Source organism: Engystomops pustulosus, chromosome 3, assembly GCF_040894005.1.
Source record: "Engystomops pustulosus chromosome 3, aEngPut4.maternal, whole genome shotgun sequence".
Taxonomy (NCBI): Eukaryota; Metazoa; Chordata; class Amphibia; order Anura; family Leptodactylidae; genus Engystomops; species Engystomops pustulosus.
Genome location: NC_092413.1, coordinates 188,623,901 through 188,695,989, shown reverse-complemented (window position 1 = coordinate 188,695,989; position 72,089 = coordinate 188,623,901). Strand labels below are relative to the sequence as shown.

The 72,089-nt window shown below is 43.2% G+C and overlaps 1 protein-coding gene across 2 annotated transcripts; it reads right to left on the bottom strand.

Moving 5' to 3' along the window:
- Nucleotides 1-15,141: 15,141 nt before the first annotated feature.
- LOC140120664 (galactose-3-O-sulfotransferase 2-like) lies at nt 15,142-57,966 on the bottom strand. 2 transcript variants are annotated; one of them, XM_072139625.1, is made up of 4 exons: nt 57,755-57,965; nt 31,977-32,069; nt 21,104-21,473; nt 15,142-16,625 (listed from the first exon to the last, which is right to left on the bottom strand). In XM_072139625.1, exons 1-4 carry the CDS (start codon nt 57,775-57,777, stop codon nt 15,846-15,848), a joined length of 1,266 nt encoding a protein of 421 aa, XP_071995726.1. In that variant the 5' UTR covers nt 57,778-57,965; the 3' UTR covers nt 15,142-15,845. The 2 variants fall into 2 exon arrangements, with proteins under 2 accessions (XP_071995726.1, XP_071995727.1); XM_072139626.1 differs by lacking the exon at nt 31,977-32,069 and having other exon boundaries at nt 57,755-57,966.
- Between the last annotated feature and the right edge of the window lie 14,123 nt (nt 57,967-72,089).

Genomic DNA, 72,089 nt, shown 5'->3' with positions numbered 1-72,089 from the left:
TGCTGGAATAAATTCTTTGAACGCGAGGGTCACGGGATAGGCAGCCTAGCATGAAATCTGCCATATGCGCCAGAGTACCAACGCGTAAGAATTCACTCCCCTCACTGGCCTGACTGTCCATTTCCTCCTCCTCCAACTCCTCCAACTCCTCTTCTTCTGCCCATACACGCTGAACAGTGAAGGACTCAACAATGGTCCCCTCTTGTGTCTCGCCAACATTCTCCTCCTCATCCTCCTCCACCTCCACCTCCTCCGATATGCGCTGAGAAACAGACCTCAGGGTGCTTTGGCTATCAACAAGGGAATATTCTTCCCCCGTCTCTTGTGACGAGCGCAAAGCTTCCGACTTCATGCTGACCAGAGAGTTTTTCAACAGGCCAAGCAGCGGGATGGTGAGGCTGATGATGGCGGCATCGCCACTGACCATCTGTGTTGACTCCTCAAAGTTACTCAGCACCTGACAGATATCAGACATCCACGTCCACTCCTCATTGTAGACTTGAGGAAGCTGACTGACCTGACTACCAGTTCTGGTGGAAGTTGACATCTGGCAGTCTACAATCGCTCTGCGCTGCTGGTAAACTCTGGATAACATGGTCAGTGTTGAATTCCACCTCGTGGGCACGTCGCACAACAGTCGGTGAGCGGGCAGTTGGAGGCGGCGCTGCGCTGCCCTGAGAGTGGCAGCATCTGGGCTGGACTTCCTGAAATGCGCACAGATGCGGCGCACCTTCGTGAGCAAATCAGACAGATTGGGGTATGTCTTGAGGAAACGCTGCACTATCAGATTTAACACATGGGCCAGGCATGGCACATGTGTCAGTCTGCCGAGTTGCAGAGCCGCCACCAGGTTACGGCCGTTGTCACACACAACCATTCCCGGCTTGAGGTTCAGCGGTGCCAGCCACAGATCAGTCTGCGCCGTGATGCCCTGTAATAGCTCTTGGGCGGTGTGCCTTTTGTCGCCTAGGCTCAGCAGTTTGAGCACCGCCTGCTGTCGCTTAGCGACGGCACTGCTGCTGTGCCTAGAGCTACCGACTGATGGCGCCGTGCCCACGGATGGTAGTTCGGAGGAGGAGGTGGAGGAGGGGTGGGAGGAGGAGGAGGCATAGTAGGCCTGAAACACCTGGACCGAGGTAGGCCCCGCAATCCTCGGCGTCGGCAGTATATGAGCAGCCCCAGGGTCAGACTCGGTCCCAGCCTCCACCAAGTTAACCCAATGTGCCGTCAGCGATATATAGTGGCCCTGCCCGGCAGCACTCGTCCACGTGTCCGTGGTCAGGTGGACCTTGTCAGAAACGGCGTTGGTCAGGGCACGGATGATGTTGTCTGACACGTGCTGGTGCAGGGCTGGGACGGCACATCGGGAAAAGTAGTGGCGGCTGGGGACCGAATACCGAGGGGCGGCCGCCGCCATGAGGTTGCGAAAGGCCTCGGTCTCTACTAGCCTATAGGGCAGCATCTCCAGGCTAAGCAATCTGGAGATGTGCACATTAAGGGCTTGGGCGTGCGGGTGGGTTGCACTATATTTGCGTTTCCGCTCCAGCGTCTGGGGTATGGAGAGCTGAACGCTGGTGGATGCTGTGGAGGATCGTGGAGGCGACGATGGGGTTTTTGTGGCAGGGTCCTGGGCAGGGGGCTGACTAGCAGCTGACACAGGGGAAGGAGCAGTGGTGTGCACGGCCGGAGGTGAACGGGCTTGTTGCCACTGAGTGGTGTGCTTAGCATTCATATGCCTGCGCATACTGGTGGTAGTTAAGCTAGTAGTGGTGGAACCCCTGCTGAGCCTGGTTTGGCAAATGTTGCACACCACAGTCCGTCGGTCATCCGGTGTTTCCTTAAAGAACCTCCACACTTCTGAAGATCTAGCCCTCGCCGCAAGAGCCCTCACCACGGGAGCTTCACTAGTTGACAGTGGCGCTGATGCACCAGCTCTGGCCCTGCCTCTCCGTCTGGCCCCACCACTGCCTCTTCCAACCTGTTCAGGTCGAGGACTCTCCTCCGTCTCAGAAGCACTGTGTTCACCCGGCCTCTCAACCCAGCTTGGGTCTGTCACCTCATCATCCTCCGATCCCTCAGTCTGCTCCCCCCTCGGACTTCCTGCCCTGACAACAACTTCCCCACTGTCTGACAACCGTGTCTCCTCATCGTCGGACACCTCTTTACACACTTCCACTACGTCAAGAAGGTCATCATCACCCACAGACTGTGACTGGTGGAAAACCTGGGCATCGGAAAATTGCTCAGCAGCAACCGGACAAGTGGTTTGTGACTGTGGGAAGGGTCCAGAAAACAGTTCCTCAGAGTATGCCGGTTCAAATGCCAAATTTTCCTGGGAGGGGGCAGACTGGGGGGGAGGAGGCTGAGGTGCAGGAGCTGGAGGAGTGGCGATTTCGGTGACATGGGTGGACTGCGTGGAAGACTGACTGGTGGTGGACAAATTGCTCGAAGCATTGTCAGCAATCCACGACATCACCTGTTCGCACTGTTCTGGCCTCAACAGTGCTCTACCACGAGTCCCAGTAACTTCAGACATGAACCTAGGGAGTGTAGCTCTGCGGCGTTCCCCTGCTCCCTCATCAGCAGGTGGTGTCTCACCCCGCCCAGGACCACGGCCTCTGACCCCTGCAGTAGTTGGACGCCCACGTCCCCGCCCTCGTCCTCTACCCCTAGCCCTCGGGTTAAACATTTTTAAAATGAGAGTTATAACTTTATTTTTTTTTTTACTTTTTTTTGTTTTTTTTTGTGTTTTTTGTTTTTTTTTGAGTTTTTAAAACCAAACAATGCTATCCTATTGCTATGGCTATTTTCTAGCCAAGTATCAAAGGAAGCACAGTACTATGCCAGATGAGATGACACTGAGTTATTGCCTAATAGAAATCCAACCCCTACTGAATTTTGCCACTTCGGCCTTTGCTATGGATATGTGCGCCACTAAGCGCAGAACACAGCGGTCGCAAGTCCCACTACAAATTGCTCAGAATTGGCAAGTACATGCACTGCAGAAACTACAGTCACCAGCAGATCAACCAGAAATCAAATATATAGAACGCTACTGTAGGCTTCAAGAAGCTGTTTGTATTCTCCTATGGCTATTTTCTAGCCAAGTATCAAAGGAAGCACAGTACTATGCCAGATGAGATGACACTGAGTTATTGCCTAATAGAAATCCAACCCCTACTGAATTTTGCCACTTCAGCCTTTGCTATGGATATGTGCGCCACTAAGCGCAGAACACAGCGGTCGCAAGTCCCACTACAAATTGCTCAGAATTGGCAAGTACATGCACTGCAGAAACTACAGTCACCAGCAGATCAACCAGAAATCAAATATATAGAACGCTACTGTAGGCTTCAAGAAGCTGTTTGTATTCTCCTATGGCTATTTTCTAGCCAAGTATCAAAGGAAGCACAGTACTATGCCAGATGAGATGACACTGAGTTATTGCCTAATAGAAATCCAACCCCTACTGAATTTTGCCACTTCAGCCTTTGCTATGGATATGTGCGCCACTAAGCGCAGAACACAGCGGTCGCAAGTCCCACTACAAATTGCTCAGAATTGGCAAGTACATGCACTGCAGAAACTACAGTCACCAGCAGATCAACCAGAAATCAAATATATAGAACGCTACTGTAGGCTTCAAGAAGCTGTTTGTATTCTCCTATGGCTATTTTCTAGCCAAGTATCAAAGGAAGCACAGTACTATGCCAGATGAGATGACACTGAGTTATTGCCTAATAGAAATCCAACCCCTACTGAATTTTGCCACTTCAGCCTTTGCTATGGATATGTGCGCCACTAAGCGCAGAACACAGCGGTCGCAAGTCTCACTACAAATTGCTCAGAATTGGCAAGTACATGCACTGCAGAAACTACAGTCACCAGCAGATCAACCAGAAATCAAATATATAGAACGCTACTGTAGGCTTCAAGAAGCTGTTTGTATTCTCCTATGGCTATTTTCTAGCCAAGTATCAAAGGAAGCACAGTACTATGCCAGATGAGATGACACTGAGTTATTGCCTAATAGAAATCCAACCCCTACTGAATTTTGCCACTTCAGCCTTTGCTATGGATATGTGCGCCACTAAGCGCAGAACACAGCGGTCGCAAGTCCCACTACAAATTGCTCAGAATTGGCAAGTACATGCACTGCAGAAACTACAGTCACCAGCAGATCAACCAGAAATCAAATATATAGAACGCTACTGTAGGCTTCAAGAAGCTGTTTGTATTCTCCTATGGCTATTTTCTAGCCAAGTATCAAAGGAAGCACAGTACTATGCCAGATGAGATGACACTGAGTTATTGCCTAATAGAAATCCAACCCCTACTGAATTTTGCCACTTCAGCCTTTGCTATGGATATGTGCGCCACTAAGCGCAGAACACAGCGGTCGCAAGTCTCACTACAAATTGCTCAGAATTGGCAAGTACATGCACTGCAGAAACTACAGTCACCAGCAGATCAACCAGAAATCAAATATATAGAACGCTACTGTAGGCTTCAAGAAGCTGTTTGTATTCTCCTATGGCTATTTTCTAGCCAAGTATCAAAGGAAGCACAGTACTATGCCAGATGAGATGACACTGAGTTATTGCCTAATAGAAATCCAACCCCTACTGAATTTTGCCACTTCAGCCTTTGCTATGGATATGTGCGCCACTAAGCGCAGAACACAGCGGTCGCAAGTCCCACTACAAATTGCTCAGAATTGGCAAGTACATGCACTGCAGAAACTACAGTCACCAGCAGATCAACCAGAAATCAAATATATAGAACGCTACTGTAGGCTTCAAGAAGCTGTTTGTATTCTCCTATGGCTATTTTCTAGCCAAGTATCAAAGGAAGCACAGTACTATGCCAGATGAGATGACACTGAGTTATTGCCTAATAGAAATCCAACCCCTACTGAATTTTCCCACTTCGGTCTTTGCTATGGATATGTGTGCCACTAAGAGCTAAACACAACGGTAGCAAGTCCCCCTGCTAATTCCTCACAAAATGGTAAAAGATGCAAATTAAAATAAAAAAAGTAGAACGTTATTGTAGCCCTAAGAAGGGCTGTTGGGTTCTTTGAGAATCACTCCTGCCTAACAGTAAGCTAATAGAACACCCTAACGCTTTCCCTGAGCAGCAGCAGCTCTCTCCCTAGCGGCATCCAGAGACAGAATGATCCGAGCAGCGCGGCCAGCGGCTAGTCTATCCCAGGGTCACCTGATCTGGCCAGCCAACCACTGCTATCGACGTGTAAGGGTACCACGTCATGCTGGGTGGAGTGCAGAGTCTCCTGGCTTGTGATTGGCTCTGTTTCTGGCCGCCAAAAAGCAAAACGGCGGGAGCTGCCATTTTCTCGAGCGGGCGAAGTATTCGTCCGAGTAACGAGCAGTTTCGAGTACCCTAATGCTCGACCGAGCATCAAGCTCGGACGAGCATGTTCGCTCATCTCTAATAGTGACCCTTAAAGGGGTATTCCCATCTGGGCATTTACATTTTATTTAATTTATTTGCCATATGTAAAAAAATAATTTCTCATAAATGTAGCCATGTTGTCCCTTAGAAACAATATAGCTTCCTCTGATACGACCACCTCACATTTTAGCAGCAGTGGCCAGACATGCACTATTGAGTCCTGCCTGACCACCAGGATTCAGCAATCATTACCACAGGCAGGCTGTGGGACATGTAGTAACTACCGGACATTTCATATACAAAAACCTTTTGTTTCTTTGTGCAATCACCCCAGCAGAGGTGGCCGTATACAAGGACATAGTCTTGTTTCTAAGGAATCGTATGACTACATTTATGAGAAATTAACTTCACACAGGTAAATTTTTTTTAATAACATCTAATTGAAGAAATGTTTACATATGGCAGATTAATGTATCTGCCATATATATATATATATATATATATATGGATGATATAAGGATCTCTCCATTTTGGATCATACATATGTATTGGAAAATATCCACATTACATCTTGCTAAATTCTCCAAGGGGTGTACATTACAAAATGGTGTGACTTGTTGGGGTCCCCCTCTCTTTAGATACCACAAAGGTTCTCCAAATACATCCTGACACATGAAAAGTATTTCTGTCTTATTTGTCCTCCAAAATCTGAACAGCGCTGTTGCCCCCCCAAGAGCATTATCCAGTGACAAAAAGTGTATTGGCATACTTAGAAGGAACTGCACCAAAAGTGTAAAATGCATTTTCCTTTTCAACACATTGGGGCACATTTACTAAGGGTCCGAATCACGTTTTTTCGCCGGGTTTTCCGAATTTTACTGTTTTTGGCGCACACGATCGGATTGTGTTGCATTGGGGCCGGCTTGCATGCAACAAAAAAATTAGGGGCGTGGTCATTGGAAAACTCGAGGGATTCTGAAAAATTGCGGTATTTTGACCCACACTTACATGCACCAGGAAGAGGATGGTGAACTCCAGCGGAACTCGGCGGACCTGGGCGCAGCAGCAACACCTGGTGGACATCGGGCGCACAACCTTAGTGAATCGCCGGAAGACCCGAATCCTCGTCGGAGTACGCGCCGCTGGATCGCGGCAGGATAGGGTAAGTAAATGTGCCCCATTGGGGCAGATTTACTTACCCGGTCCTGTTGCGATTCCACGGTGCATTGTCCGACGAGGATTCGGGTACGGCGCAATTCACTAACCTTGTGCGCCCAAGTTCCTGAATCCGTTGTTTCTGCGCCGAGGTCCGCCGGAGTTCACCTGCTTCTTCCTGGTGCATGTGAGTGCTTGATCTTGTGACACAAATACTTTTTTAAATTCCTGGGTTTGTCCGAATCCATCGGGTTGTCCGACAGTCGGTGCCGGTGTGCAACAATCCAATTGCGTGCACCAAAAAACCCTGGGCATCTCGGCGCAAAACGGTAATATTCGGGAAACCCGTTGAAAGTGCAGCGTTCAGACCCTTAGTAAATGTGCCCCATTGTGAAGGTGAAAATCTTAGTGCTCACTGAATACCGTTGTATATTGTATATAAAAAAAAAAATTCCCTAATTTCACTTCCATTTATTTTTCACCCTCATGAAGCGCTCAAAGGGTTAGCAAGCTTTCCAAAGGTTTTAATATTTTGAGGGGCACAGTTTCTAAAATGGTGTCATTTGGGGGTTTGGGGGGGTTTTTATAAAGTCACTACTAAATAAATTAGCCCTACAAAAATTTTGATGATTTTTGTGAAAATCAAAAAAATTTGCTCCTAAGGTGATTAGCCTCCTAACATCCTAAAAAAAGGAAAGGACATTTAAAATATGATGCCATGAAGACATATGGTAAATGTTATTTGGTGATATGACAGACTTTCCCAAAAATATTTTTTTTTCATAAATAAATAATAAACATATTGCCTAAATTTCACAGCTAACATGAAGCCCCGACATTTCTAAAACTAGCTGCACCAGTTTTCAGGTGCAGTTTACACATAAATACATGTGCAAACTGCTTTCACGCAAACTTTTTTGTGTTACCGGCTGTACTTTGTCATATAGGTCCCAAATTGATATAAAATAAAATGTCAGCATGTACCTCAAAAAATAACACCTTTCATAGGTCTGCACACAAAAGTGTGAAAAAGTTATTGGAATCAGAATTTGGCAAAATGGCAAATTTTTTTTTTGGACATTTGGGCGCCATTTCCGGTTTTGGGGGTCACCGCCGGTATTAACCGTTTTTATATTTTGATAGATCGGGCATTTTGGGACACGGCGATACCTAATGTGTTTGTGATTTATTATGTTTTATATCAGTTCTAGGGAAGGGGGAGTGATTAGAATTTTTAATATTTTATAAATTTTTTACAGTTTTGAAACTTTTTTTTTTCACTATTTCTTAGACCCGCTAGGGTACATTAACCTATTATCCTACTGTATTGCAGTACATGGCGTTTTTGCGTAGGATACATTATAATGTGCCACTGGCTCATTGTAAAGAATTTTCAGAAACCATTCAGCCTCGGGTCTGATGAAGACCTGAACTTGTCATGGCAACCGATCGACACCCCCCCCCCCCCACCTATGACGTTCGGGGGAGTGACGATCTCAAGAAAGATGGCAGCGCCCATGCACCGCTGTCCATTTTAATGCCGCTGCCAGCCGGCGACATTGAAAGGGTTAATAACCGCGGTCGGTGCTTGGTTATTAGCTGTGGGGGTTTGCTGCAATATGCAACAACCACCACCTGTGTATGAAGAGGGCTCAGCCCGTGAGCCCTCTTCATACATTCCCCGCACCTCTGCGCCGTAGAGCAACGGCTCAGAGCGTTAAGGGGTTAACATTAGATTCAGATTCAGCTATTCCCGATATGGGTGGGAACTTCCAGGTTGTGACATCAGCTCAGGGCAATGAGGCCAGAACAGGACAGCAAGTTTGTAATTGGCCGATCAGAAGCAGTGCAGAATTAGGCAAAATTATTTATACTTTACAGTTGTACAGTTAAAGCAGTCCTCCCCAACCTTTTTGTATTCGGGGAACTGGCTGCACCCAAATGTTTTTTCAGGGACCAAAACCATGGTGCCTGGAAAAAAATTGTGTGTGCAGCAAATAGCCCAAATCTAACCCCAACCCATATAATTTGTCATTTCCTGAAGCCCTGATCTAAAATTTACCCCTTTTCTGAAGCCCACCTTTCTAGAGATCTTTTTTATATAACCGCCTCCCGTTACTGTAGCCCCCTTTATAGTGCCCCCTTTGTAGCCCCCTACCTCCCTTTTCTGTAGCCTTCTCTTGATAGTGCTCCTTTTCCTGTAGCCCCCTCTTTATACCACATATACTCAAGAATATGTCGACATGAGTATGGCCGTAGTACCTTATTTTACCACAAATAACTGGGATAATTATTGACTTGAGTATAAGCCTAGTATGAGAAATGGAGCCACTTCTCATTAATGAAATGTCCAAAGCAGTGCCCCCTCAAAAAAGCAATTGCCCCATTGTAATGCCCCCTGAAAAATAAAAAAACTCTACACTCACCTCTGACGCTCCTTTTCTCCCCATGCCTCCAGGTTCTTCTTTCCCCACGGCTCCTGGCAGATGGCAAGAGGCACGTCTATGTGTGCTGCCAATGCCTCTTGCCGTCTGCCAGGAAGCTGTGGGGGAAAAAGAACATGGAACCGCTGCAGAAAAGGAGCAGTGGAGGTAAGTATAGAGTTTTTTATTTAACCCCTTAACGACTTGGCCTTTTTTAGTTTTTTCACTTCCATTTTTCACACCCCACCTTCAAAAATCTATAACTTTTTTATTTTTCCACATAAAGAGCTGTGTTATGGCTTATTTTCTGCGTAACAAATTGCACTTCGTAGTGACGGTATTTAATATTCCATGGTGCGTACTGGGAAGCGGGAAAAAAATTCCAAATGCAGTGAAAATGGTGAAAAAACACATTTGCGACGTTTTCTTGTGGGCTTGGATTTCACAGCTTTCACTCTGCGTCCCAAATGACATGTCTACTTTATTCTTTGGGTTGCTACGATCACAGGGATACCACATTTGTATAGGTTTTATAATGTTTTCATACATTTAAAAAAATTAAAACCTCCTGTACAAAAATTTTTTTTTTGATTTTGCCATCTTCTGGCGCTAATAACTTTTTCATACTTTGGTGTACGAAGCTGTGGGTGGTGTCATTTTTTGCGACTTTTGATGGCGTTTTCATTGCTATCATTGTTAGGACTGTGCTACCTTTTGATCACTTTTTATTAATTTTTTTATATTTTCCAAAATGGCAAAAAAATGTCATTTTTGACTTTGGACGCTATTTTCCGTTACGGGGTTAAACGCAGTGAAAAACCGTTATTATATTTTGATAGATCGGACATTTTCGGACGCGGTGATACCTAATGTGTTTATGATTTTTACTGTTTATTAATATTAATATCAGTTCTAGGGAAAGGGGGGTGATTTGAATTTTTAGGTTTTTTTAATATAATTTTTTTTTTTTAAACTTTTTTTTACTTTCACTTTAACTATTTTTCAGACTCCCTAGGGTACTTTAACCCTAGGTTGTCTGATCGATCCTACCATATACTGCCATACTGCAATATGGCAGTATATGGGGATTTTACTCCTCATTCATTACAATGTGCTGATAGCACATTGTAATGAATAGGTTAAAACGAGACAGCTTCGGGCCTTCGTGAGGCCCGATGCTGTCATGGCAACGGATCACCGCTCCCCGTGACGTCATCGGGGAGCGGAGATCCGCGCCATCTTTTTGAAGCCTCCGGCAGCATTGCCGGAGGCGATCGCGGTGAAAGCACCTGCGATCGGTGCTAGCACCGATCGCGGGTGTTACCGGTAAGCCTTTGCTGCAATATGCAGCAAAGACTTACCGGCTATGGAGAGGGCTCGGCCCGCGAGCCCTCTCCATGCACCGGGACCCGGCGCGCGCCGTACTAGTACGGCGCGCGTCGGGAAGGGGTTAATGGTCTTTTGGCAGCGACCCAGGATCGAGTGTTCCATGGTCGTTCTGCTTTAAAGGGTAACCTTCATTCTGAGCAAAAAAAAAACCCCATAATTCTGCTCCAGGAAATCATTCCTCAAAGTATTTTGCCTCTCGGTCCCCATTTAGGCTGCATGCACACTGCCGTGAGCCCACCGCACCGTAGCACGGCGGGCACACGGCAGCACGGGGAGAGGAGGAGGAGGTGAGCGCCGCACACCCCCGCCCCTCTCCACAGCGATATATGGCCGCGGCGCCATAATACGGGAAAAGATAGGACATGTCCTATCTTTTCCCGGGCTACGGAGCGGTACGGTGCCGCACGTGTGCTGCAACGTACCGCTCCCGTAGGGCGCCGCAAGCCCATAGAAGTGTATATACGTCCCCCATACTGTAGTGTGAGTGCAGCCTTAGTACCTTTTTTGGCCCATAGAAACCATGTCTTATATTGGCTTTTATTGGAAGAAGTAATAGTTATGTTTTGGCTATACAGTGCTTATACTTGAGATCAAAATGAATACTAATGCTAGGGACGTTGTACAGTATGTCTTTACATAAGAAGGATATAAGATCTTGTGCTCCTTATTTTGATATCCCCCTGTCTTAACATTAGAAATTAAAGGTTGAGCTTTTAAGCTAATTTTTCAGCAGTCTATAAGAGAGTTTAATAATGGATTATGGTGTCACAAATACAGTGCAGCGATACAAAATTTTGGGGGAATTTGGGAATTTTTTTATTATGATGGTTTGAATAAACTAAAGGAGGGTTTTTCTATTTATTTTATATATATTAACTTTTGTGTCCCAGGAGGGGGCTAAAAGGTGTGATACCTTCAATGCACAAATTTGTCATCGAGTGCAGGCATTTTTTTCTATGAGATATATTTTTATGGTACTTCAACACTAGAGGGCGCATTCATCTAATACGCTGACGTAGTTCTGTATCACTCTCTTTAAAGTCGCTGTTTAAAGGAAACCTATCATTTGATTTCATGCATTATGAACCAAACATATCTTGAGAATGCTGTAGCTACATTGATGCAGGAAAATATCTTGTTTAATCCCTAAGTTGAGTGGTTTTGCTGAAACAATTATACAATTATGATATTGAAGCTCTGTTGCACTGTGTTGTGCCTGACAGGCATAAGTAATCAGTCGCTGCACACGCCCCCAGCTGCTGTGTATGAGTGATCTAGCTCAGCTTGATTAGTCCTGTCTTGACATTTCAGGAAGCTCCACATGTAATGTGTTGTTGTATGGCAGCCAGCAGCATCCAGCTTTCCCAAGGTTCTCAATCTTAAAATAGTTTTTCAGAAAAACCACTCAGTTCAGCGATTAAACAAGATATGTTTCTGCATCCGCGTTGCTACAGCATTCTCATTGGTAGATTGCTTTAAAGAGAAGCCGGGTAATATTAAATCCCCAAGAAAGATTTTATTTCTTAAACATTAATATTATAATTATTAAAGAAAAACCTCTAAAAAAGATGTATACAACCTGCCCCTAGGAGCATACAATCTAATAAACAATACATTCCCTATTTCTAATAATTTATAATTATTATAAATTATTATTATTATAACATATGCTGATAATAGAGAACTACATTTACATTTATGTTCCATGGAAGAATAACTAGGGCAATGCCATAACAAGGGGCTTCTAAGAAGTCACCGGCGACAATTCTGCTACACCGGGTACAGAACTTCACAACAACTTCTCCTGTTCTCGCCATATGTGCGTGTGCTACAGATCTTCGCACAGCGTCTGTCTTTACTTTGCGCAAAAAAAGTTGCAAAAAACGAACCTGCTTGGAGCAGCTGCACTTGGAAAAAACTCCCACCCTTTTCATTACTGTAAAAAAAAAAAAGTCTATGGCCTCAAGTAGAAGACGTCATCATTTTCTACAGGATCATCTTTTTAAGTGCAAATATTGTCAATCTTAATGTGCAGATCTCAAAATAGTATCAGACTCCATATCCTAAACATTATAATAAAAAAGGCAGAGACCAATTTGAGCAAGAAAATAATTTATTTTACATCAAAAATATCTTTAACTTTTAGTCTCTGCACTTACAACTAAATGTAGTCTGGACATTGTACATGCATTTACTTTTTTGTGCAAAAAATACAAATAAGATCTATGTTGTAGGGAAAAAATTTGTGACAAATTGTGACAAGATAAATTATAAGACAGGAAAAGCCACAAAACATGTGCAAAAGATTGAGGTTATGCCGTGTTATGCTGTGGCCTTTTGTAAGGCAGTATTTCGTTTTTATTCAATAAAACTTTGTTGAAACTAAAACAAGCGCAAAAGAGGCAAAGCTGAGACGCAGTAAGCTGGCTCTGTTTGTGTTATAGGTGAGTTAGTAGAGCTGAGAGTGTTTTATATCCATCTCATGACTACGATCTGTCCCATCTCTCTTTTTCTATGCGTCAGATACTAGTAGAATGTTCAGAAGCTAAAACAAAGTGTAGGTTAACCTGTACCCTGATAATCTAAGCACATTGTCAGCACACAGTATCTCACAGCACTAGAGGGATCATAATGGGGCACAGTTACTTACCCGGTTGGAGGAGTTCACCAAAAGTGCATTTGCAACACCCCTGCCAACGTAAAGGCAAGGGAGTAGTTGCGAATATGGCCCTCAACCTGTTAGGATCCATCTAGTGAGTCTGATCAACTCATTAAGGGCTAATGCAGGGAAATCTAAGGTAATTAGCAGCTGTAGATTCTGCCTGGACAGGCAATAGTTAAGTGGATGTAAGTGATTTGGACTGAGCGCGGAATTTAAGATTAAAATTGTGTTGCAAGACAATGCATTTGCATACATCGGGAAGAAGGTGAACTCCGGGGGACCTGAGCGGAGAAAGCGACACATGCAGGATATCGGGCGCACGATCTTAGTGAATTGTGGCAAAGTGCATTGTTGTCGGACAATGCACTTTCAGAAACTCCTCCGGACGGGTAAGTAAATGTGGCCCAATATGTCTGCTTAGGGAGTGCCCCCTCACACTCTGGAGTCTTACACTGATCATCACTGAGTGATAGTAGCTAAAACTGCAATAAGTAAAATTGTAAATTAAGGGGTTAAAAATTATCTTTATTGTGTAAACATCACTAGGGGGTTAAAATGTGAGAACTTTCTTGAATGGGCATATCTCTTTAACAAGATATAGGTGAAATTGGACTGGAAATTTTTGTTTCTGGCCAATTATTATAGATAGTTTTTAGGAATTTGGAGAAACATAGATGTATTTGTATAGGTCTGCATATAGTCAGCGACTAGAGCTGTGAAGAAAACATGACGCAGGAAATATGAAAGTCTTTCAATGACCTCATCCTGCTCCATCCTTTTGCCTTTAGGCCAGAAGCTCTACGTAACCTTTTGTCTCTGGGAAAGTACATGCTCCTCCCGCATTGCACTGAAGTGTTAAAGGTGAACATGTCTCATGACGCAGCATAACAATGAATACTCACCCCATGTTAAAATATACTAACATTTACTAGAGGCAGAATTTACTAGTTCCAGTATCTCATTTACAGCCAATAATTACCAATACTTTATGTGACTGAACAATCAATATTCAATCATGACTGAATGCAGCACATAATTATACACCGGAGGAATGTGCTGCTTACCACTAGATTTTATTCCTACATATACAATACAAAAAACTGACGACAAAAAGCTATATTCTATCTTTTCCTAAGGGTCAGTGGAACGCATTTCGGTCGGGTTTCCAGAATTTTTCTGTTTTGCGCCGCATTTATCTGGGTTTTTTGACGCACACGAGACCATGGATAACTAATGTAAAAAGATTACCACAGTCTCAGTGTCTACATGGCGCACATGGTGCACTCTTAAGCGAAATATGTCTCTGGGAACGATTCCCACTCGCTGAATATATTTTGTAGAATATTCTCCTCTTATTGCATTACTTGAAGTAAGCAGTTACTTTCTGTTCATGGTGGATATGTGTACAGGGCTTAGTAGCTTTGCCTAAATATTTCTAATCATGCTATTGTCTGTTCAGTGATCTTAGGGTGAGCCATTTCCTTAATTGTTATTTTGTGACTTAAATGTTGTATTGTGGTCAAAAATTTGGCCTTCTCTGTATCCCTATTTCCAGGATATGTGAGAAGTGTTCAGATGATCCAGACACACACAAACTTAAAGGGAACCTGTCATCAGGACTTCACATTTTCACCTAATTACAGGTACTTGTAGCTTTTTTCATACAAAATCCCAATCTGTACCAGTACTGATTCAACTCACTTTTAAAAGTTGATAAAATTATACCTGACTCTCTGCCAGTGAACTGCATTGAGTCACGGAGTCATCGTCATCATCATTATCTGCTTACTGCTCTAACAACTCTACTTCCTCCTCCCCATCCTCTCATGCAGATGTGAGCTGTCAGAGATTTGTTCTCTCGTGTCTCTCATGTATGTGGGAGGGGGAAGGAGGAAGCAGAGTTGTTAGAATTGTGAGCAGATAATAATGATGACTCTGGAACGCAATGCTGTTTGTGGGAAGGGAGATAGGAATACTTTTATCTACTTTTAAAAATAAATTCAGAATTAATATTAAAAAGGCCCTTTAATACAAAAAATGGATTAATTTTTACTTTTTCAATCAAATATTACATTGGTTTATTATAATTATTATAACAATGAATAAATAATTGTAGTAGAGTAGAGGCACAAGAAATCTGTAGAGAAAAGGTAGAAGGACCAAGTCAGTAGGGCTCTTTTATTCAACAACATGATCTACCTCTACAATACGGACACTCTTGCCTAGAAAATCTCAAAACTGCTCATTTTGTTATATTTTCATCTCTACACAAACGCTGTTTCTGTAATCCATAATACTTGTATTTTTGCTTAAGGGCAGACACGTAGATTGCAAATGGACCTCATTCCAGGTAAGACCCTTCAACCACCACCATCACCCATCCAGTCAGATAATCCACCACTGGTTGTGTGGTATAATATGTTTTAGCTCAGTGCCTTATATGCAATCTAATACCCTCTATGAAGCTTATTTTAAAGGAAATCTACCATCAACATGATAAACCAGGGACACTTACTCATAGATCCAGGCACCGTGACTGTGGGAATCTTTGACTGTGCAGGACGGAACAGGGGGGAGTTGAGGTGTGCTCCTTTACAGTGTAACAGCCTGTGAACAAAGAGCAGGGAGGTGCTCAGGTAACTTGTTCCAAAGCTCTTATGGCTGATTAGCATAATAATAAAATTTGATTTTAGAAGGAAGGAGGCCATGGATTACAAATATACAAACATTACAGCTGTCAGGGGGGCTGGATTTGGGAGTGTCCCTGGTTTATCATGCTTGATATTGAAGGTAGATTTCCTTTAAGGTGTTGCTCTTTTCAATTGTTTGGTGAACAGGTACTCACTATACTGGAGTTCAGGAACCACAAGTCTGTCACAAAGTTCTTGTTCATGTTTTTTTAGTGCTGGCTTCAGGTTGTATCCAAGAACTCTAGCTGACCCAGACTGATATGGTATCAATGATTCATCATTTAGTTGATTCGGATCTGCTTGATTATAAAGACATTTCTCAGAAATCTGTGCTCTCCTCTTTCTAAGTTCCTCCACTTCTTTCTTCATTCGTTCCCTCCCAAATTTCTCCACTCGATTCCAAAATGAGTTGTTAAAGTAAACATACAATTTCCAGTCCAGCTGGTTCCAACGTTTTATGCTCTCTTGGGTCTCTCGTGAGAGAATACGTCTGCTCCTGTCACTTCTAGCGTTGAGTGGAAATGATAAGACGTCATTTAAAGTCCAACACAGCGCGTCTTTGAGGAGCACCAAAGACTCATCAAAGTATTCTGTAATCAAGACCAGATCAAATATTATATCTACAGTTTGTGTGAGGAGTTTAATATTTTTGGGAAAATCAGGTCCAAAATGGTTAAAACCTAGGTCAAAGGTCATGACATTCTTAGCATAACCACTATTGGATAAGTCCTTCTGACAAAATCTGCTGGGGTTGGATAAAAAGGTTTCAAGATTTTTAGCTCTGGTAAAACAAGGTGATTCCTTGAAGTAGGCAAAGGATGACTCCATTAGGGTTACTGGGTTTCGCAGGATTGTGAAGTAAAATGTATTGTTGGGCATCACCTCTTCCACCTGTAAAGAAAAATATATTACTATCTGCAGTTCCATTAATGGAAAGTGAATAATGAAAACTGATTTGACGCATATTTGAGTTATTACTTTTGAAGATTACAATCTATTGTTCTCTATAAACAAGGGAGGACTGGAAAATAAAGAATATTCCTCTGTGCTGCCCCAGTAAATCGACTGAGTTCGCAATCCTTTAGGCCCGTTCCACACTTGCGATTGTGATGCGATGAACTCGCATCACACTCGCAACGCAAGCTGCCGGGAACGCACGGCCCGAACGCTGCACCGCGGGAGTGAACTCAGCATGTCAGTTCACTCCCGGTGTGCAGCGTTTGGGCCGTGCGTTCCCAGCAGCTTGCATTGCGAGTGTGATGCGAGTTCATCGCATCACAATCGCAAGTGTGGAACGGGCCTTAGGTGATTTTATTGGCAGAGTAGAAATGGAACTGTGCATTTCAAGAACGTATCGCTCTCATCATCAGGATCAGTGAAATAGATATTATAGAACATATACACAGAATAATATAGAAAAAGTAAAAGTAAGACAAATAAATAATGGTACGTGTAATCAGTACTGGAGGACAGGTGATGGATAATAGAAATAACAATAATTAAAGGGGGTGTCCACTTTCAGTAAACAATAGATATTTTTGTGTAGTGAAAAGTTCTACAATTTCCAAATGTACTGTTGGTATCAATTCCTCAGAGTCCTAAATCTCTGCTTCCTGCCCTTCCATAAGAAGCTTCTATGTCTGTGCATGGTCTTGTGATGTCACACAGGTGCCCGGCTCATTATATCACACGGCTCTGATTACTCTCAGTGATAAAACTGACTCTGAAGTCACTGAAGCCAAACGTTCCCTGCCCAAGAACATCCTCTTCACTGTAATTATGGTCCTACATTCAAGGACATCATTGATCAGATCTTCTACAGTCTTGCACAGGATGTCAGTCACAAGGGAGGAGGTGTTAAGAAGCAGGGAGAGCTTGACTTCAGTGTTAGACTCTCCGCCTCTCTGACTTTATACAACCATTTAAGATCTCACTTTCGTGGGGGTTACCGAGGATTTCCAATTTGCGCCGAATTGCCGCAGGATTTTGGCGCACGTGATCGGACTTTGGCGCATCGGCGCCGGCTTTCACGCAACAGAAATCAGAAATCGGACAACCCGATGGATTCGGAAAAACCGTGGAATTTAAAAAAGAATTTGTGTCGCAAGATCAGCACTCACATACACCAGGAAGAAGAAGGTGAACTCCGGTGGATCTCGGCACAGCAGCGACACCTGCTGGATATCAGGCGCATGGACCTTAGTGAATCCCGGCAGACCCGAATCCTCGTCGGAGAATGCGCCGCTGGATCGCGACTGGACTGGGTAAGTAAATGTTATTTATCATGGGGGCTCTATAATAAGTCATTCCGGGTTACCTGGCTAATATTTCTTCTAGGATGGGGTCACTTAACAAAAGGTTTCAGATCTTTTCCAGGATTCGTCTGAAGTCCTTTTGCTGTGCTTTGTAGGTGGTAATGAAGTTCTCAGAGACCACTTCAACCTTTCTTTATAAACACAAATATTGAGGTATTTCAGTGGCCATTTGGCATGTTTGATCAGGAAATTGGGATAATCCTTCTCCTTACACCGTGTGGTCAGAATCTTGGCCCTTTTCTGTGGAGCAGCTTTTCGTTACTCTCTTATATTAGCTGAAGGGAATATTTGGTAACCATTTCTGATGACAGATGGAATAGCTTTTTTATTTATTTAAATTATATATTGTTTCATATGTGTTGGGGGCTTTTGGGACATTTTGATGAATTTTATTTATTTTTCTAAAACTTTTTTTATTTCTACTGTAATGTACATGAACAAGTAATCATCTGATCACGTGCATGTGTTCAGTGCATTAGTAATATCAGCCTATGCAGTAAGTCATAGGGTGCCATACAGACTGCCTGGTCCTGCCAGGGGCTGGACCGACCAGGAAATACCAAGGACAGACCCGGGGACCTTCAGTAGGTCCCCATCTGTCCAGCAGAGGAGACAACACTGTGGGGTGTCGGTAGGAGGAAGGAGGGAGAATTGACTGTGGGAACTAAGGGGTTAAACATTCCGGACTGTAACCAATCAGGACTGTAAGAGCAGGGGCCGAACTGCCATAAGACAGCTGAGTTACTTTTCTTCTCTGCAAAGCGGACCCATGCAGAACTTACACTAGGCCGATGGAGAAACCCCTCAGCCTAACTTAAGGCCCTGTGGTGACCGACATAAAAACTGTGGTTGAATTCCTGTCTCCCTTCCAGAGGTAGAAGAGGTCATCAAATTATCGTCTATAATGGATGGTATGTTCTTGCCATATGTAGTGCCTTTGTAGTGCTCCTCAAAGGCCCCTGTGAAGAGATTGGTAAAATTTCGTACTACCTTAATCCCTGTTCATTGAATAATTTTTGTTAACCCCTTAACGATGTGTGATACAGTAGTATGTCACATGACGTCCGGTAATGTTTGGAGAGGGCTCATGAGCTAAATCCATGCCGACGGCTTAAAAAAAATGACAAAAATTGTCGTTCCCCATGACGTCATTAGGGGGGGCTGGCAATCAGTCGCCATGACAGCCTCGGGTCTTCTGAAGACCCGAAGCTGTCTCGTTTTAACCAATTGATTACAATGTACATGGTAATGAATGAGGAGGAAAATCCCCATATACTGCCATACTAGAGTACGGCAATATATGGTAGGACAACCTAGGGTTAAAGTACCCAAGGGGGTCTGAAATATAGTAAAATAAAATAAACATAAAAAAAGTTATATTATATTATATTATTATAGTAAAAAATTCAAACCCTTTCCCCAGAACTGTATAAATATAAATAAACAGTAAAAATCATAAACACATTAGGTATCACCGCATCCGAAAATGCCCGATCTATCAAAATATAATAATGGTTTTTCACTGCATTTAACCCCGTAACGGAAAATAGCACCCAAAGTGGAAAATGGCATTTTTTTGCCATTTTGAAAAATATAAAAAATTCTATAAAATGTGATCAAAAGGTTATACAGTCTTAAAAATGGTAGCATTGAAAAGATCATCAAGAGTCTCAAAAACTGACACTACCCACAGCTCTGTACGCCGAAGTATGAAAAGCTTATTAGCGGCAGAAGATGGCAAAATATTTTTTTTTTTGTGCAGGAGGTTTTAATTCTTGTAAATGTATAAAAAAATTGTAAAACCTATACAAATTTGGTATCCCTGTGATTGCACTGACCAAAAAAATAAAGTACATCATTTGAGGCACACAGTGAAATCCTTCAAATCCAACCCCACAAGAAAATGCGTTTTTTCACCAATTTCACTCCATTTGGAATTTTTTCTGGCTTTCCAGTACACGGCATGGAATATTAAATATCATTACCATGAAGTGTAATTTGTTATGCATACTACAAGCTATCACACAGCTCTGTACAAGGGAAAATAAAAAAGTTATAGATTTTTGAAGGTGGGGAGTGAAAAATGAAAAAGCAAAAAACGAAAAAAAAAAAAAGAAAAAAGGGCCTCGACAGGACGGGGTTAAACATTCCAAACATGGAAGTGTAGAATGATAGGGGGGATTACTTGACAGAGAGTTGAAAAGTATTCAGAGTATTAAATTGAAACTGGTTCTCCATGCTCAGTAGCCCTGGCTGTGGGCCAGATGCATGTTTGGTCTCTCGCTTCCTATCGCTTAATACCATAGCCAAGATTTTAACTGCCCTAAAACTGTAATGCGCCTGCGCCCAATCCACTCGGGGGTTCGATTAAATCCCTGGTTTGACACCTGTCCAATACACATGTCATGCGCCGCTCCAGTTATATCATAGCTGTAAGTATTCTCTAGTAGTACATTTTAGCCCTTGTTCTATGATGCAACTCTAACTAGTATATTATATTGTATATAACTTTAGCCGTGAACCAGTGGTCACATGGTCAATATTAACTATTGTTATTTGTATTATCCATCACCTATCATCCAGGACAGCCAATCCGACAATGGGGCACATTTACTTACCTGTCCCGTCACGATCCCCGAGGTGTGTTGTCCAACCAGGATTCGGAGCTGCCGCGATTCACCAAGATCGTGCGCCCGAAATCCTGCATGTGTCACTTCCCTGCTGAGGTCCGCCGGAGTTCACCTTCTTCTTCCCGGTGTATGTGAGTGCATGTCTTGCGACACAATTTGAAATGTTAAATCCCATCGGATCGTCCGACGACCCGCCCCCGATTTGTGTCGCGTGAAAGCCGGCACGATTGTGCCAAAATTCAATCTCGTGTGCAAAAAACCTCAGTTAAATGTGGCGTAAAAAGGAAAATGTCGGGAAAACCAACGAAAATGCAGTCCGCGGACCCTTAGTAAATGTGCCCCATAGTTTCACGCAAGGCACACCCAAACCTGAATTGAGAGTTCAGATCTGCTCATCTCAACCCATTATCCAAAGGCTAAATACCTGGGCTAGAGAGAAGCGCATGTGGTGGCACATGATATTGTAATGCTGTCTTTTTCTTGCAGGAAAGCCAAAAACACTGAGAGCTGAGAAAAAACTTGAGTAGTTAAAATGGTGTATTTTGATGGGAAAAGCAAATTCCAGGTTGCGAGATTCTCCATAGCGGAACAGAATATTCATGATGCTACTGCTGGCTGTTTTGTGTGTTTTTAGGAAAAAGATATTCTTGATCGGTTGACAAGAACGTGAACCGTGGTTTTCTCCCTGGCTGACATTTTTTGCGCTGACATTCACATTGTGCACCATTTGCAGCAGCTCCCTCCATTCTTTTTCTGAGGGCTGCAGTGTCCAGGATAAAGTAGGAATTTTATAACTGTAGGGAGAAGAAAGAGAATTATTAAAATGAATTAGGATTCTAACATCTTGGTTAGAACAGTTTGCTTCTTCCAACCAACAATGAAAACTGGTTATACAGGACTGCCATTGCTTTACGTAAGCCTTTTCATTTAGTAATAGAGTACATAAAACCTGTAATGTCTGTGAACCCTGGGGATGATTACATGAGTACCATGTATTTTCAATGTGTTTTAATGTTTTTAGAAGGTTTTATGTTTTTAGGAGGAATTAATAAGGTTTTATATCACAATATTGTTATGCCCTTTTGCCAGATTTTTTTGATACTGTGAGGACTGTACTACAGTACAGACGGTCCCCTACTTAAGGACCCGAGACTTGCAGACAACCCATAGTTAAAGACGGACCCCTCTGCCCACTGTGACCTCTGGTGAAGCTCTCTGGATGCTTTACTATAGTCCCAGACTGTAATAATCAGCTGTAAAGTCTCTGAAATTAATCTTTATTGACAATCCTTGGTCCCATTACAGCAAAACATTTTTAAACTTTGCTGGGGCAAAAAAAAAAAAAATTGGTCTGGATCTTCAAATATAAAATATACAGTTTCGACTTACGTACAAATTCACCTTAAGAACAAACCTATGGACCCTATCTTGTATGTAACCCGGGGCCTGCCTGTATATTATCCTGACATGTCTAGTTTGTCAGGCAACCTCATATTATTGGTTACCAACCTTTCAAATTTCACAAACACACAGAGACTTTGGGGCTACATCAAGGTGAGGGACCTTGCTAGTACGTTTTACTTCCCTATCCTCATAGTGCAGTGAGGCTGAAGAAGGGTCAAACAAGATAAACTTAAAGGGGTATTCCCATTTCAGTAAATTAGTATTATTGTTTGTATGTTGAAAATATTGTTGTTTGTCTGTTCTTTCTTTTATAATACATTTTTTATAACAATTACTTATAGTATAGAGAACAAAATAGTATCGGTAAACTACTGGAGTTCACCAACACTTAGGCCGCATTCAAATGACTGTAGCCTTACTTGTCCGGGCACACGTCAGCGTGGAAGAGGAGGAGGGGTGACTACTCCCTTCTCCATAGGAGATAGCACTACATGGCCGTGCAGATGGAAAAAGATAGAACATGTTCTATCTTTTTCTTGTGTATGGTGCAGTACTGCCGTTATGTGCCTATTGCCGACTATGGAGACGTGGATACGACCACAAGCCTGCGCCTGTATAAATGGTGACGGGTGAGTGTGTGCACGATGTTCTTTGTATGATTGTGTAATATATTATAAAGTATATAATATACAGTAATTCAGGTCTCATGACTCAATCCACCACCAAGATGAGAACATCTTAACCTCAATGAGGGCGGTAATATAAATAGGCATCATTATGTAGCAAGAATACACAAGCCCAGTTTCACCAGCCCACACAGCACAGTGTCCCAGTATAGTAACTGGCATAACTGGTGTTTCCACTGCAATCTTTAATACCATTGAATTGAGGTTACATTCATTACAAGACATGATGGGGAACATGTATCTTTACTTCTGCTAGTAAAATTGTCTCCTCTTTTGTCGTTATTGCGACTTTTCACTGCAACTTTGTTTGCACCTTGTGCAGGGCCTTATGTATCTTTATTTTCCAGAAGTTCCGTCAAACTTCACTTATGTATCACTTTTTTTGCAAATTTTTATGCCCAAATCTGCACCTAGTCCAGGACAGGTGCCAAGAAAAGTTTATTTTTATGGACCCTGTTTTAACATGTACATTGGAATTATTTCACATGCTTTAAATGTTTAAAATTTTGCACATTAACCTGTATTTTTTTTTTAAATTCATAAATCTTTGCATTCACATTTTTTTTTAAATGTATTGGTTACTTTTAGGGGTGAGGTCACATGTGGCATTTTGGTCGCATCACAACAGCTGAGGAGAGGTGATTTGCCTAATTACATTACTGTTAACATTTCCCTTTAAAAAACGCAATGTAAACAAGATGTTAACATTGCATTAACAATACGTTAACATGTGCGTTTTGTGCATGCAAATGTTATTAGGCAAGTCACCTCTTCTTAGCTGTTGTAATATCTTTCAAAATGAAATGAAAATGCAACCAAAATGCAACGTGTGACCTCATCCTTAACACCACGTGTGGCTTGTGTCCCCTCCTGTATATAACCCCCTCACATGGCTTGTATCCTCTCCTGTATATAACCCCCTCACATGGCTTGTGTCCTCTCCTGTATATAACCCCCTCACGTGGCTTGTGTCCTCTCCTGTATATAACCCCCTCACATGACTTGTGTCCTCTCCTGTATATAACCCCCTGACATGGCTTGTATCCTCTCCTGTATATAACCCCCTGATATGGCTTGTATCCTCTCCTGTATATAACCCCTCACATGGCTTGTGTCCTCTCCTCTATATAACCCCCTCACGTAGCTTGTGTCCCCTCCTGTATATAACCCCCTCACATGGCTTGTTTCCTCTCCTGTATATAACCTCCTCACATGGCTTGTGTCCTCTCCTGTATATAACCTCTCACACGGCTTGTATCCTCTCCTGTATATAACCCCTCACATGTCTTGTGTCCTCTCCTGTATATAACCTCTCACATGGCTTGTGTCCTCTCCTGTATATAACCCCCTCAAGTGCCTTGGGTCCTCTCCTGTATATAACCCCTCACATGGCTTGTATCCTCTCCTGTATATAACCCCCTCACATGGCTTGTATCCTCTCCTGCATATAACCTCTCACATGGCTTGTGTCCTCTCCTGTATATAACCCCCTCAAGTGCCTTGGGTCCTCTCCTGTATATAACCCCTCACATGGCTTGTATCCTCTCCTGTATATAACCCCCTCACATGGCTTGTATCCTCTCCTGTATATAATCCGTCACATTGCTTGTATCCTCTCCTGTATATAACCCCCTCACATGGCTTGCGTCCTCTCCTATATAAAACCCCCTCTCATGGCTTGTATCCTCTCCTGTATATAACCACCTCACATGGCTTGTGTCCTCTCCTGTATATAACCCCTCACATGGCTTGTGTCCTCTCCTGTATATAACCCCCTCACATGGATTTTATCCTCTCCTGTATATAACCCCCTCACATGGATTTTATCCTCTCCTGTATATAACCCCCTCACATGGCTTGTGTCCTCTCCTTTATATAACCCCTTACATTGGTTTGTATCCACTTCTGTATATAATCCCTCACATGGCTTGTATCCTCTCCTGTATATAACCCCCTCACATGGCTTGTGTCCTCTCCTGTATATAACCCCCTCACGTGGCTTGTGTCCTCTCCTGTATATAACCCCCTCACATGACTTGTGTCCTCTCCTGTATATAACCCCCTGACATGGCTTGTATCCTCTAATGTATATAACCCCCTGATATGGCTTGTATCCTCTCCTGTATATAACCCCTCACATGGCTTGTGTCCTCTCCTCTATATAACCCCCTCACGTAGCTTGTGTCCCCTCCTGTATATAACCCCCTCACATGGCTTGTTTCCTCTCCTGTATATAACCCCCTCACATGGCTTGTGTCCTCTCCTGTATATAACCTCTCACATGGCTTGTATCCTCTCCTGCATATAACCTCTCACATGGCTTGTGTCCTCTCCTGTATATAACCCCCTCAAGTGCCTTGGGTCCTCTCCTGTATATAACCCCTCACATGGCTTGTATCCTCTCCTGTATATAACCCCCTCACATGGCTTGTATCCTCTCCTGTATATAATCCGTCACATTGCTTGTATCCTCTCCTGTATATAACCCCCTCACATGGATTTTATCCTCTCCTGTATATAACCCCCTCACATGGATTTTATCCTCTCCTGTATATAACCCCCTCACATGGCTTGTGTCCTCTCCTGTATATAACCCCTTACATTGGTTTGTATCCACTTCTGTATATAATCCCTCACATGGCTTGTATCCTCTCCTGTATATAACCCCCTCACATGGCTTGTGTCCTCTCCTGTATATAACCCCCTCACGTGGCTTGTGTCCTCTCCTGTATATAACCCCCTCACATGACTTGTGTCCTCTCCTGTATATAACCCCCTGACATGGCTTGTATCCTCTAATGTATATAACCCCCTGATATGGCTTGTATCCTCTCCTGTATATAACCCCTCACATGGCTTGTGTCCTCTCCTCTATATAACCCCCTCACTTAGCTTGTGTCCCCTCCTGTATATAACCCCCTCACATGGCTTGTTTCCTCTCCTGTATATAACCCCCTCACATGGCTTGTGTCCTCTCCTGTATATAACCTCTCACATGGCTTGTATCCTCTCCTGCATATAACCTCTCACATGGCTTGTGTCCTCTCCTGTATATAACCCCCTCAAGTGCCTTGGGTCCTCTCCTGTATATAACCCCTCACATGGCTTGTATCCTCTCCTGTATATAACCCCCTCACATGGCTTGTATCCTCTCCTGTATATAATCCGTCACATTGCTTGTATCCTCTCCTGTATATAACCCCCTCACATGGCTTGCGTCCTCTCCTATATAAAACCCCCTCTCATGGCTTGTATCCTCTCCTGTATATAACCACCTCACATGGCTTGTGTCCTCTCCTGTATATAACCCCTCACATGGCTTGTGTCCTCTCCTGTATATAACCCCCTCACATGGATTTTATCCTCTCCTGTATATAACCCCCTCACATGGATTTTATCCTCTCCTGTATATAACCCCCTCACATGGCTTGTGTCCTCTCCTGTATATAACCCCTTACATTGGTTTGTATCCACTTCTGTATACAACCCCCTCACATGGCTTGTATCCTCTCCTGTATATAACCCCCTCACATGGCTTGTGTCCACTCCTGTACATAACCCCCTCACATGGCTTGTATCCTCTCCTGTATATAACCCCCTAACATGGCTTTTGTCCTCTCCTGTATATAACCCCCTCACATGGCTTGTATCCTCTCCTGTATATAACCCCCTCACATGGCTTGTGTCCTCTCCTGTATATAACCCCTTACATTGGTTTGTATCCACTTCTGTATATAACCCCCTCACATGGCTTGTATCCTCTCCTGTATGTAACCCCCTCACATAGCTTGTGTCCACTCCTGTACATAACCCCCTCACATGGCTTGTATCCTCTCCTGTATATAACCCCCTAACATGGCCTTTGTCCTCTCCTGTATATAACCCCCTCACATGGCTTGTATCCTCTCCTGTATATAACCCCCTCACATGGCTTGTGTCCTCTCCTGTATATAACCCCTTACATTGGTTTGTATCCACTTCTGTATATAACCCCCTCACATGGCTTGTATCCTCTCCTGTATATAACCCCCTCACATGGCTTGTGTCCTCTCCTGTATATAACCCCCTCACATGGCTTGTATCCTCTCCTGTATATAACCCCCTTACATGGCTTGTATCCACTCCTGTATATAACCCCCTCACATGGCTTATATCCTCTCCTGTATATAACCCCCTCACATGGCTTGTGTCCTCTCCTGTATATAACCCCCTCACATGGCTTGTGTCCTCTCCTGTATATAACCCCCTCACATGGCTTGTATCCTCTCCTGTATATAACCCCCTCTCATGGCTTGTATCCTCTCCTGTATATAACCCCCTCACATGGCTTGTGTCCCCTCCTGTATATAACCCCCTAACATGGCTTGTGTCCTCTCCTGTATATAACCCCCTCACATGGCTTGTATCCTCTCCTGTATATAACCCCCTCACATGGCTTGTGTCCTCTCCTGTATATAACCCCTTACATTGGTTTGTATCCACTTCTGTATATAACCCCCTCACATGGCTTATATCCTCTCCTGTATATAACCCCCTTACATGGCTTGTGTCCACTCCTGTATATAACCCCCTCACATGGCTTGTATCCTCTCCTGTATATAACCCCCTCACATGGCTTGTGCCCTCTCCTGTATGTAACCCCCTCACATGGCTTGTATCCTCTCCTGTATATAACCCCCTCACATGGCTTGTGTCCACTCCTGTACATAACCCCCTCACATGGCTTGTATCCTCTCCTGTATATAACCCCCTAACATGGCTTTTGTCCTCTCCTGTATATAACCCCCTCACATGGCTTATATCCTCTCCTGTATATAACCCCCTTACATGGCTTGTGTCCACTCCTGTATATAACCCCCTCACATGGCTTGTATCCTCTCCTGTATATAACCCCCTCACATGGCTTGTGCCCTCTCCTGTATATAACCCCCTCACATGGCTTGTATCCTCTCCTGTATATAACCCCCTCACATGGCTTGTGTCCACTCCTGTACATAACCCCCTCACATGGCTTGTATCCTCTCCTGTATATAACCCCCTAACATGGCTTTTGTCCTCTCCTGTATATAACCCCCTCACATGGCTTGTATCCTCTCCTGTATATAACCCCCTCACATGGCTTGTGTCCTCTCCTGTATATAACCCCTTACATTGGTTTGTATCCACTTCTGTATATAACCCCCTCACATGGCTTATATCCTCTCCTGTATATAACCCCCTCACATGGCTTGTGTCCACTTCTGTATATAACCCCCTCACATGGCTTGTCTTCTCCCCTGTATATAACCCCCTCACATGGCTTGTGTCCTCTCCTGTATATAACCCCTCACATGGCTTATATCCTCTCCTGTATATAACCCCCTCACATGGCTTGTGTCCTCTCCTGTATATGCCACCTCACATGGCTTGTATCTTCTCCTGTATATAACCCCTCACATGGCTTGTGTCCTCTCCAAGTCATGGCACCATAGGATTTGCAGATCTGCCATCAGTTTGTAATCCAAGGACAGGAAAAGCAGCATATTTCCAATGTGAGCAAATCATATTATGAAGTGATATATACAGGCACAGATTTCGATCTAAAAATAGTTTGAGGCCAGGAAACAGATAAATAAAAACACTGGCAGACTTTTTCTCAGCAGCTTCTTGTGAGGTAAGCTGCTTGTATGGTTGCCTACAGGGTATGGAAGATGACCGATTGTCATGTGATGCCCCTATTCAAAAACAAACAGAACAATGCCCGGATTGTGTTGCTCATCTGTTTTCTTTCCAGAGTTATGCCATTTTCTATTCTAAGCTACTTGTTAGAAATCTTCCTGGGCAGCAAGGTTGGCAGTGTGCAACCTCTGTATTAGCCCTCTCCTCCCATGTTGTCTTGTATTCTCTTATTAAGTAATTTAGCAGTAAATCCAGTGATATTACTACAAGTAAATCCACTGAACTCTGCATAGTTTGTACATACATGATCTACAACTTGATACATGATCTACAAATTCTGTGCCAAAAAATTCTGCTACAGAAACTGTTCATGTGCATATGCCTTTATTTCACTTAACACACACCCAGTAAAGATGCAGTGGTACATAGAATATTTCTATTAATAATTTCATATCATGTGGGTATGGATGGGGTTCAGGGGCGTAACTAGGTAAGGCAGGGCCCCATAGCAGACTTTTGAATAGGGCCCCATTCCTGCTTAAAAGTATACATATTACACTCAAATATACACACACATTTATATACATTATACATATACACTCACCGGCCACTTTATTAAGTACACCATGCTAGTAACGGGTTAGACCCCCTTTTGCCTTCAGAACTGCCTCAATTGTTAGTGGCATAGATTCAACAAGGTGCTGGAAGCATTCCTCAGAGATTTTGGTCCATATGACATGATGGCATCACACAGTTGCCGCAGATTTGTCGGCTGCACATCCATGATGCGAATCTCCCGTTCCACCACATCCCAAAGATGCTCTATTGGATTGAGATCTGGTGACTGTGGAGGCCATTTGAGTACAGTGACCTCATTGTCATGTTCAAGAAACCAGTCTGAGATGATTCCAGCTTTATGAAATGGCGCATTATCCTGATGAAAGTAGCCATCAGATGTTACAGGGTACATTGTGGTCATAAAGGGATGGACATGGTCAGCAACAATACTCAGGTAGGCTGTGGCGTTGCAACGATGCTCAATTGGTACCAAGGGGCCCAAAGAGTGCCAAGAAAATATTCCCCACACCATGACACCACCACCACCAGCCTGAACCGTTGATACAAGGCAGGATGGATCCATGCTTTCATGTTGTTGACGCCAAATTCTGACCCTACCATCCGAATGTCGCAGCAGAAATCAAGACTCATCAGACCAGGCAACGTTTTTCCAATCTTCTACTGTCCAATTTCGATGAGCTTGTGCAAATTGTAACCTCATTTTCCTGTTCTTAGCTGAAAGGAGTGGCACCCGGTGTGGTCTTCTGCTGCTGTAGCCCATCTGCCTCAAAGTTCGACGTACTGTGCGTTCAGAGATGCTCTTCTGCCTACCTTGGTTGTAACGGGTGACGATTTGAGTCACTGTTGCCTTTCTATCAGCTCGAACCAGTCTGCCCATTCTCCTCTGACCTCTGGCATCAACAAGGCATTTCCGCCCACAGAACTGCCGCTCACTGGATGTTTTTTCTTTTTTGGACCATTCTCTGTAAACCCTAGAGATGGTTGTGTGTGAAAATCCCAGTAGATCAGCAGTTTCTGAAATACTCAGACCAGCCCTTCTGGTACCAACAACCATGCCACGTTCAAAGGCACTCAAATCACCTTTCTTCCCCATACTGATGCTCGGTTTGAACTGCAGGAGATTGTCTTGACCATGTCTACATGGCTAAATGCACTGAGTTGCCGCCATGTGATTGGCTGATTAGAAATTAAGTGTTAACGAGCAGTTGGACAGGTGTACCTAATAAAGTGGCCGGTGAGTGTATATATATATAGACATTTATAAACTCATACATACACACACACATATAAACCATATACCCATCACATATACACATACATACAGTGCCATATACAGACATATAGCATATAAACACAAAAAGAGTATATACACACACCATATACATATACAGCATATAAACATCACAGATACACATACACACACATATAGTATATACACACCATACACCACATGCACATTCAGAATATACACATCACAGATACACACACATACAAGGTTTGTATATAATGTATATAATATAATGGTGCTCATTCCACATTATTTCATGTGTCAGATCAGATGACGGAGCCCCCTGACACTGTGGGCCCCATAGCGACTGCTATGGCTGCTACCACTGTAGTTACGCCGTGATGAGGTTTGGAAATAAGATTAAAACTCTGAAAGCATACCACACCAAGCTGTTGCTGGAGATGTGGAGGAGAGGAGAGTACAATGTTACTTTTCTGGTGGCGTTGTGCGCTAATATACCTGTTATGGCAGGAGATCACGCAACTATATAATTCCCTCTTCCGCTCATTGATCACATTGTCACCAGGACAAGCTTTGCTTTCAGTTCTTCCCGGGCCGATTTCCAAAATCAAAATGAGCCTTTGGCTACATTTCACCCAATATGAGTTTCATTGTATTTTGCTTATATTCTTTGCATTTTCTGTAAAAAATCTTTATACAACAGTCTGTTCAATAAAGATATTGACCCATAAAAATCATAAAGCAACTGCGGTAAAGGTGATCATTTAGGATTACAGGCAGTCACCGAGTTACATACAAGATAGGTTCCACAGGTTTGTTCTTAAAGGGAACCTGTCACTAGGGACCTCATTTTTCACTAAACACAGATTCTAAAAGCCCATGATACCTGCAGTGCAAATATGCCTCTCTGCCTTTTCTAAGCATTTGCCTCCATGTTTGTGCTCCTGTACAGCTTGTAGCCCCCCACTGATGTCAGACTGACCTCTGAGAAGGAGCAGGAGAAGGAGCTGTACAGGAGCACAAAGGTGGAGTCTAAGCTCTGAGGAGTAACACAGACAAGGCACATGTTGTTTTTTGAAATGCATCCAAACCAAAGTCCAACCCCTGTGACTACCCCAGGATTTTGTCAGGATGCAAGAGTAAGTTATAACACACAATTACAGTATATTGTAATGCAAATGCATAGAGAAGGCAGAAAGGCAGATTTGCACTGCAGCTGTGATGAGCTTCTGCAACCTGTCTTTAGTGAAAAATGAGGTCCCTGGTGACAGGTTCCCTTTAAGTTGAATTTGTAAGTCAAAACTGTATATATTATAATTGTAGATCCAGACAAAAACATTTTTTTTTTGCCCCACTGACAATTGAAGTTACAACATTTTTTGCTGTAATGGGACCAAGAATTATCAATAAAGCTTCATTACAGACACCTTACAGCTGATCATTGCAGTCTGGGACTATAGTAACATCCAGAGAGCTTCACCAGAGGTTACAGTGGGCAGAGCGGTCCGTCTTTAACTAGGGATCATCTGTAAGTCGGGTTTCCTTAAGTAGGGGACTGCCTGTATAAAGAAGGATGAAAACCATTTCTATCCATACAAAAGTATCTAGTAGCAGATGCACAAATAAGGCTGAGAAGCCATAAGACAATATTAAACTCGGAGCATTATGAGTTTTCTTCTAGTTAATGACCTTTTATCATATTTTTATTTACGTTCACTGACCTTTGTCTTCTAGCGTTATAACAGTGAAAGATGATCATGGATATCCCAAAGATGATGACAAATCCATATCCAACTTTTACATTTTTGAAATTTCTGTTAGGAAAAAGCAAAATGATGGTTTAAGCGTGTACTTTATGAGGAAATATAATACACAAGGGAAAAAGTAGAGAAGAAGTAATATTATGGCAACATGTGGCAATTGGAAATGATTCAGTATGTGGCCAAAACCTTGTGTAAGGCAGATAGGGTCCAGAAGGACCAGAGCAGCACCACATACCAAGTGGCGTAACTTGAAGCTGTCGGGACCCTGTGCTAAATCTGTTCCAGGCTCCCAATTATAATGATTTCTTTATAGTACTAGTCATCTCATATGGGAACGGAACACCATGTGGGCCCACTAGACAACATGGGCACGGTTGTGAAGACAACATCTGTCCCCCATCAAGTTTCCCCCTGATTCTGGACAGAGTTTAGCTTCAGTATTTGTAAGCCAAAACCAGGAGTGGATCCCACTAAGAGTAGCTATAATAGTTATCTATGATTCCAAATACTCATGAAAATTCTGACCAAACTCTGACTATGGAAAAATGGTCAATGAATGTGTGTAGCATAGGCACCAATGGGGTATTAGGGTTATTGAGGTGACCGAGCAGAAAATCACCATCAACCTCTACAATGTGATTTTAGGGCTCCTACGGTATTGCAGTTAATTTTGTAAGCTTTCAAAGGAACATATGACTCCAATAATGAACAGGATGTAACAGTATATAAACGAATCACACTGTCTAACAAAATTGGGACTTAACATATTTTTTGGACTATAAGACGCAGAGGATTATAAGGCGCACCATCAATAAATGCCTGCTAAAACAACAAGGTTCATATATAAGTGTACCGGATTATAAGGCGCACCTCATTATAAGGATGAATGACCAGCAGGTGGCAGACCTGTGCACAGTTCAAGGCAGTTCAACACAACAGGTTTTCATCAGAACTGGGGCAATCTGGTTTCTGCAGTTTCGTTACAATGAGCCGGTGGCTCCAGTTTGGTATAGAGACGATTGGCCCTTAGGCGCCTAAGACCTTGATGGACCTGATGAGACTCCGGATCAGCAGAGAACACCAAGATGTCATCTAAGTAGACTACGACACTGGTGTATAGCAAGTCTCTGAAGATATCATTAATAAATTCCTGAAATACTACAGGAGCATTGCACAGTCCAAAGGGAATGACCAGGTATTCAAAGAGCCCATCTCGTGTGTTAAAGGCGGTCTTCCACTTATCGCCCTCTCGGATAAGATTATATGCCCCTTGAAGGTCCAATTTAGAGAAAACCTTTGCACCACTGAGGCGGTCAAAGAGTTCCGTGATCAAGGGCAGAGGATACCAGTTCTTTACCGTCTTTCTTGGCAACAAAGATTAAACTGGCACCAACAGGAGAAGAGGATTTGTGGATGAATCAACAGAAGAGTCCCCTTGGCATAAGTTCAGCAGGGGAGTCTCAGTAAATGATTCCCCTGCTGGTTCCTTGAAGACGAATCGGAATTCTGTGAGGAATGTGGTGAAGTCAGCCGTGACCGAGTCTCTTCTGTCCCAGAGAGGTGTAGCCCATGCCAGAGCTTCCCCAGATAGGAGGCTGATTATGAAGGCCACCTTCGACCTCTCCATGATGAATTGCTTGGGCATAAGCTTGATGTGCAGAGAGCACTGCATGATGAACCCCCTGCACAACTTGGGATCACCATCGTATTGGTGGGACTTTGTCTGCGGTGGCAGCAAAGGCATAGTACAGATTCGTCAGGCAAACTCGTGGTCGGGAACAGGCAGGAGGTCGAGACAGGCAGCACGGAATCAGAGTCGGGGAAGTAGCAGAAGGTCAGGACTGGCAGCACAAGAGCGAGGTCAGGAACAGAATCGAGATCACAACAGGAAATCAGGATAATTGCACAGGGCATAGCCTTTCTCTAAGGCTATGAGGCACAAAGATCCGCATGGGAACCCAGGAAGGGGCAGAAATTTATCTATTTATCTTGGCAGCCAGCCAGCGCCAATTATCTTGTGCCCTAAAAGACGGGAACGCGCGGACAAGACCATGGAGAGCAAGGAGGCCTCCAGAGCCGAGAGAGGTAAGTTAGCAGGCAGGCTCCAGGGTGCGCCTGCGATCGTGGATATGGTTTGCAGGGGCACCCGTGGCCATGACACCATGTTTGGAGTGAGCTATGTTGGCAAGCCCTCTATGTACATTCATAACCCTTAGCTCTGCTTGAGAAATCCTTGACTTTTCATGTTTCTATGGCTAATCCTAAATACCGTATTTAATAATCTAGCACCTATTTATCTCTATCTATACAATGTACATTTTGCAAGGAAATTAGTTTGTAGGAAGCTGACTTCAGGCTTAAACAGACTTGGTTGCTTAAATGGCATCAAGTTTGTTTAGACTAGCCACAACCAACTTTATTAGCTTCCTATGCAAACAAAGCAATGTCACATGAACATGACATTACTACACTAACAATACATCATAGTTCCCAAGCTTACAAGGTGACAGGTCTTCATTATATCCCCTCATAACAAACACACCTTTGTCCTAAAAGGACATCTACCAGCAGGATGAAGGTTTGTAAACCAAGCACACTGGCATACTGGTGTGTGCCCCCTCTGGAAAGATCTGCTCTTCTTTAAGCTTCTAATGTCCTGGTTATTACAAAAAAAAGGCTTAAAAATGTGACACCTATAGAACCTGGAGCCCCTCAGGCTCATTTGCATCATTTTAAAAGCCTTGTTGTCTGTGGATCTAAGGATTGGCTCTTCTTAGATCCACATTATATCAATGAATTGGATTATGAGCTATTCTCTAATTAAGCAGCCCAGTAATATATGTGCTGACAATAACGGTACCAGGCTGATCATTGGGAATGGGTACGGTCACCTGTTGCATTCTTGGTGCTTTTTTAAACGCTTTCTAAAAAGCAAGTATTTTAAATTCATGACTTTTTGTATGTTTATTATAAATTTGGCTGGTTTGATCAGTTTTTCTAGAAGCGTAAACCCGATCACTTTTCAATATTAACATGCTTCGATTTTAAAAAAGGAGGAATTGACACTTAAGTCCTTACTCATAAACAGTAGAGGTAAAAAATGTACCATGGAATGTGATGACTTCAAAAACACAGAAAATGCCTAGTCAAGGTGAGCTAAATATAGCACATCCATGTGATTCTACGGCTCCGCGGGAATGTGGAAAGAACAAATGTATTTTTGTGTTTATTATTATTTTCACACAATGAGCAAGTTTTATGGAAACTAATATTTTATAAAGTTGCCACATTCTGAGACTTAATGCTAAGCTGATTTGACTACTAGGACCACTGTGGATTCTAAGAAGAGAGGTGATTGGACTATTATTTTAGGAACAGATGTGGAATACAGGGGTCATTATAATGAGGGTTCTCATTGCAGACCTCTTTGGCTATAGAAAATTGAATGGATTTGCCAGATATGATTCACTTTAAGGTTGATATAGTATAATTCATTACTGCATAAACATCCAACTTTGTCCTAATCTGATATTTACTTATCCGTCAATACTTCAAACAAAAAGGGGACAATTTTTCATGTTTTCTAGCATACAAGGCAATAAAAGGCATGATTCGTGACGCACTCCATGGAATTTACCACTTTTTGCTGCCATATGTGCCACTTTCCCTTTTGGGTACGCCCTGGTCAGCCAAATTTACAAAAACCTCTGGCAAAAAACTGTTGCGGGTTATATTTTTAATTCCTGTGCAAGAGTGCTCTAACACAATTACTTAGAAGTCGGAACCTCTTGGTAATTTAAGTATTTCGCGCGGGCATGCACCACCAGTCTTAAAAAACTACATTTTTAGTGTTGTAACAGTTGAAAAGTTTTGAAAAACAGTATCAAATTACACCAAAGTAATAAAAGTTCAAGACTAATTTAATAATAATAATTCTTTATTCATATAGCGCCTACAGATTACGCAGCGCTGCACATAAGCTGAGTTAGTCCCTGTCCCCATGGGGCTCACAATCTAAACAACCTAACAGTATATTTTGGAGTGTGGGAGGAAACCAGAGGACACGGAGGAAACCCACGCAAACATGGAGAGAACATACAAACTCTTTGCAGATGTTGACCTGGGTGGGATGTGAACCCAGGACCCCAGTTGTGCAAGGCAGAAGTGCTACCCACTCAGCCACCACGCCACCTATAACTTTACAACAAAAAAAAAGCCAAAATTTTGGCCTGATGGCATAACTTTGGTTGCAAAACTAAATCACTTCACTTGCATCCCTTTTGTCGTTTAAGTTATAGAAGTGTCTAAAACTATCCAAAACACTTGATAAATGAGGCACAATGACATATAACACGACTTTAATTAACATGATTTGAATTTTTGTTGCAAACTGACAAATATTTCCCAGTATTACCTTACAGCCCCAGCACTGCTATTACAATTTGCTTAAAGGGCACCTACCACCACAAATCTACCTATAAAGGTAGATTGGGTGGTAGGTGGATCAATGGGACGTGAGGAGAGCCCTTTTAAGGGCTAATCCTCACGTCCCTGCACTTTTTTAATAACTTTAATTTGGTATTTATTCAAATTTACTTATGCGGCTACCGGGGCGTGGAGTAGCCGCATATGAGATTACATGAGGCGGCTACTCCACGCCCCGGTAGCCATTTTACCCCTCCTACTCACCCATCTTCGGCGCGCAGCTCCGCGTAGCTGCGCGCCCTCGTCCGGCGATCCTGCCGTCTGCGCATGCGCAGAAGAGCAGGCCCGCGCCTGCGCGGTCACAACTCCGAAACCGGAGCGGGTCTGCTCTTCTGCGCATGCGCAGACGGCAGGATCGCCGGACGAGGGCGCGCAGCTACACGGAGCTGCGCGCCGAAGATGGGTGAGTAGGAGTGGTAAAATGGCTACCGGGGCGTGGAGTAGCCGCCTCGTGTAATCTCATATGCGGCTACTCCACGCCCCGGTAGCCGCATAAGTAAATTTGAATAAATACCAAATTAAAGTTATTAAAAAAGTGCAGGGACGTGAGGATTAGCCCTTAAAAGGGCTCTCCTCACGTCCCATTGATCCACCTACCACCCAATCTACCTTTATAGGTAGATTTGTGGTGGTAGGTTCCCTTTAAATAGAAAAATTGTTGACATGTGACAAATATGCCATAGCAGGTGACAGCAGAAGCTTTTGTTTTCTCACTGCAATGCATCATTACTAGAGATGAGCGAGCACTAAAAAGCTTGCGTGCTCGTTACTCGGGTCAGACTTTTCCCGATGCTCGAGTGCTCGTGTCGAATAACGAACCCCATTGAAGCCAATGGGAGACTCAAGCATTTTTCACTGAAAGAACACATTGAAAGAACACTAAAGAAGAACACATTCCAGATATTCCGTACATCTGCTAACTTATCGGAAGACACAAGCGCCAAACGGTGTTCTTCACACATATTGTTCTTCACATACTATTGTGAAGAACACCGTTCGGCACGCGTGTCTTCGGATAAGTTAGCAGATGTACAGAACATCTGCAATGTGTTCTTCACTGTGTTCTTCACTTAAATGATCCTGTGTTCACTGTGTTCAACGTATTCATTGTATTCTTCACTGTTCTTCACTGTGTTTTCTTAAGTAAATGCTCGATCTTGAGCAGGCGAGATACTCGTCCGAGCAACGAGCCGTTTCCTGTACGCTAATACTCGAACAAGCATCAAGCTCGGACGAGTATACTTGCTCATCTCTAATCATTACACATTTCAGTGCTTATGCATAACAGGGCTGCGAAAGGAATTGGAGGGATTTTCCCAGCCGGAGGTGGTATGTAAAAATGTTGTATATAATGTAAATACACTATGAAGATTGAATATGTAAAAGTCCAAAAGACATGTAAAATGCTCATTAATAACATCTGTATGTGAAACATTTTGAAAAAATGAATAAAAAAAAAGCTAAATCAATGTTATAAATTTACTGTTTTACATTTTATCTTCTACTTCTATACTTAATGTGGCATATTTCTTATGCTGTTTTTGCCTGTTTTCAGCGTGGGCTGCCATTTTTTCCTGGTGCGCCTCCTGTAACCTATTGATTATGTGCCAGTGCCAGAAATTTCCTCTTATTCGATGGTCTCGACTTAGGATTAGGATTCGTCTCAATATGGGCAAAGCTTTCTCTCCCGACACTTTTTTTTTAACTTCTAAATCACCAGAACCATTCTCTGGAGCAATTTGTGTCGCACGTGTAGACCCACAAAAAACAAGTCTACCAAATTCTATAACACCTTTAGGAATTTGGAGTCTTTTCAGACACTTTCTGTCGTGTGCCAAATTATTAAACCCTTGCAACAAAACCTGCATCATTTGTTAGTCAAAATTTGCGACACAAATAGTAAATCTGCCCCAATGGGGCACATTTAATAAGGGTCCAAACACCGCATTTTCGTCGGGGTCCCGACTTTTTACCGTTTTGCCCTGAATTGCCCCAGGTTATTGGCGCTCGCGATCGGTCTGCATGCGACACAAATCGGGGGGCGTGGAGTCGGACAAACCACGGAATTTAAAAACCAAATTGTGTCACAAGATCAGCACTCACTTGCACCGGGAGAAGATGGTGAACTCTGGTGGACCTCAGCAAGGGAAGCGACACATGCAGGAAATTGGACACACAATCCTAGTGACTTGCGGCAGCTCCGAATCCTCCTTGGATATTCCGGATCGGCGGCGTCAACGAGACAGGTAAGTAAATGTGCTCCAATATGTCTGTATACATATGCTGCTGTGTGTGTTTAATTAGTCCTTTTTAGTGTTACTTGGTAATTTTTAGTATTCAAACATGAATCAACGCACTGGGGGGAGATTTATTTATTCTGTCGCAACCTCGACAGTCTTCATCTGAGATCAGACTTCGAAGCATAGAGTGAACGCCTGTAATTAATAATGTGCAGATTGACCTAATCAGTCGGGCAACATAAAAATACTGACACAAATGAGATGTGCGACAAAATCTTACATGGATTGCGCCTGTTTTTATTATTATTTCAGACCATTTTTTCCTGGTCTGTTTTGCGCCAAAAGATGCCGACAAATTCCACATAAATGTGGCCGGTGATGTGGAAAAGATAGGCCATACCTACTTGCCCCCAAAAAAGACGGTTGAGTCGGAATTGTCGGAAGAAACCATTCTTTCTGGTGCAAAACCCATTGTAAATGATCCGCATACATTATGTGCCACAAAAACAGACATTACCCATCACTTTTATGGCGCAGATACGATAATACATCTTCCCCACTGTGTTTACTTCTATTACTACTACATTTAGAAAAAAAGGGGGCATTTATTATTTTTTGGGCTAGTTGTTCTTTTTAGGCGCCTGATTTTAGTGGTGATTTGCCCTGTGATGTCATATTGTGAAACAAAGGGAACCTAAAGGGAACCTGTCATCAGGAGCTCTTTTTCTGACTCCCCATGTCCCAATAGAGAATAGTGTGCGCATTGCCAAAGAGTTATTATAGTAAAACTTTTTTTTTTACCTTTATGTAAGTAGAGCTGTGGCCGTAGGGGCCAGTGAGGATTGGGGCAGACATGTATGACGTCCTGCGGAGGGAAGCAGTGTGGGAGCTGGGGAGCGGGGGGGGGGGGCAATGTGAGGTACATAGGAGGTTTTTGAAATTTGAAATCTATGCATGACGGAGCGCCTTCCCTAGGAGCACATTCCGCACTGGCCACTCCCATGTCATTAGGGACACAGCTATGCATACGAAAAGGGGATCAAACTTATCTTTTTTTCAGAAAAAGCCAATATTACTATAAAAACTATTTGGCAATGCGCACAATATTCTCTATGGGGACATGCGGGAGCCAGAAAAAGGGCTCCTGATGACAGGTCGCCTTTAATGTATTTGGCGCACCACAAAAAGAACAAATGAGCGTCAGACATGTCTGGAAATTACAAGAGCAGAATAACTGTTGGGACTGAATTTTCATGAATATGGTGCACATGTGGCAAACCACAATAATAAATGCCCCTCGAAGTCTAGCCTAAATTCAAGAAAGCTAGTAAAAAAAAATTCTCTATGAATCTAAGTTTCATCAGGCTAGTTTCACATCTGCATTATACTCTTAGTTTCTCCGTTTCTCATCACTTATGTTACTTCGATTTAAAAAAATCGATTGATTGCAATGGAACTTTTATTGCATTTTGTTGACATTCATTTGGCTCCATTCTATGGTTGTATTCTCTCCATTCCATTCTATGGTTCTATGATGGAAGCAATAATCTAGGCAGCTTTGCTACTATTTTCCTAAAAAATAATGAAAAGGATGGCAGAATTTTAACATTAAAAATCAATGGATGTATAAAAGTAAATTCTACAAAATAATGGGGGACGTTTATTATCGTATCTGCGCCTAAAAAATGCCGGGATCTTTGGGGTTTTTTGGGCGCAGAATTGTTGCAGATCATTTATAATGATTTTGCGCCAGAAAGAAAAGATGTTTCCGACTATCCAGGCTCCTTCTTCTTTTTTTGGAGCAAGTGGGCGTGGCCTAACTTTTCCACATTATCGTCACATTTATGTGTATTTTGTCTGCATTTTTAGGCACAATTTTTGATGCACAATAGATCAGGAAATAAATGGTCAGAGAGCAAAATTAAGGCAGTCGATGTAAGATTTTGGCGCACATCTTATTGATGTCGGCATTTTTATGGCGCACGACTGATTATTACCGTCTACCCATTATTTACTTACAGCCGTGCACCACTTTAAAACATCGGGCTGTGCTTTCTGGAGACTGATCTCCGATGCCGACAGTCGTGCTTGCGCCAGAATTAGTAAATCCTGCCCAATGTATTCTTTAAAAAAAGCTTGTTTGGTGAAGCCGAGGAACTTTTCCCAGTTTTTCCATTTCTGTGACTAAACTGAAAACCAGAGATTACAAAGAAAATGTTAATCCCTCTTCTGAAGTACAAGTCATGAAAAAATGAATAAGACATATAACTGAAAAAGTCCGGAAATAAAATCTACAAAAAAAACTACGGAAGAAATGCAGCATGAAAATGTATGAAACAAAAAGTTCCATATATGAATGTTTTTCTAAGTATGTTTTTATGCTGATCACCTTACCTAAATCTATTCCTGTTCTGATTCAGGCTTAATATTAGAATTCTATTCTAATTTTGTTTTCCCTAAGGAATTCAAGGTATTTTTTGCATTATTTCTACATCTAGTCTAAGTAAAAAAAAATACACATCTCCATTGAAAAAAATATTACAATGAGTTTTCACATCATACTGTTCAACAGGTTAAAGATAAACTAGAATCCGGTTTACAACACCGTTTTGTTCTCCAATGTACACTACATCCGTTAAAAGTCAATGTTATTCATTATACTTTTGCAATAACTGTGGGTTCTGCATTATATTTTCAAATGTACAAGGTTACAAAGTTACAAATATAAGAAGGATTATGGAAGGTTGTTTTTTTTTACATCAAATTACATTAAGGCTACATTTACACGAACGTATGCCCGCCGGGTAAGCATATGTCCAGCGCCATGGAGAGGAGGAGGGGTGACCCCTCTCCATAGTAAAGCACTTCATACAGGCCGTAACATGGGGAAATATATGACATGTCCTACTTTTTCCCGTGTACGGAGCGGTACGATGCCGCTCCATGCGGCCATTGCCGTCTATGGGGGACGTACATATGCAAGCTTGCGGCCGTACATATGCCCCCCATACGCCTCCCATATGTTTGTGTGAAGGTAGCCTAAAATGTCTGAACTATGGAGGGATACAGATGGACATGTATCTCATCCATAATCCTTTCCATCTCTCGAAGTGCCTAAATAAATTTAAAAAATCTAAGCCTAAAAAAATACATGAATAACAAATAATAATTCTATAATATATAAGAAAGAGCAGATGTGAACAGGAAAAAATAATAACAAATAATAATTAAAATAAGGCTACATTCACACACATGTATGGGGGAAGAATATACGGCCGATATACATCCCCCATACACTCCTATGGGCTCACGGCCCTGAGCGGGAGCGGTACAGTGCAGCACACGTGCGGTACCGTACCGCTCCGTAGCACGGGAAAAGATAGGACATGTCCTATCTTTTCCCGTATTACGGCGCCGTGCACTGTATCTCCCTATGGAGAGGGGCGGGGGTGAGCAGCGCTCATCCCCTGCTCCTCTCCGCAGCGCCGATGTATGCCCGCCGTACTACGGTACGGCAGGCATACATCGTGTGAATGTAGCCTAAGAGGACATTAAACTGGCAGCTATTTTAAGGGATCTATACAAATTTAATTGATATAATCCTTCTGTTTAAGAAATAAATAGAGATGAGCGAGCACTAAAATGCTCAGGTACTCGTTATTCGAGACGAACTTTTCCCGATGCTCGAGTGCTCGTCTCGAATAACGAGCCCCATTGAAGTCAATGGGAGACTCGAGCATTTTTCAAGGGGACCAAGGCTCTGTACAGGGAAGCTTGGCCAAACACCTGGGAACCTCAGAAAAGGATGGAAACACCACGGAAATGGACAGGAAACAGCAGGGGCAGCATGCATGGATGCCTCTGAGGCTGCTTAATCGCACCATTATGCCAAAATTATGGGAAACAGCATGGCCATGACAGAGTGACCGAGTGAGGCTAGATAACATCTAAAACATGCAATAATTGTCCTGACACTATAGGAGATGGCATGCAGAGTCAGCGGCAGGCTAGAGAGTGTCATGGCGACATACCCTAAATGGACTCAGGCTTCACTAAAGGAGGTGAGCAAGAAGCGCTGAAATGATTTCCTATGTGAACAAAAGGTTGGCGGTATATTTAGTCGATAACACAGCATGGTGGCGACATAGTGACCAAGTTCCATAACGTATCTGGTGAAACACCCGAAAAATGAGCCTGACACAGCTCTTTTGATAAGGGGACGACATGTGGAGGCAGCCATGGAGACGACTTCCATGATTAAAAGCGACAGTATGGGGCATTCATATTGCGCTGCTATGATTGCAACTTCAGGTCTCCAGCATGGCGGCGACAGTTGGGCCGAGTTCCACTATGTATCTGGTGAAACACCTGAAAATTCTGCCTGACACAGCTCGTTTGATAAGGGGATGATGTGCTGCATATCCTCTAGTGCTCCAGCGTCTGGGGTATAGAGAGTTGAAATGAGACATTGGTGGACGCTGTGGAGGATCGTGGAGGCAAAATGGACAGGAAACAGCAGGGGCAGCATGCATGGATGCCTCTGAGGCTGCCTAATCTAGGGATGGAGCTGGCGGTCCACTGCCAGGCGAGCTTTCGCCTGTCCAAGCCCCTGTCTCTCGGCTCCTCCCCATTTGATAAGGAGACCATGTATGGAGGCAGCTATATGGACGACTTTTGGAGGCAGCTATGGCGATAACGTGTGGAGCCAGCTAAAAAGACGACATGTGGAGGCTGCTATGGAGACAATTTAATTTGGATAGTGCCTGTATGTGGCAGTCCAAAAAAGTTTTCAGTAGTTGTAGGGAGCTGTGTGATCATTTAGGACGATGGTATGGTCAGCTACGTACTCCCTCACCATCTTTCTGTAAAGATCAGCCCTACTCTGCCGAGACTGGGAACAGGTGACAGTGTCTTGCTGGGGTGACATAAAACTGGCAAAGGCCTTGTAAAGCGTACCCCTGCCAGTGCTGGAAAAGCTACCTGCTCGCCTACTCTCCCTCGCTACTTGTCCCGCAGAAGTACGCCCTCTTCCGCTAGCGCTGTCAGAAGGGAAATACTGTTTCAGCTTGTGCACCAGGGCCTGCTGGTATTCATGCATTCTCACACTCCTTTCCTCTCCAGGGATGAGAGTGGAAAGATTTTGCTTGTACCGTGGGTCCAGGAGAGTGAATACCCAGTAATCGGTGCTTGAATAAATTCTTTGAACGCGAGGGTCACGGGATAGGCAGCCTAGCATGAAATCTGCCATATGCGCCAGAGTACCAACGCGTAAGAATTCACTCCCCTCACTGGCCTGACTGCCCATTTCCTCCTCCTCCAACTCCTCCAACTCCTCTTCTTCTGCCCATACACGCTGAACAGTGAAGGACTGAACAATGGTCCCCTCTTCTGTCTCGCCAACATTCTCCTCCTCTTCCTCCTCATCCTCCTCCACCTCCTCCGATATGCGCTGAGAAACAGACCTAAGGGTGCTTTGGCTATCAACAAGGGAATCTTCTTCCCCCGTCTCTTGTGACGAGCGCAAAGCTTCCGACTTCATGCTGACCAGAGAGTTTTTCAACAGCGTCTGGGGTATGGAGAGCTGAACGCTGGTGGATGCTGTGGAGGGTCGTGGAGGCGAAGATGGGGTTTTCGCACGGGAGGTGTTTGGGCCGGGGTCCTGGGCAGGGGGCTGACTAGCAGATGACACAGGGGAAGGAGCAGTGGTGTGCCCGGCCGGAGGTGAACGGGCTTGGTGCCATTGAGTGGGGTGTTTAGCATTCATATGCCTGCACATACTTGTGGTAGTTAAGCTAGTAGTTGTGGAACCCCTGCTGATCCTGGTTTGGCACAGGTTGCACACCACAGTCCGTTGGTCATCTGGTGTTTCTTTAAAGAACCTCCAGACTTCTGAAAATATAGCCCTCGCCACGGGAGCTTGATAACGGGCAACATTTGGCGCTGATGCACCAGCTCTGGCCCTGCCTCTCTGTCTGGCCCCACCACTGCCTCTTCCAACCTCTTCTGCTATGGGACTCGCCTCCGTCTCAGAAGCACTGTGTTCACCCGGCCTATCAACCCAGCTTGGGTCTGTCACCTCATCATCCTCCAATCCCTCAGTCTGCTCCCCCCTCGGACTTCCTGCCCTGACAACAACTTCACCACTGTCTGACAACCGTGTCTCCTCATCGTCCGACACCTCTTTACACACTTCTTCCACTACGTCAATAATGTCATCATCACCCACAGACTGCGACCAGTGGAAAACCTGGGCATCGGAAAATTGCTCAGCAGCAACCGGACAAGTGGTTTGTGGCTGTGGGAAGGGCCCAGAAAACAGTTCTTCAGTGTATGCCGGTTCAAATGCCAAATTTTGCTGGGAGGGGGCAGACTGGGGGGAAGGAGGCTGAGGTGGAGGAACTGGAGGAGTGCTGATTTCGGTGACATGGGTGGACTGCGTGGAAGACTGACTGGTGAACAAATGGCTAGAAGCATTGTCCGCAATCCACGACATCACCTCTTCACACTGTTCTGGCCTCAACAGTGCTCTACCACGAGTCCCAGTAACTTGAGACATGATGAACCTAGGGAGTGTAGCTCTGCGGCGTTCCCCTGCTCCCTCATCAGCAGGTGGTGTCTCACCCCGCCCAGGACCACGGCCTCTGACCCCTGCAGTAGTTGGAAGCCCACGTCCACGCCCTCGTCCTCTACCCCTAGCCCTCGGGTTAAACATTTTCAAAATTAAAGTGTAAACTTCAAATTTTTTTTTTTGTGTTTTTTGTGTTTTTTTTTTAAACAAAACGATGCTATCCTATTGCTATGGCTAGTTTCTAACCTACACTGACAGCACACAACTGGATTTTGTGCTGTGCCAGATGACTTTGAGTTATAAGAGAAATAAACGTAAAAAATAAATCAATCAGCAGACTCTGCCTAATTCAAATCAAACCCCTAATAAATTGTCCCACTTCGGTGTTTGAGGTGGATATGTGTGTCACTAAGAGCTAAACACAACGGTCGCAAGTCTCCCAGCAAATTCCTCACAATATGGTACAAGCTGCACTAGTAATGCCAGCAAGCCCAGCCACAAGCAAACCAAAAAAAAAAAGGAAAATATAACGCTATTGTAGGCCTAAATAAGCTGTTGGGGTTCTCCTATGGCTATTTTCTATTTTCTACACTGAAAGCACACTGCTTTGGCAGATTACTGTGAGTTCTAAAAAGAAATAAACGTAAAAAAAAATAAATCAGCAGACTCTGCCTAATTCAAATCAAACCCCTAATAGATTGTCCCACTTCAGTGTTTGAGGTGGATATGTGTGTCACTAAGAGCTAAACACAAGTCTCCCTGCAAATTCCTCACAATATGGTACTAGCTGCACTACTAATAGCAGCAAGCCCAGCCACAAGCAAACCAAAAAAAAGGAAAATAAAACGTTATTGTAGCCCTAAGAAGGGCTGTTGGGTTCTTTTAGAATCACTCCTGCCTAACAGTAAGCTAATAGAACACCCTAACGCTTTCCCTGACCAGCAGCAGCTCTCTCCCTAGCGGCATCCAGACACAGAATGATCCGAGCAGCGCAGGCAGGGGCTAGTCTATCCCAGGGTCACCTGATCTGGCCAGCCAACCACTGCTATCGACGTGTAAGGGTACCACGTCATGCTGGGTGGAGTGCAGAGTCTCCTGGCTTGTGATTGGCTCTGTTTCTGGCTGCCAAAAAGCAAAACGGCGGGAGATGCCATTTTCTCGAGCGGGCGAAGTATTCGTCCGAGCAAAGAGCAGTTTCGAGTACGCTAATGCTCGAACAAGCATCAAGCTCGGACGAGTATGTTCGCTCATCTCTAGAAATAAAACCCTAATGCAGATGTGAACTTAGTCTAATTGTCTAACTGAAATGATGTAAAGTAATACGCAGACTGCGATGTCAGAATGTTTCCACTCTTCACCCATGTAGTAAGGTATAGTGACTCTATCCAGCCGTTATTATTTGCGGACACAGCCCTGGCATAATCCAACTTGCAGTCACATAAAGTAAAATTAATGTGCAGTGCTCACCATTTAAAAGCAAACATATTTTATTGCATTTCTTTAAAACCCACCATAACTACAGATTTGCACTGCAGTTGTGCTCCCTCTGGACCTCTGGTGATGGTCATTTTGTATGACAGCTTTGCTTTTTCTGCGCCTTAGAGGAAGCTCAGCTGCTGCACCACAGTGTATGTATTAATGTTATCATAAAAAATAATAGCAGAAATTATACAAAGGAAACAGTGACAGAAGGAAAGTGTGAGTGTAATTAATACATTACTTTTATTAAATGCTCATTAAAAATGGGGAATAGAACTCCTGGACCTTTGAGGTACTACTAAGCAGTATAAATGATGCTAAAATCAGGTCACCATTGTACACACATATGTATTTTTGTGTCAGGACAAGGGTCTAAGCTTATGTGTCCTTAAAAAAATATAAGAAATTATAAGCTTATAAACTTGCCAGGAAAAATAAAGATTCTCCCCTATATCTTGTCAAGGGGGAGGAATCTAGAGGTGGGATAGAAAAGGCTATGTGTGGTGGCTTTATTTGTAAAGCAGCCGGCTTATCCTTGTGTTTGTGTTGACACTTAAAGGGGTTTTCCCAGGGGGTTTCCACGGGATAGGGCTTAACTTGCTGATCAGTGGGGGTCTCAGTGATAAGACCCCCACAGATCAAGAAAGCGAGGGGGTCCGATGAGGTCCCACGTACCTTTGTCAGACCCCTTCGTCAGCCACGAATGACCGTTCTGCTGCATTAATCTCTATGTAGCTGACGGAAATGGCGATCTCCGTGGATGGATGATTCTGTCCAATTCTTATTCATTAGTTAGGGTGATTGACAGGTCAACCTGCCAATGACTGACTAATGTGCAATATTTACAGAAAACACTTTCTTGCCACTTCTGTAACGAAACTCTTTAAGACATTATGTAGACCTAAAGTAATCATGTTTATAATGGGGTGAGATTAACTCCTTAAGGACGCAGCCAGTTTACACATTAAGGCTCAGCCCGTTTTCTTTAAATCTGACCAGTGTCTCTTTGTGTCGTAATAACTTTTTAACACTTTAACGTATCAAACTGATTTTGAGATTGTTTTCTCGTGACACATTGTAGTTAATAATAATAATAATAATACTTTATTATCAGCGTAACGGCATGACGTAGTACGCACGCGTCACGCCGCACGGCCGTCCTCCTCACCTTCCACTCCCCCCGCTGTTCTGACATGGCTCTCAGTGGCCGGCGATTCTGAGCTCCTGGCCCGGGTGGAGAAGTGGAAGCCCGGTCCTTGTTGTCCCGCGGCGGGGGTGGTCCCGCCGGGCGCGCTGCTCCTTCGTGCCCGGCGCTCATCTCCGTGCGGGGTCCTCGCTGCCGGGTGTCACTGGCGCTTCGGCGTGGACGCAGCTGGGCACCCCATGGTTTGTGAGCGGTGCTGGGCTGTTGGAAGGGATGATTAGACAAGTGGGACACTGAGGATTTCTGCTTCTGGATGCGCGCTGACCCGGGGGAAGACGTCTGGGATCGCTGCCGAGGCGGTGTGGCTGGAGCGTTTTTCCTGGAGTCGGTGTGGCCGGAGGCAAAGATTAAAGATGGCGGGTTTGGTCCCGGTTCTTCAACCCTGAGATGATTGCATTTTCAAGCCGTTCGTGTGGATGGGTGAGATGTACCTGGCCCTAACCTTCCTCTCCCATGTTCTAACCTGGCTGCTTTTGGCACTAACTCTGACTTTTTTTTTCCTCTAACCAAACTAACATTTGCATGACATCTGCCGTCCGTTTGTTTGTTACTCGTTCGCTATATGTCAGCCTCTTGTTCCTCTTCATATAACTCTTTAACATTGTCAGCAGCAAGTTATATCTCTGCAACCTCCTCCCATGGAGGTAACACGCGGTCAAGAACGCAGAAGATAATTTAACAACAATAACGTGGCACTGGTCTTTATTAACTCTGCATACTAACAACTTGACAATCCATAGGTGTGAACGGACCCAGACTTCGGTCCATGCAGAACATTCGGCGCTTCTGATTGTCGTTTTGCAAATTTTTTTTTTTTTTTTTTTTTTTTTTGGTGTACTAGAGCCGGGGCTGGTGTCTATCGGCGTCAACACCGATTTATCCAATTCCGCCTCTACCCCAGCTTTTTTTACTGTCTGTTATTTTGTCTGTTACATGCCAGTAGTTGGTAGCTGGCTATCTGAAGTAATTTGATATTGTTTGTATTCAACTGTGCAGTGTATAGCGCTCTTTTGTTAGGCTGTTATATCTGGGTACTAGGTTATTTGTCTAACACTGCGGCTTAGGGGGAGTATACTTCAGACACCAGGTATGCCTCCTAAAAACTCTTCAAGGAAGTCTGTGGGGGCAGTTTCACCTAAGGAGAAAGAGAAAGGAGGGGCAAAAGGAGATAACTCCACAAAATTGGATAAACTATGGAAGTCCCCCCCAGTTAAAACACGTACAGGCTTGACTCTACAGAAAAACCCTGAAAATGAGGCCCAAGACCCTAAAAATAAATCACAAGGCTCGAGAATAGTTACATTAGAGGGGGAGGACCAAGATGGTGACGAGGCAAATACGGGGGGAGAAAACGCAATGTTAAGAGAGATCTTAGACTCCATAAAAACATGCAACTCTGCAATATTGGGTCTGACAGATCAGGTTGGGGCTCTAAGAGGAGATGTCTCCCTTTTGAGAGAAGAGCTGAATAGGGTAAGAGAGAAACAAAAAACGGCAGAAGAAAAAATTATTAAGATTGAGAAGGAGGTGGGCACTCTCAAAAAAATCACCTCCTGTTTCGAGGTAGAGAATAAGGCCCTTAAAGGGAAAATTGCGGATATGGAGGACCGTTCAAGAAGAGCCAATCTAAGACTAATAGGGGTCCCAGAAAAAGCTGAGGGAGAGAACCCCGTAAGCTATATTAAAGATTGGTTTTTGAAGGAGGTAGGGAAGGAGCATCTCTCCCAGCATTTTGATATTGAGCGGGCGCACAGAATCCCGGCAGGTCCCCATATTCCTGGGAATACCCCTCGTACCCTCATCTGCAAAACGTTACTCTCGAGAGATCGGGATATGATACTGAAACGAGCACGTGATTTAAAAGATTTATCAATTCAAGGTGCTAAAGTCTCAATATACCCGGACTTTTCTAAGGATACCCTCCAGAAGAGGAAAAGTTTTCTGGAGGTAAAAAAAAGGTTGAGAGATAAGGGAATTATTTATTCATTAATGTTTCCGGCCAAACTAAAAATTATCTATCAAGGTCAGTCCCAGTTTTTTAGTGCACCAGAACAAGTTTCAGACTGGTTAGATCTTAAGGGACTATAAGCTTGGAGACTTTGGCCATCATATGTAGTTGTTACAGGTCAGCAATGGGGGTGAGGGGGGTGAGGGGGGGCGGGAAAGTGGCTGAAGTAGGAAGAGTTGTACTACGGTAGAACAGGTGGTGGGATTGGGGGGGGGAGGGTTGGTCCGATGCTGGGGATGCTGGTTTTTTTTTTTTTCCTTTTTTCTAGGTCTGTTCCACGTTCTCCTTTTTTTTTTTTTCTCTCCCTGTTTTTTGCGCAGATATAAATGGGCGCTAGGTTTATAGTATGGAATATAAGAGGTTTAAAAGATCGCTTGAAACGCTGCATTATCTTTGATTATATTGTTAAACAACTACCAGCAATTGTTATACTTTTGGAGACACATCTTGATAAGGATTCTCTGACTCTTGTGGAAAGGAGGTGGGCCACTCAGGCGTACAATTCAGTGTTTTCATCATTCTCTAGAGGAGTCTCTATTCTGGTGCATAGATCAGTTGGCTTCCAGGTATTGGAAGCAAGGTGTGACCCAGATGGAAGATATGTTTTTTTGCTAGGTATATTAGACGGTATTAAATGTGTCGTGGCAGGAGTCTACATACCGCCCCCCTTCCGATATGATGTCCTGATAAGTCTGTTGCGGTTTTTGGAAAAGGTGGGCGATTGCCCGGTTCTGGTCCTGGGTGACTTTAATGCTGTAATGTCGGACAAGAAAGACCGTATAGGGAAAAAAAATCTGGCAAGTATAGAGACGGGGGATACCCCCTTTGCCAGGTTCTGCCAGGAAGTGGGTTGGAGAGATGTGTGGAGATCCTTAAAGGGGGAACAACCGATATTTTCATGCTACAATCGTTCCCATAAAACCCTTTCCCGGATCGACTTAGCATTGGCTAATGATCTGGCCATTGATTGGGTGGGGAAAATCCGGTATGATAACCGGTCCATATCCGATCACTCGCCGTTGGTCCTTGAGTTGTCCGGGTCTGGGAAACCTGCTCTTAAGTTCTGGAAGCTCAATGCGCATTGGTTAGTGCTATTGACAGACGAGGATAAAATTAAGGGAGAGATTTGCAGATTTATTGAGATGAATCGTACTGGGGCTAACCTTGGGTTAATGTGGGACGCCTTGAAATCTTTTCTCAGAGGGATATTAAATTCAGAAATTATACACCTACGTAAGCAATGGGCCAGCAAGGAGAGGCTGTTAAAAAAGGAGGCAAAAGAAAAAGAGAGGGACTTTCTGGAGTGTGATACGCAAGAGAGGCACGATAGCTATATTAGGGCACAAGAGGAGTATAATAGATTTATGGCAGATAAGGCGATGCAGAAATTATTTTTCATGGATCAGAGGGCACATTGTGAGAGTGGGGTACCCTCAAAGGGGCTTTTGCAGAAAGTTAAAAAACAACAGGAGGAAAACAGAATAACAGCTATAAAAAATAATTTTGGGGACATAACCACTAAGGCCGAGGAGATTAGAGATACTTTTTTAAAATTTTTTCAAGGTATTTACTCCTCAGATTTGGAGGCGTCAATAGGGGACATAAGACATTTTTTAGATAACATTCAATTCCCCTTTCTGTCGAGGGAAAGGGCAGACGTGTTATCGCGCCCCATAACTAGTGTAGAGCTCGATGAGTCTCTTGCATCCTCCAGACGCAATTCTTCCCCGGGACTGGATGGGCTTCCTCTAGAAATCTACAGTAGATTTGGCTCTATTCTTCTCCCTCTCATGGTGGAGATTTGGGAATACTCGCAAAGGGAGGGTAGGTTGCCTGACTCCTGGTACGAGGCAAGTATAGTTTTGATCCCAAAAAAAAACAAAGACCCATTGGAGGCGGAATCTTATAGACCGATTTCGCTCATTAATGCAGATGCCAAGTTGGTGGCCAAATTAATGGCAAATAGATTAAAAGAGTATGCACCAACACTTATTCATGAAGACCAATGTGGCTTTCTGTCTGGTCGACATAGTAAGACCAATATAAGACGGCTCTTCGCGGGTCTGCAGCTGGGCCGGGGGGGGTCGCGCTCCATCCTGTCACTGGATGCCTCTAAGGCCTTTGATAGGGTGGAGTGGGACTTCCTCTGGGAGGTGCTGCATAGATTTGGCCTGGGTGGCCCGTTTGTGGATTGGATCAGACTTTTTTATAGGTCACCGAGGGTCTGTATAAGGGTCAATAGCGACTTCTCCCCCTTTTTTACACTGTCTAGGGGTACTAGGCAGGGATGCCCCCTGTCCCCATTGTTATTTGCATTTTTTATAGAACCTCTGGCAATAAAACTTAGGGCAGACAGGGAGATAGAGGGGGGAGGACTAGCTGGGTCCGAGGATAAGATAATGTTATATGCGGATGATGTCCTCCTCCTTCTCAAAAACTCCGAAGTATCGGCCTCAAAAGCCTTGAGGGTCATACAGGAATATGGCAGATTTTCAGGCTTTCAGATAAATACTCATAAGTCGATACTGGTCCCTCTGGACGATACCCCGTACTCCAATCACCTGCAGTCCGAATTGAAGGTCTCTTCTTCATGCGATTATCTCGGTTTAAAGATCACGGCTAAGGTAGATGATTATATTAAGTTGATGGTCCAGCCAGCAAGAGTGATCTTTTTTAGACTTTTATTTCATCCATTATTCTTTTGTCCATAGTGCTATTCCAACATTCCAAACATTTTGGAATGTTGGAATAGCACTATGGACAAAAGAATAATGGATGAAATAAAAGTCTAAAAAAGATCACTCTTGCTGGCTGGACCATCAACTTTATTTCTCAAAGTGTTTGTGCCTTAGCAAACAAGGCGGGTTTCGTGCCGGTATCCGTGTGGTCGTGGAGGTGAGCTGGCGTTTTCTTTTTCCAGATGATTATATTACTCTGAATCTTGCCCCATTACTTACAAAAATAAAAAATAAGGTTAATACATGGAATACGCTGCCTCTAAACCGTGCAGAGAGAGTTATCTTGATAAAGAGTGTATTGCTACCTCAAGTACTATATGTATTATCTAACTCTCCTTGCTGGATAGGTAAGAGATGGTTTGGGTTCATTCGGGCGATTATTAACAAACTACTTTGGGGGAGAAAGAGGGTGCGCATTAAACAAGAAACTTTAATGCTTAATAAGGAAAGGGGTGGTTTGTCACTCCCATCCTTTTATCACTATTTTTTAGCGGCACAGACCCAGTTTATTTTGGAAAATAGACAATCCAACATATTCCATGCTATTACTCTGCAGTTGGACCAAAGATTTGCCTCAATTTTGACTCTACTTGAGTCAGGTCAATTGAAGGGCCTTAATGCTAAAAGACTCCCTTTGGCACGGGTATTGGACTATACCTGGAGAGACCTTAGGAGGTTATTTGGTATTAAGGGAGGATTTAAATTTACTCCTCTGTGGGGTAATCTTAACTTTTTGGAGCTAGCAAAAATGGATGACGTTGGGTTTTGGGAAAGAAAGGGGATTAAGTCTTTGGAGCAGTTGGAAGAAGGTGGGACATTGCCCTCCTTTCAGGATTGGTGTTATAGGGGGATTTTGGAAGAAAGGGACTTTTTTAGGTATTGCCAAATTGCTCACGCATATAGGAAAGAATTACACCACGATAGGTTCACGATATATTCAGGGGGAAAATTCACGGAACTATTAGACTTAGATATATCACGACTCAATTTATCTAGTATATATTGTCTATTTAGGTCTACTATAGACCAGAAGGCTAGTCATATCACTCAACTGAAATGGTCAAACCAGGTCGGTTTTATCACTGTGGCACAATGGCGAGATATTTATAAGAATGTGGTTAGATCAACGATTAATTTGAATCACAGATGTACACAACTTCATATATTATACAGAATTTATTTTTCACCATATTTAATGTTTAAAATAGGCTTAAGTGAGAATTCTAATTGTAAGAGATGTAAATGTCCCCAGGCCGATATTCTACATGTTCTATGGGATTGTCCGAAGATTAACTCTTATTGGGAGGAGATATTCACGAGAATAGAGGATCAGCTCCAATGTGCTTTCCCGCGCGTTGCTACTTTCGGGGTCTTGGGCTTGCTCCCGATTTCTCTAGATGATAGATTAAAGGGTGACTTGGCCTTGAAGACCATCTTCCTTGCAAGACTAGTATTAGTTAAACACTGGCTAGATGAGAACTCCCCAACAGTGAATGAATGGAGCAATTTAGTGAATCGTATAAAATCGTACGAATGTGCTTATGAAAAACGATATAGGAAAGGCAGCAGACTTAGGGATATTTGGAATCTGTGGAGTATATAGAGGTCTTCTTTGTACTACATGGTCTATATACTGTGTACACTCAGCGTCCCCAGCATCGGTAGAGGGTGGGGAGGGAGGGGGGATTTGGGGGGATTTATGTATATTGATGTCAGGACATTTTCTGCGTTAGGTTGGTGGCTCTTAATAGAAGGGAGCCTGTGTATATGCTGTTATCTATAATATGACATGTAATGCTGTAATGTATTACGGATCTTGTTTGATACTGCAAAAGATGTCCTGTAACATACTATGGATAATTGATAATAAAAAACTTTAAAAAAAAAAAAAAAAAAAAAAAATACTTTATTATCCCAAACGGGAACTTAAAGTGTCACATCCGCAGTACATCAATCAACAAGACATCACATATATAAAAAAACTCACATAAAAAAACACATATACCATAGAACAGAAAAAAACACCAATACACGTAAATATAAATTTCACTTGAAATTCAATAAATAATTAATTAAATGAATTATAAAAAGTAATAAAATAGTACCCTTCTTTCCAATAGTCATACATTCTAAAACTTCCCTATTTTACCCCTAATTGCGGTATTTGACAGCTCGAGAGCGGCCGGTATAAACGTCTTTTTGAATCTCTCCGACCTGCAACGCAAGAGAATAAAACGGGAACTAAAACCACTAATCTGTGCCTGCAGCACGCCATGCATTGGATGGTCACAGTTATTTATGATTTTTTCCAATTTCTTTATTATCCCACACTGTACAAGTTTCTCCCATCTATCAAATGGCAAACCCACTATCGAGGAGGCTTTCTTAATTATTTTATCCATCTTTTGACAATCCCTACTAGAGATACAAATGCCCCAAGCCGCTAGGGCAAATGCAAATGCGCTCACCATAACCGTATTATAGAAACCAACCATCATAGTCCTTGGGGTGTCAAATGCTCTTAGTCTACGTAAAAAAAATAGATTACTATTAGCAAGTCTGGAAACCTTTTCTATATGCTCATGCCAACTTAATTTATTGTCAATGATCACGCCCAAGTATTTATAGCTACCAACCTGCTCCACTTCTGTCCCTGCTATAATAAGCGGTTTGGGCATAGCGCCCTTTTTTCTCGAAAAATCTATAACCAATTCTTTCGTCTTATTTACATTTAGTACAAGACCATTTGAGCTGCACCATTCAGTAAATGTAATCACTGACTCTCGATATTTACTGTCGTCCCCCTCTGTAATACAGCCCACCAATACCGAATCATCCGAGTATTTCTGAAGAAAACAAGCCGGATCGTTTTTCCTAAAATCAGAGGTGTACAGAATAAACAAGAAGGGAGCTTACACAGTACCCTGAGGGGCCCCCGTACTGCACACCACCTCATCAGACCATATGTCACCCAACCTAACCCTCTGTGGTCTGCAGCGCAGATAGGTCATCAGCCATTTAATCATAATCGGTTCTATCTGCATAACCTGCAGCTTAGACTCTAGCAATTCTGGAATGATCGTGTTAAATGCGCTGCTGAAGTCAAAAAAAGTCAAGCGGATCTCTGTTTTGGGGGATTCTAGATGAGCACTTACTCTGTGTAACAGGTTAATTAATGCATTGTCTACTCCTAAGCCACGGCGATATGCAAATTGTAATGGGTCTACAAAGTCCTTCACTGCACTAGATAAGTGCCGCATAACCAGTCTTTCTAAGATTTTCATGACCACCGAGGTCAACGCTATTGGTCTATAGTCGTTTAACGCTTTCGGTCGTGGGACTTTATTTACAGGAACTATAACCGACGTTTTCCATAACGTTGGCACTATTCCACATTGTAGGCTCATATTGAATAAATGTGTGAAAACCTCACCTAACTCTTTACAACACGTTTTCAGAACCTTATTATCTAACATGTCTGGGCCTCCAGCTTTATTAGGTTTTATCCGTCCTAGTTCTAGTACCACATCCTCAACTTTAATCGGTGGCATCATCTCCTGTTTTCTTCCCTCGTAGTGTTCCCCCACCACATTTATATTTACACCATCATTTACGTTATTTCCCGGCACTATTAGTAGTATAATTTTGCTGATTGGTCAAATTTTTGGGGGTAAAAATTTGACATTTTAGGAAAAATGTGAATTTTCTGACTTTCAAGTGTTATATTTTTTTGACTAATTTTTTTTTGGTAGAAAACTTTTGCCATTTGTCTTCTTTCTATTTCCATAATTTCTTTTTACGTTTGCTTATTTTTTAAAAATTTTTTAGAAGATTTATAGTTTAAGTAGCAAGTTTTCAAATTGCATACACCACTACCTCCTCCGCACACCACATGCACTACTACCTCCTCCGCACACGGCATGCACTACTCCTACTTCTACTATCACAATGCACTTACAAGTGCAGTTGAAGGGAGGGAAAACAGACAATGGGGGGCATATTACAAGGAAAAACTGATGGTGGCGGGAATTACGCAAGGAAAAATGGACGATGGGGGGGGGGGGTGTAATAGTGCAACAGTACAGGACAGATCCCACATATAACTCCAACACCACCAAATGCAGACTGGTGGCGTTGGAGAGCAGCAGATCTGTCCTGACTTACAATATGTCATGACATGAACTGTCATAACACTATCGGTCATGACTTACATCAAAGAAACTGGCCTTTCTGCATTGACTGGCCAGTTTCAGCAATCGACATGGCAGGACCAATCAGATTAGTCCTGTGATATAAGCAGGTGGATGTCGCCTTGTGATCCCCATCTGCCCCATACACTTGTCATCCTGTTGCAGGTTTTTAGCGAAGATTTACAATTATATACCCACCTCCATAATTACCTGGAAAAGGTACATTGATGATGTGTTGGAGGGTTTATAAGAATAAATAATAAAAATAAAAATATTCCTGATACAAAAATATATATGTGTACAATGGTGACCTAATTTTAGCATAATTTATACTGCCTAGTAGTACCTTGAAGGTCCAGGAGTTCTATTCCCCATTGTTAATGAGCATTTTATAAAAGTAAAGTATTAATTACACTCACACTTTCCTTCTCTCCCTGTTTCCCTTGTATAATTTCTACTCATATTTCGGTGGTGTACACCTGTTGGTGTTGTTTCATATCAGTGCCATCCTTCCAAAAATAATAATAGTAGCAAGGGTGCAAATGTATGCAATAACCCTTAATGGTATAAAACAGTTTTAAAAATCTACCTGCCCAGGTAAAAAACAGGAGCCGGCCATATGGTTTGCTTGATGTTTCCCTTGAGCTCAAATGGGGAGAATCTAATCTTATTTTAAACGCTGATTATTCAATAGACCTGAACGCAACACACGAGATATAAATGTGTGATAAACACTGATTATGTGCGAACCAGTTATCACTTGCCTATAACTAATGCATATGATAATAATACAGTAATAGAATACAAGAGTTAGTCGTTGGTACCTATCACGTCCACAGCCGGCCATGTTTTGTGCAGGTGATCAGTTTTCAGACTTCTTGAAGTTCATCGCTCTGCGGCCCTGGATGCGTTTGTCTCACTTCTCTAGGACATTCCCAATTTAGGAAGCTTGAGTTCACACCCATAGACGCTCAGTTTATGAAGATGCCTCTGGCTATACAGGTTCAGCCTTCCTAAGTATATGTTAATCCTCATCATTTTATGACCTGAAAAAGTGAAACAAGCTGCAATGTGCTCTGTAATAAAACTGGGCGGTAGCTCAGTAAGTCTGCATGGCCACTAAGACAATGTAGCACGGATCAGTGTATAGAGATTTGTTACATATGACTTATGCCTTTGTTTTTCTTACCAGAATAAATGTGGAGCCAGATTTGTAAGGCACTCTTGGTTTTGGTGTTTAAATTACAGTCCTCATCCATCCAATACCCCGCAATTACTTGTATGACATGCAAAGGGCCAGATGTATCCTTTTTTTTTTGTTTTGTTTTTGCACCTTTTGATATTGTCACAGTGTTTTTGCGCCAGTTTTGTGACTAAACACCAAACTAGCCGCGTATCAACAATAACCATGTTTCCTCATTTATCCTATCAATCCAAATGTGCCTTTTCATTCAGGCACAATTACAGTTGCAAAAACACTCCAGCCCGAAGGTGGTGTAGACTGAGAAGCAACACTGAGTTCTTGTTTAGAGCCGTGTATCTCCTATATAGTACAGCAGCAGTGCTCAGTCAGTGTTTACACTACATGCAGTCTCTGTTTATACTTCAGGACCTTCTGTTTACAAATAATCTGCAAAATTAGCAGCTAAGAGCAGGATAGAGGAGAAGTCTGTGGGAGACAGGGCAGGGAAGTGTCCCCATATATCAGGCTTACCACACTAGTAGAGGTGATAGAGGGAGACACGTGGTGCCTGGTTGTGTTGTGAGTAGAAGAGTCTACAATCTTAAAGGAGAGGGTAACGGTGAAAAATAGCAGTGTGGTGGGCTGCAGCGAGAAAGAGACAATAGTGTCAGGTCTAAATAAGAAAAATGGGCTCTGGGTAATAGCGAATATTGTCCTTGAAACGCGTCGTCCGATACTGAAAAATAATAAAATATTCGCAGGCCAGTCAGTCACCCCACACCACTTTTGACCAAATTTTATCGGGTTAAAGGGGGCATAGTGAGCCATTCAGGGTGGGTATTAGTGAGCCATCGGCTCACTGAGGTGAGCAGGCTCTTTGTGCCAACTCGTTCGCGGACAACCCATCACTACCAGAGGATCCCCTCCAGGAGAAGCCACTGCTGAGGAGATCACTGGGCTCAGGGTGTCACAAACCTGGGTTCTGCTTTGAGGGTCATTTTCATGCTGGGGTGTAGGAGAGAAGCAGAGAGGAGCTTGTAGGAGGATCACGTGTAAGAGCCTGAATCTAACATTGCGCCTATATTGCACCTAACAGTAAAGTACAAAGGCAAAATCATGCTGAGACTCACAAGGGATTAACAAGAGGCTTGAATTCAACTCATCACAGATGGATGTAGCTGCTGCTTATTCAGGAGCAACAATACATTTATGCGCAAAAACTAAACTAGAGCACCTTAACTGTTATATATGTGTTCCAAAGTTTCATGGCACTTCCTTTCTTAGGAAGTCATTTATGCCGTTATAAAAGAGACCTACCAGAGATGCCACCATAAATTGACATAGCCACTTAACAATGTCAGTGCAATGCCCCTTCTGGCAGGATGAACTCTTTTTTTAAGCTTCTTATGCCCTTGTTTTTAAGAAAAAAGGGCTTTAAAAATGATGCCAATGAGCCAGAGGGTCCATCTCTATATACCAGTGCATGGAGCTTGTGTCACAGTGTAAATTTAGCTCTAGTCGAAAAATCCTCTCATTTCTAACCAGTAAGTCCATAGAGTGGAGGTTGTTCATATTCCTACCTTGGCGAAAAACTGTTCATTTGAATAATATAAAACAATTTAGAGACCTTGGGGGTTATTTATCATACTTATCACGTATGAAAAGTCGCCGGCTGCAACAAGTGTGCACGCGCAGGGTCAGGAACTCTTCGCTGCTGTGGAGGAGGCGAAAAGGGGAAAATAATCCCAAGAGCTATCAAAAAGCTAGCATTTGCAATTATTTCAGGGCTTCCAAACCACTGGCATAGTGCAGAAGCCCTGATATACACAAATATAAATACACACTGCATAACTAAAATTGCATTGCAAAGTTACTTCTGTTGCTGGTTTGGTACAATGTTGTAATCAGCACTAGAAGAAGACACAGCTGGTTCTTGGTGCATGCAGGTCTACTCTGGGATGTCTCTAATAGACAACCTGCTAGGGACATTCATTGTGTTATCTGGCCTTCAGCAGTCCAACAAAGATATAGGGGCAGATTTATCAAGCAGTCTGAAAGTCAGAATATTTCCAATTGCCCATGGCAACCAATCACAGCTCCCCTTTAAAATATTCATGAGCACTGGTGAAATGAAAGCTGAGCTGTGATTGGTTGCCATGGGCAACTGGAAATATTCTGACTTTCAGACTGCTTGATAAATCTGCCCCATAGACTTCACTTGCTGTTTAAATCTGATGCCCCTTTCTCTCTGTGATCACCTGGTCTGCCCTGGTCTTGATCTTGGTAGACCCCTCAGAAGTGATGATTCTTCTCCAACTGGTACATAAATTTATTGCAACTTCTCCTGGCCAGGACTTGGACTCCTTTCAGCACACCTTCACACTGTGCCCCAGTCATTTACAGAGCATCTGTATATTTATGTCCCACACTGTGCCCCAAATATTATATTATTTTGATTACATACCAAAATAATGTCCAGCAGGGTCCCCCTTTAAAATAAAATATCCAAGAGAGCCCTTACTTTTAAAATAAAATGCCCAACAGAGACCCCCTTTAAAACCTTTAAAAAGAAATGTCCAGCAGAGCCCCCCTTTAAAGGTAGAACGGGTGGTAGGTGGATGAATGGGACGTAAGGATAGCCCTTTTTGGGCTAATCCTTACGTCCCGGCTATCCTTTTGTAAACTTTAATGAGTTTATATGCCAATTTTTTTAAGCGGCTACTGGGGCGTGGAGTAGCTGGACATGAGGCTACTCCGCCTACCAGGTAATCTTCGGCGTGCAGCTACGAGGAGCTGCGCGCCCTCGTCCGAGTACCCGTCATTCTGCGCATGCGCAGTAGCGCCGGCCTCGGAGCTACGCCCGCGCACCTGTAGGCCTGCATTCTGCGCATGTGCAGAACGCAGGATATTCGCACAAGAGGTAGCTGCGTGCCGAAGATTACCTTGTAGGCGGAGGAACTAGGCTACTGGGGCGTGGAGTAGCCGCGACTAGTAGCCTCATGTCCGACTACTCCACGCCCCAATAGCCGTTTAAAAAAAGTCTTCTTTGCTCTGCTTTGGCTTTCAGGCAGTGCGGACAGAGGAGTGTCTATGCTCTCTGCCCGCACGCACACACTATGACCGATGGGGACCCATAGAATAAAGATAAGATATTGTTTTTATGGTTACAAAAAAAAAGCTGAAACCCCCAAACCAGAATCATTGATTTTCTTAACACCCACCAAAAAAAAGAGTTAATAAAATCTCATCATTAGCTATTAAACCCCCTAAATAATGTACCTGAAAAGTAGAACTCATCTCGCAAAAAATAACCCCCATATGTCTAAATTACAAAGAAAAAAAACTGTTTATAATCCCAATCTCTTCTTAATAGCACTCCTTCCATTCTATGCCTGACTGTTTGCCAATACATATGGGGGGTATCGGCATCCTCAGGGAGAAACTGGTAATCAAACTTTGTGGAGCTTTTCATCATTTAATCCTTTGTGGATGTTTAATTCTTGGCCAAAATGTAAAAATGTATTGTCTAAAAAAACAGTGCAGTCTGTACTATGTGCAGTTTGCCTGTGTAGTCTCGAGAGGGCGCCAGACACAGAATTTCTGGCGCCTGTTCTCCATGAATGTGGCGCCTCCTGCACTGCTTGGGCAGAGTGCATCAGCTTTTTCTGGTGCACCTTTAACATAGAGCGTGTGACACACTACTGTCTGACTGTGGCACACGGTCCGACTGTGAACCTGAAAACCCCTTTATGTGCCGATTTCACATCGAGCTGTTATATAAATGGTGACAGGGACATGTCCTATACCAGCTCTGCCCTCCAGGTCCCTGTACACTAGCCAAATATCTACCCCAGTATGAACTGGATTTTACACATAATGCTGTTTGGAAAACTACCATCAAGAAGAACTTGTGTATGTGTCCTTAATAACCACTTTAACAATATGTAGTGGATCTGTCATCCTACTTAAAGGTATATTCCCATTTCAGCAAATAAATGTTATTGTTTAAATAATGAAAAGTTATACAGTTTTCCAATATACTTCCTGTATGAATTCCTCACACAGGAATTCGTCCCTCACTGTATGGGGGTAGTGTTCTTCACTGTATGACCGTAGTGGTTCTCACTGTATGGGGGTAGTGTTCTTTACTGTATGGCCGAAGTATTCCTCACTGTATGGGGGTAGTGTCCCTCACTGTATGGCTACATTCACACGATGAATGCCCGCCGTACCATAATACGGCGGGCATACATTGGCGCTGCGGAGAGGAGCAGGGGGTGAGCGCAGCTCTCAATAGGAATATACAGTGCTCGGCGCCACATTCCGTAGAAAGATAGGACATGTCCTATCTTTATACGGGCTACGGAGCGGTATGGTGCGGTATGGTGCCGCACGTGTATGGGGGATGTACACTCACCGGCCACTTTATTAGGTACACCATGATAGTAACGGGTCAGGACTGCCTTCAGGACTGCCTCAATTCTTGTGGCATAGATTCAACAAGGTGCTAGAAGCATTCCCCAGAGATTTTGGTCCATATTGACATGATGGCATCACATAGTTGCCGCAGATTTGTCGGCTGCACATCCATGATGCGAATCTCCCGTTCCACCACATCCCAAAGATGCTCTATTGGATTGAGATCTGGTGACTGTGGAGGCCATTTGAGTGCAGTGACCTCATTGTCATGTTCAAGAAACCAGTCTGAGATGATTCCAGCTTTATGACATGGCGCATTATCCTGCTGAAAGTAGCCATCAGATGTTGGTCACATTGTGGTCATAAAGGGATGGACATGGTCAGCAACAATACTCAGGTAGGCTGTGGCGTAGCAACGATGCTCAATTGGTACCAAGGGGCCCAAAGAGTGCCAAGAAAATATTCCCCACACCATGACACCACCACCAGCCTGAACCGTTGATACAAGGCAGGATGGATCCATGCTTTCATGTTGTTGACGCCAAATTCTGACCCTACCATCCAAATGTCGCAGCAGAAATCGAGACTCATCAGACCAGGCAACGTTTTTCCAATCTTCTACTGTCCAATTTCGATGAGCTTGTGCACATTGTAGCCTCAGTTTCCTGTTCTTAGCTGAAAGGAGTGGCACCCGGTATGGTCTTCTGCTGCTGTAGCCCATCTGACTCGAAGTTCGACGCACTGTGCGTTCAGAGATGCTCTTCTGCCTACCTTGGTTGTAACGGGTGGCGATTTGAGTCACTGTTGCCTTTCTATCAGCTCGAACCAGTCTGCCCATTCTCCTCTGACCTCTGGCATCAACATGGCATTTCCGCCCACAGAACTGCCGCTCACTGGATGTTTTTTCTTTTTCGGACCATTCTCTGTAAACCCTAGAGATGGTTGTGCGTGAAAATCCCAGTAGATCAGCAGTTTCTGAAATACTCAGTCCAGCCCTTCTGGCACCAACAACCATGCCACGTTCAAAGGCCTCAAATCACCTTTCTTCCCCATACTGATGCTCGGTTTGAACTGCAGGAGATTGTCTTGACCATGTCTACATGCCTAAATGCACTGAGTTGCCACCATGTGATTGGCTGATTAGAAATTAAGTGTTAACGAGCAGTTGGACAGGTGTACCTAATAAAGTGGCCGGTGAGTGTATATGCAATGTATATACGTCGGGACTAAAATTGGGTTCCCTGTAGTGATTGGTCCTGGTTCTTCATGAGCTTTGTCTGTCTTGTCAACTCTCTAAGATGTTGAGGGTCTGCATTAGTTTATCTTCTCTCAAGTCCTGCGTTTACAATATTTGGTAACAAGGGATTTAAAATCTTAGGGTTTCTAGGAATAAAATAAAAAACTTTATTAGCAACTATTTATGTTGACCACTTACATGTTTCACATTCTGTGTGTGAACAGCTTCTAGTAACTTGATATGCAATCATGTGGTTACCTTTCACCAGTTTCTATATGTAACTCGTGTTTTACTTTAGTATTGTTTGGTTTCGACATCCAAAGGAACAATACAATGTATGAGAGAATCAATGATCTGTAAACTATGCTGGCTCTCAGGAGACGATGGCACATATCTTTCAGCTTTTATTACAATTACCGTACTTAGGCCTCTTGCACACTAGCGTTGCGTTTCACGTGCGGGTGCAATGCGTGAAAAACTGACGTTTTTGCTGCGTTTTTGTTGCATTTTTGTTCGCGTTTTTTTGCGTTTTCGGTGCGTTTTTCACGCGCGTTTTTTTAAGTCAATGGGACTTTTTCAAAGGGACCAAGGTTCGGGAATAAAATGTTTTATTTAATTGAAAAATAATGTCTTATGATAAGTTGCAAACATCTGCGATCTATTCTTCACTGTTCCGCGCGCGTATATTATCTCCCGACAAGTTAGCAGATGTGAAGAACAGTGAAGAATAGAATAAAAACAGTGAACACAGTGAACACAGTGACCACAGGATCATTTAAGATAAAAACACAGTGCAGAACACAGTGCAGAATAGATTACAGATGTTCGGCACATCTGCTTACTTGTCGGGAGATACGCGCGGAGCGCTGCGAACAAAATAGCATGTGAAGAACAATATATATGTGTGTAAAGAACACATTGCAGATGTTTCCATACATCTGCAATGTCTTCTTCACACATATATATTGTTCTTCACATGCTATTTTGTTCGCACCGCTCCGCGCGTATCTCCCGACAAGTAAGCAGATGTGCCGAACATCTGTAATCTATTCTGCACTGTGTTCTGCACTGTGTTTTTATCTTAAATGATCCTGTGGTCACTGTGTTCACTGTGTTCACTGTTTTTATTCTATTCTTCACTGTTCTTCATTGTGTTTTTTTAATTAAATGATCGTTCGCGAGCAGGGGAAATACTGTTATACTGGTCACCTAGCAACCCTTACGTTTAAAACGCATTGCACTCGCATTGCACTTGCAATGTTTGCGAGTGCAATGCGTTTTTGATACGTCCCCATAGACTTGAATGGTGCGTGAAAAATGCGCGTGAATCGCAAAAATAGAGCATGCTGCGATTTTGACGCGCGTGCAAACGAACGCAAGCACGCGCGTTGAAAACCACGCAAATGGAGAAAGACCCATTGAATACAATGGGACAGAGTGCAATGCGAGTTCTGAGCGTCAAATGCACGCGCAGAACTCGCGCGTGAAAAACGCCAGTGGAGAAGGGGCCTTACTGGGGCACATTTACTAATCTGATCCGCGGAGTTCACGAAAGTGCATTGTCCGACAATAATGCACTCTGCCACAATAAATAATAATAATAATTCTTCATTTATATAGCGCACACAGATTATACAGCGCTGCACAAAGCATGTCAAATTGGTCCCTGTCCGCATGCGGCTCTCAATCTAAACAACCTAACAGCATGTTTTGGAGTGTGGGAGGAAATTAGAGTACCCGGAGGAAACCCATGCAAAGACAGAGAGAACATACAAACTCTTCGCAGATGTTGACGTGGGTGGGATTCAAACCCAGGACCCCAGCGCTGCAAGGCAGAAGTGCTACCCACTCAGCCACCGTGCCGCCCTTTCACTGAGAATTAGGTCCGACAGAGTTCACCTTCTTCTTCCTGATGCATGTAAGTGTTTGGGCTTGCGACAGAATTTGAATCTTAAATCCACCGCTCAGTTTCGAATCAGTCGATATCTATCGCATGGAAGCCGGCGCAGCTGCGCCACAATCCGATCGCTTGCGCACAACCCCAGCGCAAACTCCTGTTAAATACCTGTCAAAGCTGTGCAAATCCCGTAAACCGTAAACAGTCTGACGAAAGTACGATCCGCGACCCTTAGCAAATAAGCCCCACTGTTTTCTTTCTTTTAAACTTGGGGTTAATGTGAAGTAGAGTATATAAGATATTGTTGTAGATTATGCCTTAAGATGGTTGTCTTTTTATTAGGTATAATTAATAATGTGCTTTTATTATGCCAGAGTTTTACTGTAGGAATTGCTAAGAAGCTGAAGGTGAGGTTTTAGGTTTAGGGTTAGCCGACTGCTTGTAGCCGCTTGTCAAGGAAAATATTAATCTTGAATGTATAAGATTTGTTTAACTAGGGCAATTACTAACTTTGTTGAGATGTTTGACAATTGGCATCTTTTGAAGCATCCAGGCAGGTTTTTATGACATCATGGAGTTTTTACAGCCTGATAAACTCTGACTTGAAGACTGGTCTGTGCAGACCCCAAAGGACATGTGGTCACCTCCACTCCCCCCCCCCCCTCCTGCATCAGGATTTAGAAACATAAGACTGTTTAAACATTCCTGGACTCTCCTCCTCATTAACACTTTTTTGTAAATCCTGAATGACCCTGTGGTCTAATTAATTGATGGGAGGTTCTGAAACCTGATCCAAACAGAGAAGAAATAAATAAAACAATATGAGATACAGGAAATGGGGTTCACTTTATGGGGTCTGCCTGACATCTGGGTGTTCCATATTTCTCCCCCCTCCAGGGAATGAGGATTTACTTTAAGTTGTAAGTTTCTGTTATTTTTCTCCCTTTTTATTTGTAACTGTTTTGCCGTGTTGTGTGTCATTTTATTTTGTAATTCTTTTGTTTTTAACATCTTTTTTTTATGCACTGAACAACTTTTTGTAATTAAAGCTTTTCACTTTAATTTTGGTTCCTGAATGCTGTGCGAACTCATAGCCTTGTAAAGTGTGGTTAGCTGTGTGACTGCTAGAGCGCTGAGTGTGCATGTCTAGTGGTGTAACAAGGTGACTGCTAGAGAGCTGAGTGTGCATGTCTAGTGGGGTAACAAGGTGACTGCTAGAGAGCTGAGTGTGCATGTCTAGTGGTGTAACAAGGTGACTGCTAGAGAGCTGAGTGTGCATGTCTAGTGGTGTAGGAAGGTGACTGCTAGAGAGCTGAGTGTGCATGTCTAGTGGTGTAACAAGGTGACTGCTAGAGAGCTGAGTGTGCATGTCTAGTAGTGTAACAAGGTGACTGCTTGAGAGGCAGGAGTGGATGTTGAGTGGGATACTTATTGGTCCCAGTGTAAATGCAATAATTGGTGGCAGCAGGTCTGGTGCTGGTGCTGTATGAGGTGTGATTTATGCTCAATTTGTGTCATGAGTGGAAGGTGAGCACAAATTTGAGTAGGCTGAATTAACCTGTACAGTCGCACCCCATATCATGTGACGAGGCGGTGGCGTCCAAGCTGTGACACCCCTAATGACTGGGAGTCTGCGGAGCTTTCCTGAGTTGTGACCGCTCAGTAGCACATCCAGCCAGGCCCCGACGGGAATGAATTATCATTGTCTGCTATGCCCTTCTTTGGATCCACTCCAGGTTAGGAGGTGTAATGATGTCATTGCTCTGCTAGTAGTGAACCAGAAGAAGCTAAGACAGCTACTGGATTATATTGTGTGGAGCAAGGACACAACTCTTCTGCACATGAACTAGTTGGATGTGCCCAGGCTCTACATGGTAGGTATAAAAAAGGTACAAACTACATAAAACACATACTGTATATACGCGGTGACATATTTTCTGTGGAAATGTAGAAGACTCCAAACCCCTATTTATCAATGTTTCATATAGTTTTAAAGTACTTCCAAAGTATAGTGTTTTACTGTGTTTCCTTTTGTGTGGTTGTAGATAGAATATTTATTCTCTGCCATTACATACATTTGGTGGGTATTATGTCCTATGTGGTACTTACAATGGGTACGGAAAGTTTTCAGACACCTTGAAATTTTTAACTTTTTGTTTTATTGCAGCCAAACAAAAAAAAACACAGCAATGTATATATGTTTGCTAATTCATTAAACAAGAAAAACTAAGATATCACATCAGTATTCAGCCCCTATCCTCAGTATTGAGTAGAAGCAGTTTTGGAGCTAGTACAGCCAGGAGTCTTCTTGGGAGGATGGAACAAGTTTCTCACACCTGGATTTGGGGATCCTCTGCCTCTTCCTTGCTGATGCTCTCCAGTTCCCTCAGGTTGGATGGTGAACATTGGCGAAAGCCATTCTCAAGTCTCTCCAGAGATGCTCCATTGGGTTAAGGTTCGGGCTCTGGCAGTGCCAGTCAGGAATGGGCATAGTGATGTTCTGAAGCCTCTGCTTTGTTATTTTAGCTGTGTGCTTAGGGTCATTGTCTTGCTAGAAGATGACCCTTTGGCCTAGTCTGAGGTCCAGAGCTCTGGAAGAGGTTTTCATCCAGGATATCTCTGTTCTTGGTCGTACTCATCTTTCCTTCAATTGAAACCAGAGAATCTTATTTACAATCAAGAATGTGGAACCTTGCACAACAACAGTATACGCCAATTCAAGGTATAAACGACACACTAAGGTAGATCCATTGAACAAAAAGCAAAGTGGTGTGCCACTGTTAAATTTGTACAAAAACATGAATTTTACATGTACATACAATGTAATATCGTGTTGATAGTACTCTGATAGGTACAAAACCCCTCCTGAATGGGTAACGTAAACCAAGACCAACCCAATGGCAATGTAAACAAATTCAAAGTGCAAGTGCATATGACCAGCTGTCATAGAGATACTGAGCAAGTAAACTGGTGCCTAGATCAATTGTTCCCCAAAAAAATGTTAAAAAGGTATGAGGCAAATCCCCAGTATACTTTACAGGTTATCTGGCATTAAGCCAGGCAGCATGGTAACAGCATCAAAGATGCGGGTTGGTGCAGAGATCAGGAGGTGCAGGGCTCCCCACGCGTTACGTCTCTCACTGGAGACTTCCTCAGGGTTAAAGATGCCCCCATGTTGCCAGGCTCACCTTATATACCCCCACAGCACTCACCAGCTGTTGCGATCAGCGCATGCGTACTACAGGTGCCGGAAATGACGCGATGGTAGATGTGGTTCTGGCTGTCAATCAATACAGGCGCACACGCAATCAACTTAGTCCGAACACCAAAAATGAAGAGGTGCCGGACAGAGCGCTTTTGAGGTAAGTATGGTAACCAGGCAACGCGATGCTACAGCTAATAAATATACCACTCCTCATGTATAAGAGAGGTATGTATAAACGGCGATCTATCATTATGCGCCGACCATATACCATTTCTTAAGATACATGGATAAATAACAGACTATTCGTTACAAGTCAAATCGCGTCTAAATAAATTCAGTACTGAATATAAAATAAACGAAATAGTGGAGAAGAGGAGAAAAGAATTAAAGTAAAATTATTAATGTGCCAGAAAGTCTAAAGTAGGTTCAAAGAACAAAATATAAGCTTATTAAAAGACAAGTGATACCATCCCATTCCTACGCAGGAAAGCAATCCTGTGTACGTAAAAAAATCCTTTGTTACAACAGTAACTAATGAAGCGGTGACATAGGTATAACAAGAACCCAGGACCTCATTTCTGGGACACCCAGGTAAGTAATGTGTAGTAATACACCCACTCTTAATAGATAGGATATTGACGGTGAGGTAAGTATAAAGGTGCCCACATAAAAATTAAATATTAGTACAATATATTGATGTAGTGTTCAAATTTGAAATGACACAAAAGAGAAGAAATATGGATGAAGTATATATTATATACGACGCAATTACGGTGAAACCAAGTATGGTAGCCAAGAATGGTGCCTGGATACTAGTCAAGCAATAACCAAACTATAAAGGTAAGTTACTCTGGTACCTTTCTATGAAAAATATAAATCATCCAAGGGTGCTGGGAGAGTACAAGTGGGAGCATACAGGAGAGCCATGGCGAACAACAGAGAAATATACATTCCTGTGTAAGGTGGATTTGAGTCCCAAAGTTGGTAAAAGTCAAAAAAGGTAAAGTCACATAAGGTCACATAAGAAGTCAAGTCCAAAATCAGCAGGGGGTGTGACTGTTGACAAAAGCCGTGTTGATTGTCCCTATTGCATTGGATAGTCCTTGTCTTTCTCTTGTCTTGTTCAGAGAATCTTATTTCTCATAGTCTGGGAGTAATTCATGTGTTTTATTGCATACTGTATGCAGCTTTCGTATATCTTTTTCTAAAAAGAGGCTTTGATCAGCACTTTACCATAAAGCCCCACCTGGTGGAGGTCTGCAATGATAGTTAACTTTGTAGAACTTTCTCCCATCTCCCTTCTGCATCTCTGGAGATCAGCCACAGTGATCTTGGGGTTATTCTTTATCTCTTACCAAGGCTCTTCCCCCATGATTGCTTATTTTGACTGGACGGCCAGGTCGAAGAAGAGTTGTGGTCATCCCAAACCTCTTCCATTTAAGGGTTATGGAGGCCACTGTGTACTTACAAATCTTGAGTGCTTCAGAAATTCTTTTGTAACTTTGGCCAGATATGTGCCTTGTCTGAGCTTTTTGGTCAGTTCCTTAAACCTCACGATTCTCATGTGCTCTGACATTCACTGTGAGCTGTAAGGTCTTATGTAGACAGGTGTGTGCCTTTCCTAACCAAGTCAAATCGGTGTATTTGACCACAGCTGGACTCCAATGAAGGAGTAGAACCATGTCAAGGTTCAGAATGAAATGGACAGCATGTGAGTTAAATATATGAGTCACAGCAAAGGGTCTGAATACTTATGAACATAAGATATTTCAGTTTCTCTTGTTTAATTAATTAGCAAAATATATCTGTATCCCTTTTTTTTCTCAAAAGCGGTGCAGAGTGTACATTAATGAGCAAATTACTTTCCTGGTCTTACCAATTGGCTGTAATGAAACAAAGAGTGAAGAATTTAAAGGGGTCTAAATTATTTCCGTATCCACTGTATATTTGTGATTGGATTACAGAAGTGTGTTATTGCTCTATCATATTTATGTTGTACACAGCTTTAGGAAACCTCTGTTCATATCACTTCAGTCGCACTACATTTTGTATCTGTATGAGTTTGTATCACTTCAGAAACACTACATCTCTTCAGTCGCACTACATTTCGTGTGGATATCAGTGAGTATCACTACAATTTTTTTTTCGGAATGAAATGTAGGTCTTGCTGGAATTTTTTGTTGGTTCACAAAACTTAAGAATGATGGAAAGAGAGGTAAGAGAAAAGATCAGTTATATTATATATTGAAGAGTGTCATGGGTTCTTCTGCGACCCACGACCCGGGTAAGGAGCACGGGTGTGGCTATTTGTGCTCCCGGATCCCCGCCACTGCTCTTACCTCTCAGCATTCCCATGCTGGCTCCGGCGATGATTGGCTTGCCGATAATTTCCATTGGCTGGCTGCCAATTCTGATAAATTCTCAGCCCCTTCCTGTCTTCCCTGATGGATTTTCATGCCGTGTGCCTTAGAGAAATCTTTGTTGCACCCCCAGTGCTGTTTTTGTGATTTCCTGTTGTGACGTTCCTGACTACGCTCCTCTGCTGCCTGCCTTGACCTATTGCTATGCCCCTGACTCTGATCCCGTAATGCCTGTCCTGACCTCCTGCCTGTCCCCGACTATAATCCTGCTTAAGGTCTGGCTGCCACTGGTGACAAAGTCGCACCTGTGGGATGACCTGGTGGTACCACGCAGCAGCAAGTCAAACCCGCTTTGTAGCAGGCTCTGGTGAAAACCAGGTGCCACTTAGATTCCGGTCCCAGGTGTCGGCTTACGTCATCCTCAGCTGTGTTCCAGTGGGTCCACTACCCCTGAAGCCTGACACATAGAATGTGTAAACTGAAAAAAATGGTATAAGCCAAGTTTTATAGCACAAAAAATGTGCTGTAAAACCCTAACTCAGCTTATACTCTAGTCTATAAAAAATGTGTACTCACCTTCCCGACACCCCCCGCAGATCCTCTCAGTCTCCGGCTCAGTCTTCCAGCATGGTCCCGTCAGCACACACTATGATGTAAGCAAGCAGCTGACGTCATGGTTTGTGCGACGGGACTGCGCTGGGAGCAATATGATTTATTTGTGATTTTCTGATTTGCTTTCATCTCTATTTGCTCTTTGGGTTAGAATTTATGCCTGATTTAAACAGTTGATTGCTTATATGTAATTCACTCTTCCTATACCAAAGTGGGTTTTTATGTGGCCAGTATCCTTCAGCTTCT

What these genes read in the sequence shown, in the direction of transcription:
- LOC140120664 (XM_072139625.1), bottom strand. Translation starts at nt 57,777, where the DNA reads ATGGCCGGCTGTGGACGTGATAG. An exon ending in GCCGGCTGTGGACGTGATAG is followed by an intron (nt 32,070 to 57,754) that starts GTACCAACGACT and finishes TTTTCCTAACAG; the next exon opens with AAATTTCAAAAATGTAAAAG. An exon ending in TATAACGCTAGAAGACAAAG is followed by an intron (nt 21,474 to 31,976) that starts GTCAGTGAACGT and finishes TTCTCCCTACAG; the next exon opens with TTATAAAATTCCTACTTTAT.